Source organism: Spermophilus citellus (genome assembly GCF_964194105.1).
Source record: "Spermophilus citellus genome assembly, chromosome: 2".
NCBI lineage: Eukaryota > Metazoa > Chordata > Mammalia > Rodentia > Sciuridae > Spermophilus > Spermophilus citellus.
In genome coordinates, this window is record NC_138183.1 from 251973098 (window position 1) to 252027591 (window position 54494).

General features: G+C 52.9%; 2 protein-coding genes across 4 annotated transcripts; both read left to right on the forward strand.

Annotated features, from left to right (window-relative positions):
• Positions 1–1407: 1407 nt before the first annotated feature.
• On the forward strand, positions 1408–22499 carry SYT12 (synaptotagmin 12). 2 transcript variants are annotated; one of them, XM_081281438.1, is made up of 8 exons: positions 1408–2063; positions 7775–7839; positions 11859–12052; positions 14759–15151; positions 16985–17200; positions 17885–18005; positions 19205–19338; positions 20706–22499. In XM_081281438.1, the coding sequence occupies exons 2-8, from the start codon at positions 7797–7799 to the stop codon at positions 20877–20879; spliced, it is 1275 nt and encodes a 424-aa protein (XP_081137564.1). In that variant the 5' UTR covers positions 1408–2063; positions 7775–7796; the 3' UTR covers positions 20880–22499. The 2 variants fall into 2 exon arrangements, with proteins under 2 accessions (XP_081137564.1, XP_081137565.1); XM_081281439.1 differs by lacking the exon at positions 11859–12052 and having other exon boundaries at positions 1989–2063.
• Positions 22500–27729: 5230 nt separating this feature from the next.
• RHOD (ras homolog family member D) lies at positions 27730–36844 on the forward strand. Of its 2 annotated transcripts, none has more exons than XM_081281447.1 (6): positions 27730–27827; positions 27858–28014; positions 32128–32215; positions 32955–33064; positions 35675–35809; positions 36286–36844. In XM_081281447.1, exons 2-6 carry the CDS (start codon positions 27883–27885, stop codon positions 36451–36453), a joined length of 633 nt encoding a protein of 210 aa, XP_081137573.1. In that variant the 5' UTR covers positions 27730–27827; positions 27858–27882; the 3' UTR covers positions 36454–36844. The 2 variants fall into 2 exon arrangements, with proteins under 2 accessions (XP_081137573.1, XP_081137572.1); XM_081281446.1 differs by having other exon boundaries at positions 27794–27825; positions 27863–28014.
• Positions 36845–54494: the final 17650 nt, after the last annotated feature.

Genomic DNA, 54494 nt, shown 5'->3' on the forward strand with positions numbered 1-54494 from the left:
GCTTGTTTCTGAATCTCCTAAAAATGGAATTGAGCAACATGTGTCCTTTGGTATCTGGCTTCTCTCACTCAGTGTCATGGTTGTGAGGTTCACCTGCCACTCATCAGCAGCTACGGTTCTGCTTCTCCTCTTTGCTGCATGGTATTCCAGGGTGTGGCTGTAGGTACCAGAGGACATCTGCACTTTCAGCTGTTGGTGGGCATTTGTGGTCTCCAGTTGGAGGCTGCTGTGAACACTCTAGGTCTGTCTTTGGTGCACATACATTTGCTTTTCTGGTCATTGGAGGATTTTAAACATGAAATGGACAAGATTTCATCTCACACTCATTCCAGTTCCCCAGGGGCACATTAGAATTGGACCAGCCTCAACTTTACCACTTTTTGACCCTACAGAAGCCCTTATCAAGTCTGCTCTTTTATGTGTATGGTATGTGTAATACCCCACTCCCTCCCAAAAGAAAACCCAGGCATCCTGCGGGACTCAGGTGTCCTCTGTCCTCTAGAAAATGGGCACAGTCTACCGAAGCTGCTGGTGGATGTGGATATTAAATGGAAATTGTAAAAGCCCTTGGTCTGGCACCCAGCCCCTCCCCAGCTCCAGGACATAACTAAAGCACTCTGTCCATTCTCCTCCAGGTTCAAGAAATGTCATGAAAACCAGGGCGCCCCCTATCGGTGAGGGTGAACCTGCAGTCCTTTCTTTGTCCTAGTCCCCAAGGTCTTGCCTTCCAGACCCAGGATGCTCACTCTCCACAACCAGCACAGGTTCGGCCTCTACTGAGAAGGCTCTGCCCACAGGCTGCTCCCAGATCCAGAGGCCAGAGCTTAGATAGTCCAGGAAGCGCGATCGCCCTCGAACACTGGCTCTGCGTCTGGGATCCTCACCCGCCTTCCCCACCAGACCCCAGATCCTCCCAGAGGCTTCTCCAGGTGCCCACCCAGCTTGCTCTCCTCGTTACTTGGGCTCACAACACGTGGCGCCTTCCCCCGCACACCCAGCCCCTCCTGATGCGTGCCGTGTCTCCTGCCAGACTGCGCGGGCAGAGAGGGACCTGTCCCCCTGTTCCCGGAAGATGGAAGATCGCCCACACCTGGCACAATGCCAAGCGGCCAGCCGGGGCGTCTTAAGTATCTCCTGAATGATTCATTCATTCCTTTGGGAGAGAAAGCACGACCTTTAAGAGTTTAAGAGGGAGGGTATTAAAGTCACACAAACCTGGGTTCATGCTGTGTCCCTGACCTTTGGCACCGTGTGACCTTGATCGCTTGAGTCCTGTTAATGACAATGGCGTGACTAGGATTTGATTATGTCATGATGGGGTTAAGAGATGGTGTTGTGAGCCACCAGCGCTGGATCTGGCCTACGATGATAACAGCTCAATCATGGAGGGGGCGTGGATTATCCATTTATCCATTCAAAGAAGGGGAACCTTCCCGCTGCGCTGCCTGTCGGGCTGTTTCCTTTGGGTTCCGGGAGGTTGGCAACAGCGGGTCCGTTTTACAGATGAAGAAACTGAGGTCTAGAAAGGGAGCAGGATAACCCGGGGCGCGGCAGGCTGGAGCTAGAACGCAGGCCTGCCGCGTCTGCGTCCAGTGCTCTACCACCCTCTCAGAGGCTCTGGTGAGCCTGTGAAGACCCACCCCTCGCCATCCCAGGGTCTGGGAGAGAGGTTGAGCTTGGGCTTGGGCGCTCCTCACCCGGGACCCCCGGCCGCGCTTGGGCATCTCCGGCTCAGACCCCGGCAGCGCCGCTCCCGGGAGTGGAGAGAGCGCTCGGGGTTGTCACTTTAAATTAAAGAGGGAGCTGGCGGGCGGGTGAGCGCGAGGGAGCGCGCGGCGGGCTCCTGGGAGCGTGCCCGGACTGCGGCGTAGCTCCCGTCCGCCGCCCCGGCCCGGCAGAGCCCCCGGCCCGCACCGCGCTGCTCCGAGGCGGGCGCCAGGAGACACTGCAGGGGTGGCATTGCCGCGGGCTGCCGGGCTTGGCGCCGGTGCGTGCGCTGCTGCAGGAGGCCGGCTGGGACCCGGGAGCCGGAGTCAGCCCCAGGCAGAGTGGCGGCCCCTCGGGTGAGTACGCACCGGGCCGACCCCAGCGCGCCACTGGGATCCGCGCCCAGAGCGCGGACGCACGCAGTCCCTCTCCCCGCGCCCGGGACCCGGGGCCCCCAGCACACTCCGCGCGCTTGCACCCCAGCGCTGCGCTTGCACACCAACGCCAGGCACAGAGCACGACGGCGCCCTTACCCGGCCCAGCCACTTCGCGCACTGCGCACCGCCTTGCGCCCGCACGCCCGCACTCGTGTGCACACACGCGGCTCACCCCGCTATTTACACACCTCCCCTGCGCCCGCGCGGCACCACGGCCCTCACTTTCACACTCAGCGCCCTGACTGTACTCCCTGCCCCTGCCCTGGCTGCACAGCCCCTCAGGGCTCCAGGTCAGCCCCCCACAATACTGTCCCTGTTTTCCCTGGGCGATTCCTCAGGCAAGAACGCTAGGTCTGCAGGAACTGTTCCCATTCTGAGGGGCATGTTGCACCCCGTCCCCAAAAGGCCCTAGACTGCGTCAAGAGCCAGAGAGGACCCTTGGCCTGCTCGAGGTTGTAAATTTGGGCCAGGCATGGGGTCGGTGAGCCAGGCCTATGGATGGAAGACCCCTAAGCCCAAGACTGGTGATCCGGTGCTGCAGAGGGACTCTGTGCCCCCACCTCCATCCGGAAGAACATGGGAAACCTGCACACTCAAATTCAGCCCCTCTGTCCACTTTGGCGAGTTGGAGAGTGGTAGAAATAGTACTTCCTATTAGAAATGGGGAAACCGAGGCTCAGAAAAACACAGAAGACACATCCACATTAACGCAGCCAGTCCAAAGAAGGATCAAGAAAGTATCCAAGCCCCAGCCTTCCCACTCTGAATCCTGAAAGCCTTCCCAAGCAGCTTGGAAGAGTGGGGACTCCTAGCCTGGGGTCCAAACCTGGACCTAACAGCCCTGGTGACCATAGGCAAGTCATTTCCTGCACCTTGGTTTTCTTACTCCTCAGAGGGCTCAGGGAGGAACTGCTGAGATAACAGGAGGCAAGTGTTTGGTACTGTGAGCGGCACATAGTAGGTGCCCAATGTCAGCCAGCATCCACCCCCACCCTGCCCCAGCCAATCTGTACTGTGGTTTTTGTGGCCCATTTGAGGGACGGCACCAGGATGTGGTCATCTCAGATAGTGTTGGAAAGCACTTGAGAATGTTTTCAAACCTAAAGATCCTGAAGAAGTTCACAGCCTGGAAGGTTGAGCCCCCCACACCATACCCCTCACCCTCATCCTCCATTTCCTGCGGCTGGGGGAGGGGCACACCTTGCTGACCAGAGAGGTACCTTGAGGTTATTGAGCAAGGAGATGGGTGGAGTGGGGAGCAGGGACACAAGGCTCCCCTCCTCTGCCAAGGCAAAAAATTCCTGGAAAGCCATCTCTCTTAGAAGCCCAGGAGGGGGCCTCCAGTAAGGTCAAACTCCAGCAAAGCCCAGGTGGTCACTTGTCCCACCCACCCCACCCCCAGAAGACCTGGTCAGGAGTCAGTATGGTGACTCAGAGCCCAGGCCCAGATCCATAGCTCCCTGTCCGGGAGCCCAGTGTTGCCATTCAGGCTGAAGGCCCTGGGGCCCCAGCTTCTGCATCTGTCAAATGGGATCCAGAGTCCATTCAATCCCCAGGTCTACAGCAGGAGGTATTGCTGGTAGGTGCCATTGAGCTAGAAATCGAACCTGGAGCTGTTTTCATAGAGCAAACTCCACAGTGTAGATGGTGGGACTGAAGGTCGGTTAGGTGGGGAGAGGTGCTGAAGGAGGCGTGCAGTCTTAGGAGCTCAGGCATGGGTCTGGAGTAGCTCCCTGCTGTGCTCATTGCCTTGTGCCAGACATGGGGGAACCGGGAACTGCTGGTTCCTGGCTGCCTTGGCCTTTGATATGTCTTGTCAGCATCCTAGTCCTAGCCCAAGCTGCACCCCTCTCCCTGGCCGACCTCCAGGCTGCCAGAGAGAGCCTGAGGTGAGATGGACCCAAGGGGTGTCAGGGTAGTGAGTAAAGCCATTAAGAAGGGCACTTGCTGTGGAGGGGGGGTTGGTACTGTATCCCTGTCCAGATACTCAGGATGATAAGACAGGAGGATTGTGAATTCAAAGCCAGCCTGGGCAACCCTGTCTCAGAATAAAAAATAGAGAGGGCTAGCGATGTAGCTCAGTGGTAGAGGGCCTCTGGGTTCCATCCCCAGCACTGCAAAATTACAACTAAGTAAATAAAAAAGAAGGGCCAGACCTGGCCCAGCCTCCTTTTTCCCACTCAATGCTTGGGTGACCTTGGGCCAATTCACTGTCCTTCTCTGAGCCTCCTTTTCCTCCTCTATAAAGTAGGGATGATAATAGGATTTTCTGAAGAGGGGTCGTGGGTGATGGGGAAGATGCACATGAAGTCCTTGGCATGGGTGCTGTCACTGCTAGTGGAACAGGTGCTGGACCAGGCGGCAGGGCCCACCACTGCAGGCTTCACACACGTCACTTGACCTCACTGAACAGAGTCTCCTAGCTCATCTTAAGTCCAGTTTACCAGGCTCAAGAAGAGAGGTGCTTCCAGGGCCCAGCAGGATCTGGAAGTGAATGGGGGGAGGGGCCGAGGAGCCAGGTCTGAGGCCAAGAGCAGATACCAGCTCCATTGTCACTGTTGGAATGCTGCTGTTGTTGGGGGTGGGGGGTGAGGTGCAGACCCATTGCCTGGAAATCCTTGTTCTGTTTTTGTTTTTGTTTGTTTGCAGTGCAGAGGCCTGAGTACAGCCTCCCACATGCTGGGCAGGTGCTCTCCCACTGAGCTGCACCCCCAGGCCACCCCCTTCCCTTTAAATTTATTTTAATTAGAAATTTCCCAATTTAAATACAACTCAGCTGAATTTCAAGAAAGTAACAACAGCCACAGGCTGACAGTGCCACCCATGTGATTCTACTGCTCAGACGTGGGGTTGGGGCCTGTGGCACGGTGGCCAGGCCAGTAACCCCAGCAGCAAATACTTGCTAAGCCTCACCATACTTACCCACCCCCAGTCTCACACACAGGGCAGCCATGAATCCTTTTCACAGATGGGACAACTGAGGCTTAGAGGGAGTCTAAGAAAATTGTCCAAGGCCACTTGAGCCAGCAAGGGGGCAGATCTGGAGTAAGCTGGGAGTAGCTGAGTAGGAGTCCTGGAGCGGGCCAGGCTTCTAACCCTCCACAGCAGACCACAGGAGCTGGGATCTGGGGTGTGCCCAGTGAGCATTCATGCCCTCCCCAAAGTCACAGCTCCCAGGCAAGCTGTTGTGATGAGGGGAGGCGGGAAGGTGGGCCTTCAGGATTCTGGGATCTGGCTGGACAGGGAGCCCCCAACAGCCAGAGGCCAGTTACAGCCTCAGGTTCTGCCTTGTGCCATTCATACTGTGCCGTGGGTGTATCTTTGCCACATGTACCTCACAACTGTGCTGCTGGCGTTGACTGGCACCAGCCTGGCCGCCCTCTTGCCAAGCCAGCTTGTGCCCAGTGAGCAGGAAAGCTTGCTCATGGCATTATTGGATTCCCAGCAAGGCAGCGGCAGGCTGGGATGTGTGTGCTTCCGTTGTATTTCAGTGTGTCTAGACCTCTTTCCACCAGCAGCCGGGCCACCTTGGGCTTGGCTTGTTCACATGGATCCATTTGACCTGCAGGTTTTAGACAACTTTTTTGTAACCATGTGTCCCCCTGTGGAGAGACACAGTGGTTAGGAACTTGGAGCCAGAATGAATTGGCCTGAAGTCCCACTGACAATCTCCTCTACAAACCAGACGTGACAACAGTGCCTACCTCTCGGGGTTGTATTGGGGTTAAGTGAGGTCAGCGTATGCAGAATGCTCAGGACTGTGCTTGTGAGAAGCGCTTATTGAGATCAGCTCTGAGCGGTATCTCAAGCCCAGGACCCAGGGATGCACTGCGTCTCAAGGCAGGGTGGGTGAAGCCTTCCTGGTTAAGCACTGCCTCCCATCACCATGACAACCCTCATCTCACCAGGAGAGGGGGCAGCATCAGGAGAGCAGGAGAGCCAGGAGTCCTTTGTGCGCCCTCATCTGCCCTGCGTGGTGAGGTCCTCTGCTAAGGGCTCGTGGCACCTGCATATGGGCTGGAGAACCCCGATTAGACCAAGGCACCCCAGCTTCTTGGCTCCAAAACCACAGAATGGGGAGGCCCCCAGGATTCCTAAAAATACCCAGTGTCTTGGGCTGTGGCTAGGGCTCAGTGGTAGAGTGCTTACCTAACATGTGTGAGGCACTGGGTTTGAGTCTCAGCACCACATAAAAATAAATGAATAAAATAAAGGCCCATCAACATCTAAATAATAATAATAATAATAATAATAATGATGATGATGATGAAACCCAGTGTCTAAGCTTCACCCTCTGTCTTGACCCTGGTTCCAAATGGAACCTACAAAATGCTTGGCATGGTTGGGAACTGGTGAGCCGTGGTCCGAGAGCCTTTTACACTGCACCTGGATGATTTTTGTGAGAGGGTTGCAACATTTCAAGATAAGGAAGCCAGGTGCGGTGGTGAGCACCCACGGTTACAGCTACTTGAGAGCCTGAGGCAGAAGGATCACTTGAGCCCAGAGGTTCCAGACCAGCCTGGGCAATATAGTGAGACCCTGTCTCAGAAAATCAATAAATAATTTTTAAAAATACATACATAAAATAAAAACCTGGAACTACACACACACACACACACACACACACACACACACACACACTAAAAAAAAAAAATCCAAACATCTGGCTTTTCCTTCAAGAGCCAGGAGACCCAGCCGTGATGGTGAGGCAGTCCCACTGTTTGGGAAGGTTGCTGCCCAGGAGCCAGGCAGGCCCTCTGCAGTTCTCACTCATGCCCCCTTACTTGCCTGAGGCTTCCTGAGGTGTAGACACCTCTGGGCTGCAAGGGAACCCAGAGTTTGGAGGTGGCTTGTTCAGGCCTTCTGTGCCCCTGAGTTGAGATCAGTACAGCCCATCCTAGTGTCCCTTTTCCAGAGCTCTCCCCACCCACCCACCTAGAACGCATCTGGGAGCCAGATGTACTACTTAGCAACCATATTAATAAATGAGTGGGCCGTGGGCCGGGCTCGGGTAATGGCCGGTCTGGCTCTCAGGTCTTTCTAGAATGACTTAGCCCTCAGTGGTAGTTCATGTGACCTGCAGGTAGAGGGTGGGGCGGGAAGAAGCCATCCCATTGCAGGGGAAGGACTGAGAACAGAATATGGAGGAAATGCAGACTTTCTCTTTCCAAATGTGACAGAAGCATCGGAGGTGAGGCTTGTGAACGCTCTGAGGAGCCCCCAAGTGAGCAGCCTGGAGCCTCTGCTCAGCAGCCTGCTGGTGTTAAGATGAAGATGAGGCAGGGCTGCCAGGTTTAGCAAACAGAAATACAGGATGAACAACTGTAATTGTTTAGCATAAGTATGTCCGTGTGATATTTGGGACCTACTTATACCAAAAGTTCATTTGAATTCTAATCTGCTGGCATCCTGTGCTTCATCTGGCAACCCTGAAATGAGGTCTTAGCGCGCTTGCAAAGAGAACTGAACACCTTTTTTTTTTTCAAATATCATTAAAAAACAAAACAAAACAAAACACCTTCAGCCGCCAAGCTCAGCTCTGAGTGGCCGGCACACCGGTGCCACAGAGGCGGGACATAGGGCTGGTGACCTTCTGCAGCCCTCAGCACTGACCCTTTCTTCCCTTCCAGTTCCAGTCACTGCAGGGGCATCATGGCCGTGGATGTGGCCGACGTGGCAGAATACCACCTGAGCGGTGAGTCCCCAGCAAACCCTTGCAGGCCATCCCATGAGACCCTCACAGCAGGCCCAGGGTGGGAGTTGTCAGAGGGACACACTACCAGCCCTGTCTAACTGGTTAGAGCAGTTGGTGACTTGCTCAAGCCAACAGTCTGGGGTCACTGTGCTGGGACCCACCAGAAGGCTCCTCATCTTCCACTCCAGTGGCTCCTTCATGGTAAAGTGACTCCCTCTGACTTGAGGGACCCTGGGCGACCCTTGTCCAGCTGCTCCCTGAGGATGGCCTGTGACAGGGAACCCATTTACCCCATGACCCTTCCTGGAGCCTGTCAAGAAGCCAAGTGAAAGGGGACCCAGGAAGGTCTACGTGAGACTCAGGGAACACGAGGCTCAGATGGCCTGGCCGGGCTGGCCAGGGTGTGGGACTCAGCTTTCCTCTCCCATGCCAATGGTGGATCTGCCATCTTTTCTCCCTCAGCTCCCCTACCAGTGGGAGATGTGAGCCTCAGCGCTTCCATTACCCAGACACCTGCCCTACACAGACCCCCACAAGACCAGGGATGAGCTTCAGGGCATGTCAGGCCCTCCACTCCCACCCTCCAACCAGTGCTGCTCGCTGTTCACCTGCAGGCTCAGAGGCCTTCACCCCTGGGTGGCCTTGAGTGAGTGAGGAAACCTCTCTGAGCCCCCACTTACTTATCCATAAAATGGGTATAATAATAGAACCTGCCTCACAGGACTGTTCTGAGGACTCAATGGGTCAATATAGAGAAGGGCTTTAATGGGCCTGGCAGATAATCAGTAGCAAGAGCTTCATGGGGGGGGGGTATTATTGTGATTCCTCCTCTTCTCCCTCCCTGTTTCCGGTCTTAGCTTAGACCTCCTTTCCTGTGGGAAGTCTTCCCATGTTGCGCTTGAGGCTGGCACTCCATGAAATCAACCAATGAATGAGAATTCATTGTCATTCCATGTCACCTTCCTGGACTTTTTCCTTTCTGCCCCACCCCTGCTCCACTATTCTGCCAACCAGGACTGGGGCTTCAGTCCCTCAGCACCTAGTTCCTCCAATCAGGGAAGCGGACTCTGCTTTGTCCTGGCCCTGCCCACAGCCTGCACGTCCCTGGGCCTCTCTTCTCACCCTGTGCCAGTCCCCTGCTGCTGCCGGCCCTGCTGTGGCCCTGCTGAGACAGGTGCACATCCCTCTCCAGTCCACCAGGCACTTTCTTGCCCTGTCCTCTGTTCACCAGACTCCAAGAACACTCCAGAACCTTGTCACAGCTGGGCCTGGGACCCTCCATAGAGTTCTTGCTTGTGGTTTGATAACCACATTGTATCAACAGCAGTCAGGAGGAAACAGGTCTGCTCCCTGTCCCCTCAACCTCACTACCTGGTCTCTCTGTTCCCCCTGGACTGCACGGCCTTGTGCATTACCAGCTGAGTTTTTACATCAAAATCTCCCATGATTATATCATGCTGGGATTGATTTTCTCTCTCTCTCTCTCTTAACAAGGCTGCCAATGTTTCTCTGCATTGCCACAGGCCATCCTAATGACCTCACTTGTCATTCTCAAAGGCCAGTGACATTACCTCCCGTGACAGTACCACAGCCCCCACCAGCCTCCTTGGTGGGCCCTGTAGGCTCTTTCCAGATCTCTGCTGTTATAAATACAGCCTCATGACTCACACCACACATAAAACTTGTTGGGATTTTTTTTCCCCTTAGAAGTCACACGCCAGGGTGGGACCACTAGATAGGGGGTGTTTTTATCACCATCTCCAGTTTCTGGATGAGGATACTGAAGCCCAGAGAGGCTGGGTGACTGGCCTGGGAGGTCTGTGGCCTTGAGCAGCAGGGTAGACGTGCCGGGGGCGGGGGGGCTCTCTGCCTCAGTTCTCCTCTGCAAGTGGAGGTAAGGACCTGATAGAGTACTCAGTGCTGGTGAATGTGGGGTCTGGCTGGGCCCTGACCCTCTCCAGAGAGGGCGGATTCTGCTAGAAGTGGCCCTGCCTGATTCCCTCTTGTGCAGCTGGCTTTGGGGCAGCAAGGGTAAGGGGCCTCCCCCAGTCCCCAGGGCCCCCCTTCCTCCCACTGGGCCCTCTGCTCACTCTGGGTTCTTCATACCTCCTCCATCTTTCCTGCCCTGACATTTTGACTTGGCCCCTTCTTGCTTCTCCTCCAGGAAAAACCTTCCTGGGCTGCCCTGGGCATGACAGCAGGCACCCCGTTTTGTTTTCTTATTTCCCTGTCCCACCCATGCCCTAACTGTGAGCCACTTAAGTACAGGGATAGGGCCTGGGGTTGATTGGTCAGCCCTGGTTCCCCCCGTCCACAGGGTGCTGGCACCCAGTAGGTGCTCAGTGAGTGTTCAGTCATTCATTTCTGCCTCTGAAATGCCCTGCCCCATCTCTTCAGCTTGCTTCTAGAGAGCTAGGACAGGTGGAGGCTGGGCGGGGCAGTGGTTACCTCGCTTGCCCTGGAATCTGTCTACGAGAGTGGGAGTCCCAGCACCACCCGCTTCCTAGCTCTGTGACCTGGACAGGTTCTTGAGTCTTTCCATGCCTCAGTGTCCCTATTTGAGCTGGGTGCAGAGGCAGAACTGACAACAGTCTAGAGAATTGTGTTTGACAATAGTGTGAGCTCCTGCCCAGTGAATTCCAGTGTCTGGTCTGCTTTCTTTGGAAAGCAAAGCCAGGTCGCCAAGCAAGTGAGGCCTCACCTTTCAGCCTCTGTTTGGGCATCGGAGGCCATGCAGGGCGCTGGGCAGGACCCAGCACACACGGTTGAGGGAGCACTGGAGACAGTGGAGTGCAGACAGGGAAAGTTACGAACTCATCGATGGAGGAGTTTCTGGACACCTGGATTTGTCTCCAAACCCTCCACAGCTCTGGGATCCTTTCACATTGGCTGAGTTGGTTTCTTGATTTGTTGGTTTGGGGCAAGAGATTTATTGAGATAAGATTTACATACAGCCTAATTCACCCATCTTAATGTGTACTGTCAGTGGCTTTTAGTATTTTGTACCACCAGCAGCATGATCAATTTTTAGAATATTTTAACACCTCAAAAAGAAACTCTATTTCCCCCAACTTCCCCTATTTGCCCAACTTCCCCTAGATATTTCCTTATACCCACGTGCCCTGCCATCTCAGGGCATTCCTTCAGGACTCACGTACCAAATCCACGGATGCTGAGTCCCTAATATAGAACCATGTAGAATTTGCACATAACCTGCACACATCCTCCAAATTATCTTGAGATTACAATGTCAATGCTGTGTAAATAGTTGTTATGATGTGTGGTTTAGGGAACAAGAAGAAAAAAAGTCTGTGCCTGTTTGGTACCGTTGAAGGCCTACCACACAGCACACCATCTGGGATCGGTTGAGTCCACAGATGTGGAACCCACAGACCAGAAGGCTGGCGGTGAACGGAATCACACCCCACGTGGTCTTTGCAACTGGCTGCTTTTGCTCCGCATGATGTTTTCAAGGTTCCTTCGCGTTAGGATGTTTTGGTATCCACGCTTCTTCCTTTCATATTGCCAAAGAGCATCCTGGTGGTCGGGATGCACTAGACTTTGTTTTTCCATCATCAGTTGATGGGTTGTTCTGGCTGAGGCTTCAGGCAAAAACAGGATCATCTTTTACTCCCCCAAATCTCCTTCCTCTTCCCTCAGACCCCTAAATGCTGCTTTGACTCTGGAAGCAAGAGGTCATATGAAGGCCGTGAGGTCCGAGAACGGTTGTTAGAGCCTAAGGAGTATGTGACCGTCGTTCATAGTTCTTCATCTGCTCTGACCAAGTGTCTCCGCAGTAGAAACACATGTTTTTGTGTCCAAAGGAGGTAGAAACAGATACCTCCAGAAAGTGTGTGTCCTGTTCAGCACTGTATCCTAGCACCGAGTACTGAGCCTTGCACACAGTAGGCCCTCAATAACAATTCACTCAATGAATAAATCAATACTGAGAACCTGCTTCCTGGGTGGGGGTCCGGACCACTGAACCCCACTAATGAGAGGCTGCCCTTGCCTTACAGTCATCAAGAGCCCCCCTGGCTGGGAGGTGGGAGTCTACGCTGCAGGGGCCCTGGCCCTGCTGGGAATCGCAGCTGTGAGCCTGTGGAAGCTCTGGACATCGGGCAGCTTCCCCAGCCCCTCCCCATTCCCAAATTATGACTACAGGTACCTTCAGCAGAAGTATGGCGAGACCTCCGCGGAGGCCAGGCCAAAGGTGAGGTTTCTGCTCCTGCAGGTACATTCCCCCAAGGTCCACCCTCAGGACCGGCCTCCAGTGACTCCCCTCTCTTGCCCCCTCTTGGTCCACTCTTCTCCTGGATGGAGAAGCTCTTCAACTCCCTGCCCAGTGCCAGGGAGTCAACAAATGCTTGAATGAATGAATGCTTTCGATTTTAAAAACTATGCTGAGAAAAATACATAAATAAAATAAGAAGGAAAACATCTCTTCAAATGACACACCCTACTGTTAACTATTTTAAACGAACATTTTGATGTATTTTTTCAATGTTTTTAATCTATCCCCCTTAGTTCTTTCCTTCTCTTCTTTCCTTCTCCCTCTCCTCTTCCTTCTTCTTCTTCTCCTTTTTTTAAATTATACTATTATTTTGAACCCAGGGATGCTCCAACCCTTTTCATTTTTCGAGACAGGGTCTTACTAAGGTGCTGAGGCTGGTCTCCAACTTGCAATCCTCCTGCCTCAGCCTCCTGAGTTTCTGGGATTACAGGTATGCAGCACTGGGTTTGACTCCCTTAGTCATTTGCCATATAAGCTTTCTATACAAAGTGCATCATATCTCCCTGGGTTTTTACGCCCTGTTCTTTCCACCTCACTTGCAGCTGCAGTGTTTTCCCCCTGGTTGAACAGTCATTGTAAGCATCATTTTAATGGCTGCATATGATTCCTCTTTTTGTGCTTGTGCCATGGTTTACTAAATGCCTTCATAAATAATGCAGTGGATGTTTTGTATGTAAAACTTTATCTTCATTTGGGATAATGGACTTTGGATAGATGCCCAGATGTGAAATTACTTTATCGAGAGGTACAACATTTTTAAGGCTATCAGTACATATTGCTGAATGTTTCGTCACTTAACATTTGGCAGACAATTATTCAAATGTCGTGTAGAGTTCCAGACAACATATCATGAATCTATTACCAGATTGGAGTTTCTCATTGGAGGGGCCGAGGAGGACCATCTCATTTTCTGTTGGGAGGACTATAAATTGGGACAACTTTTCCAAAGAGCATTTTGAAACATGTCAAAAGCCTTCAGCCAGGCCCATACCTGTAATCCTAGTGACTCAGGAGGTCAAAAGTCCCAGGCCAGGAGCTGGGGTTGTAGCTCAGAGGAAGAGCGCTCACCTGGCACGTACAAGGCAAAAAGTCCCAGGCCAGCCTTAGCAACTTGGAAAGGCCCTAAGCAACTCAGGTGGACCCTGTCTCAAAATATAAAATAAAAAGGGCTGGGGATGTGGCTCAGTGGTAGGATGCTTTTGGGTTTAATCCCCAGCATATACACATGTGCACGCATGCGCGCGCACGCGCACAGACACACACACACACACACACACACAAAAAAAAAAAAAAACTTCAAAAAGGACTGTCCTCTGGGCCAGGATTTTAAGACAGCTGTTTGATAATATGTTATTTGCATTTGTGAAAATTAGAAACAACAAAACTTTCTAACAATAGGGGGTTAGTGAAATAAATTATGCCTATCTGCTCAATGAAAAATTTGGGAGCCACAAAAAATTATGTTAACAAAGACATGATATACAGGATTTTGCTTCCTCAAATCCTGAGGTTAATTTAGAGAAAAGAAAATTTCAAATGTTTGGGTGTCACCCAGCATGAAATCTCCCTGGTGCTGTGAACTTTTTGTAACCTTTTGAGGCTATCCAATCATCTGTTAAGTGGCTACACCCTACTGTCCCTACCCATTCTCCTCTGCTGGACAGTTAGATTACTGACTGCTCTTCTCTTTTATAAATACCATGGTAAGCCAGGCATGGCATGCAAGCCTGTAATCCCAGCAGCTCGGGAGGCTGAGGCAGGAGGATCACAAGTTCAAAGCCAACCTCAGCAAAACCAAGGCACTAAGCAACTCAGTGAGAACCTGTCTCAAAATAAAACACAAAATAGAGCTGGGGATGTGGCTCAGTGGTTGAGTGCCCTTGAGTTCAAACCCCAGTGCTCCAAACAAACAAAATCATTGTAGTTGACATCTTGAACACAGTTAGGGGATACCAGGGATTGAACCCAGCGGTACTCAACCACCGAGCTGCATCCTCAGTCCTTTTTTTTTTTTTTTTTTTTTAAAGAGAGAGGGGGAGAGAGAGAGAGAGAATTTTTTTTTTTTTTTAAAGAGAGAGTGAGAGAGGAGAGAGAGAGAGAAGAGAATTTCTAATATTTATTTTTAGTTCTCGGCGGACACAACATCTTTGTTTGTATGTGGTGCTGAGGATCGAACCCGGGCCGCACGCATGCCAGGCGAGCGCACTACCGCTTGAGCCACACCCCCAGCCCCCCCTTTTTTTTTTTTTTTTTTTTCTTTTTGAGACAGGGTCTCACTAAGTTGCCCAGGCCAGAACTTGTGATCCTCCTGCTTCAGCCTCCTGAGTCGCTGGGATTACAGGCGTGCGCTACTGCTCCCAGTTTTAACATCTTTATATATGGAATTCCATCCCTATAATAAGCATACTAAGGAAAAGCTCCTGATATTATGGTAAAAGAAAAAAATTCTAAGTGACATAAAATAGCACTAAACAAGGACCTTGCTGGCTGGGGATGCACTGGTTTTGTGAAAGGGAACAAGAAAGTACCCTGAACGGTGCTCACCCACCACGTCTCTTTGCTGCCTCCTAGAGACCAGGCCTGTGGCCCTTGTGAAGTTCCTATGTCCCTTTTTCTCACCTCCAGACAATGCCTGCCTGGAACACCCAGCGGGCCAGGACTCGGGGACCACCCAGTCGCAAGGGCAGCCTCAGCATCGAGGACAACTTTGAGGCCATCAGTGAGCTGGGGCCGCTGGAGCTGATGGGCCGCGAGCTGGACCTGGCCCCCTATGGGACCCTCCGGAAATCCCAGTCGGCCGACTCCCTGAACTCCATCTCCTCCGTGAGCAACACCTTTGGGCAGGACTTCACGCTGGGCCAGGTGGAGGTGAGCATGGACTACGACCCAGCCTCCCACACCCTCCACGTGGCGGTGCTGCAGGGCAAGGACCTCTTGGAGCGTGAGGAAGCCAGCTTCGAGTCCTGCTTCATGCGCGTGAGCCTGCTGCCCGACGAGCAGATCGTGGGCATTTCCAGGGTAAGTGGGGCTGGGGAGGGCGGAGGCCACACTGCAGGGTCAGGCAGGGTCCCTGGAGGGTGCTAGAGAGTGGGTCTGGTGCTGATCCAGGGCCAAAGATGCAGGGGGTCCTGCAGGCAGAAGGGGAGTATGTGAGGCCCACACAGTGTGCAGGCCCTGTGCACCTCCAAGTCTGTCTGTCAACACGGGCCTGGCAGCAGAGGAGTGACATGCTCACTTGGCTAATTGGGGGAAGGCTTAGTGACAAGACTATTTGCAGTGGTGTGGGTAGGGAGGGGGCAGCCTTGGGCCAGAAGGGAAGAGGGGGGACCAGTGGAGAGGGCCAACATGGTCAGCCCAGGGATACTACAGAGAAGGACTTCAGGGAACAAGCACTCTGACCTTCCTCTGACCTCCAGTCTTCCTCTGTTGACCCCAGGCACTGACCTGACAGGAAGCCAAAGGCCAAGGGAATCCATGGAGATCAGCTCCTGGGCTGAGAGTAGATTAAAGTAGCAGAAAGAGTCAACAGGGAGTGGCCAGGGGAGGCCTCAGCCTGCCCTCCAAGAGTACCTTGGAGGACATCCATTTAGACACCCATGCCAAGAGATGGATGAGGGCCACACACAGTGGCCTCTCAGAGTGAGAGGAGCCTGAGGACTTTCAGGACCAAGTACCTTCTGACCCACCTGTGCCTGGTCTCCAAGGCAGGCTGTTGGTGAACAGCAGCTGCTGCGGCCTGGTGGGTGCTGAGAACCTGCTTCCAGAGCCCAGCTCCTCCCTGGTCCTCTCGTGAGCCCTCGGGGCCAACGGGGCCAACTATCAGGGCATCATACAGAGGAGGAGCCCAGGCTTGGAAAGTGTTTGCCCAGGACAACCAACCCCAGCAACTAAGCTGGTGACTGGGGTCTAGAACCCAGGGTTCTCTGCCTCTACCATGGGGCCCTCCACACACTGCTCTGGGAGTGAATAGTTGGGAACCCAAATCCCTACGGGCAGGGGTCAGCTAAGAGGCTGACTGAATGCTTAGAGGCTTGAGTAGGGGATTGTGTGGGCAACGGGGCTCCCGGGGAGCACCCGGCAGCGGCAGGGGAGTGTGGTCACAGTGCTGGAGGCGGTGGAGGATTTGTTCCTAGGAAGGCGGGAGGCAGAGCCTCGCAGCCCAGCCAATCCCGTGAGGTTGCTGCCTCCAGGCTGGGCAGCCCCCAGCTGCCAAGAGGATGCCAGGAATAAGAATTCTTCTTTTAAATATTGCCAGGCAGTGACTAAGGCAGCCCCCACAGAAGGGAGAGCACCTTCCCAGGGGGCCTGCCCGCGGCTTCCTGGGAGAAGGCCAACGGCACCCACTAGACAGGACTGAGCTAGGAGGCTGCCTAGCCTTGCTTAGTCACTCCACCCATCTGCCCGTCCGTCATCCACATCCATCCTCCATCCGTCCTGCAGGGCTCGGGCAGCAGGGCCAGTCTCTGCAGGGGGCTGGAGTCTGTGGCTCCACAGACATCCCCACCACCCTGCCATTGCACACCCGGCCCAGGGCTGGGCCCAAGCATATGCAAGAAAGATGGCAACCAGTTCAGTCAGAGGGGCTCTGTGGGGCTACACACACTGAGAACGGGGATGGTTTGGGATCAGACTGTGGAGGCTACAGATGCCAGGGCAGGCCACACCACTGAGGAAGGATGGGTGGCTCATAAACCTCCAGGGCCGAGCCGCCAAAGGAACGGTGATGTTGAGATTGTGGGGACAAGAGAGCCCCAGGTCTCTGGACTCCCTGTCCATTGCTCTCTCGCTACTATGGCCCCTCAGGCCCCTGGCTGCCACTCTCTTCCTCAGCCAAGGCCTCCCTCTCTGCAGATCCAGAGGAATGCCTACTCCATCTTCTTCGATGAGAAGTTCTCCATCCCGCTGGATCCCACGGCCCTGGAGGAGAAGAGCCTGCGGTTTTCCGTGTTTGGCATTGACGAGGATGAGAGGAACGTCAGCACCGGGGTGGTAGAGCTGAAGCTCTCGGTCCTGGACCTGCCCCTGCAGCCCTTCAGCGGCTGGCTCTACTTACAGGACCAGAACAAGGTAATTCTCACCTGCCTCGTCCTGCCTGTTCCCTCCTGACGACAGCACACACACATACACTTCCAATGAAGGATTCTACTGTCTTTTCTTCACACCCGAACCCCAACATCATTAGGAGAGCAGAGGAAGAGACCTGAGTTACATTTGGGGAAACTCTGCTTCCTGCATCCTGTTTACACTCTCACCACTGTTTACAGCCTTTCTGCTCTTACCATCAAGCCTTCAGAGGCTCTCCTCCTGCAAGCCTTCGTTAGGGATGCACACCTCTGGCCCTAAAGTGGATTATTTTGGACAGAGGCCAAGCTGAATCTTACTTTTATAAATGTAAGACTACCAGTGGAACATTATTGTTGTAAAGCAAATGATTTACTCCCTTTCTACTAGGATCCCTATGCACTACTGTCACAGAATCCTTTCCTTGGCCTGGAATGAAGGAACAAAACTGCATTTGATAGATATGTTTGATAGGCAACTTCTGAACCTCCTTCCACAGGAGGAGGAGTGGGGCATGCTCCATGGTGTTGCTGGGGGGGACTATCCCATAGTTGACCCTGCCAACCTGAGGCCTAGCCGTAAAGGGCCCCCAAAAGCAACAAGTTTTCAATGGAGAAGGAAGCTTCTGTCTTTCCCTGGGCCCCTCAGGTCCTAGGGTCAGAAGCCTTCTGAGCCACCCCTGTCCCCCAGGCTGCTGACGCAGTGGGAGAGATCCTGCTGTCCCTCAGCTACCTGCCCACAGCTGAGCGCCTCACCGTGGTGGTGGTAAAGGCCAAGAATCTTATCTGGACCAACGACAAGACCACAGCAGGTAAGTCCCTGCTGGCTTCCTGGGGACTCAGGGGAAGCCGTGGCCCAGCCCCTGTGCTGTGGGCACCTGGCAGCATCAGCAGGGGTGGGGACAGGGCCAAAGCACCCTGGATTCTGCTGAGCCCAGGATCTGGGCACAGTGGGAAGATGAATCCGGCTAGGGGCCAGCACTTGGGACCAAGGTCTGCTCCTGCTCTCGGAACCAGAGTTCATGAGGGAAGCTCCAGGTGATTGCCAGGCAGGACCCAATGTCCCAGCTCTACAGAAGCTTCGAGCCCCTCTCAACTCAGGAACCTGTGGAGGCAGCTACGATGAATAGCCAAAGAACAGAAGGCTGGGGGCTCCTGGCTATTGGGAGTTGCAAGCCTGGGGGTGCCCAGGTCCAGGCAGGTGCAGCAAGACTGCCTGGTGGGCGAGGTTTATGGCAGTCAGTGACTTGGTATTTCAGAGCAGCACACTGTTAGGCTCTGCTGCGCTGGCACCCGGTGACTCAGGGCTGACGTCTGCTCTCAGGCCATTTATAGAATGGAAAGTGGTGAGTCTGCCAGGCTCCTATATGAATATGTGGGCTGCGAGGCCAGCCACCAGAGTCCAGGGCCCAGCCCTCTCCTGACCTGCCACGTGAGCCTCAATGATGTCACCTGGAAGATGAGATTCAAAATAATAGAGCCAGCCGGGCATGGTGGTGCACACTGTAATCCCAGCAGCTTGAGGCAGAGGCAGGAGGATCACAAGTTCAAAGCCAGCATCAGCAAAAGCAAAGTAATAAGCAACTCAGTGAGACCCTGTCTCTAAATAAAAAATAAAAAATAGGGCTGGGGATGTGGCTCAGTGGCCAAGTGCCCTGAGTTCAATCCCCAGCATCTGCCCCACAAAACAAACAAACAAACAAAAAAAAAGATCAGTGCTTCAAAATAATAGAGCCAGATGCCATGGTGCACATCTGTAGTCCCAGCTGCTTGGGGTAGGGGCTGAGGCAGGAGCTCCCTTGAGCCCAGGAGCTGGAGACCAACCTGGGCAACACAAGGAGACCCCATCTCTTATAAATGAATGAACAAGTGAACCCCAGTGGCAGGGCTGGTGGAGACAACTTTGACAGCAGAGGGTTGGGTGTTGGGGTCAGTGGGCCGAGCCAGAGTGGGCAGGGCTGTGCCAGCAAGTGTGGCACCAGCACTCACCCTCCACCCAACCTGCCTGCAGACCCCTTTGTGAAGGTGTACCTGCTGCAGGATGGGAGGAAGATGAGCAAGAAGAAGACAGCCGTGAAGAGGGATGACCCCAACCCAGTGTTCAATGAAGCCATGATCTTCTCGGTGCCAGCCATTGTGCTCCAGGTGAGGGTGTGGGGCCACGGTGGCCCACGGGGTCAGCTTCTCAGGGATCCTGGAGGTAGAAATGATTTGCCTCAAGTCATCATCTTTCTAGTTGAGAAGCTCACGTTGAGCTCCCACTGGGGGCCAGCCCTGCAGGGGATGTTTGGGGACATGGGCCTGCTTTCTGGGGACAGGGGCACTGTTTTCTTGGTGCTCACAAAAGAGGAAAGTCCGCAGACAACGTTAATCATTAAATGCATCCTGGACTTTAGCACCGCTCAGCCAGGCCTGGGGGAAGACAGATCCCAGTGCAGGCAGTTTTGGAGGCCCGGAGACAGGTAGGGGTCCCCCAGGGCCCAGAGTTCTAGCCCTAGCTCCCTTGGAATTCTACAGCAGAGGCCCTGCTATGCACCCCACACCCCCATAGCTTCCAGAGAATGACATGCTGTAGGGAGACCTCTCCCAGTAGGGCCATCACAGACCACAGTTGGGGAGGCTGCGCCCATGGGTGGCTCTGCTTACAAGCCTCAGAGGATGGGGGCTCCACCCTCTCCCCTCACTTTCTCCTTCCATCCTTAGGAACTTGTGATAGTGAAAAGGTCCTCTGTGCCTTGGGTCAAAGCCTGTCCCCATAGCTCTGGGGCTGTGCAGAGGCTACCTCATCTCCCCCACCCAGGGTGCCCCATCTGAATTTGAAAACTCAGAACTCTGCCCCACTGTGGGTGTTTCCAGTGGCATCTCCAGCCGGTCCTGGCCATCACAGCCCTGCTACCCTCCTGGGACAGATTGCCCTTGCTATCCCCTGGCTATCACAGAGCCACTACTCATAGCCTCCAAGGGCAAGAGACTTTTGTAGGGCCCCTGGGGGAGGAGGGCCAGGCAGCTGGGTTCCAGGTTCGGCTTCCTGCCTTCACCTGGAGCATCTGGCCCTTCCCCCGTGGCCAGACCAAGGGGATGATTACACTCCTGAAGACAAGAGACCCCTGCAAGTTCTGGCCACAGCCCCTTTCCAGGCATTGTAACTCATTTCATCCCTGGAACATCTCTGGGGGTTAGGGACGGCTGTCACATTGTATGGATGGAGGAACAGGTAGAAGAGCTCAAGTCACTGCCCAAGCTCACCCAGCAGAGAAGTCAGGGGCCACCTTCGAACCCCCTGGTCTGGTTCTGCCATTGTGTGGAAATTAGGTAGATCTAGGTCAAATCCTTGCCTCTCATGTATTTGCCAGGCGACCTGGGACACGTCCCCTCGCCCCCCAGATCAGAGGTGAGTACTGGGGGGCTGCACTGGCACCTCATGGGGTCTGGCATTCTTTGGCTGGACCCAAGAGCCAAGGAGGAACTTTGGTTGCTCCTGGTCCCCAGCACCCATGTCATCTCCTCCCCAGGACCTATCTCTCCGTGTGACGGTGGCTGAGAGCAGCAGTGACGGCCGTGGGGACAACGTGGGCCACGTTATCATCGGGCCATCAGCCAGTGGCATGGGCACCACACACTGGAACCAGATGCTGGCCACACTGCGCAGGCCTGTGTCCATGTGGCACCCTGTCCGGCGAAACTAGCAGCCAGGGCAGGCCAGGCAGACGGCGGAGCCTCTAGAGCCTGGTGCCCACTCGCTCTATCCAATGCCCTCTCCATTGACCAGCTGGAGCTGCGGACACTGGGGTACCCCGGGGGAGTCCCCATCAGCCAACTTGGACCCTCTGTCTGGGAACCCAGGTTCTTCTGCTGCGGACCAGCTATGGCTGGGCCGGGTCCCAGAGGGGGCAGCTGACACTGGCCAATTGTGCACCACCTCCAGATCCTCATGAGGCCTGTCCTTGGTGTGCAGGGACTTGGCCTCTCAGAGCCGGCAAGCCCCACCCCCACCTCCTGGGAGGCCAGTGACAAGCCGTGCACTGGGGCCCCCCACGAGTCTTGGGGGCCAGACACTGTGCTAGGAACTGGCAGGGGAAACACGAACAAGACACAGGTCCCTGGGCCGTCAGGAAGTCAAAATCCCCCTGCCCCAGGTAATCTGCCCAGTGCCAAATGACAGCAGACTCTTGGGGAGAGGCTCCTGGAGCTGGGGGAACTTGGAAGGCCCCTTAGACAAGGAAGGAGCTGCACTTAGGGGTAGGAGCGGCCTGAGTGTCTCAGGCAGGGGGCACAGCAAGGCACTGGCAAGGACAGGAACTTCCCATCACAAACTTGGTTCTCAGCCCCCTGCTGGGCAACAGGGGCCTCTCTGGGGACTGTAGAAGAGACCTAGAGACCAGGTCCAAACCGAAGTCTATGGGCCAAATGGAGGCTCCAGGATTATTCTCTGTGAAATCTCCTTCCCTTTATCCTCATCCATTGCAGGAGCCAGAGGTCCACAGAGACCCAGACCCAGGTCCTCGGGCTGCTCCCATGCAAATCAGCCATTGGATCCAGATGTTTGCTGGCGTCCCTCAGCGTGGGCCCTGTGGGGAAGAGAGATGCTTTAGGTAGCCTGGTTCCCACGCCCAGACCACTGGGCATCCCGGCTCAAGCTCCCCAACACTGTGGCTTCAGGAATCATCCAGTCGCAGCCTGTTGGCTGGGGAAGCTCTGGAGGGAGGAGTGGCACCCCCAACCTGGGGTCCTGTCCAGAAGCAAAGGGACTGGGCTGCTATATCCCCAGGTGCAGTGAGGGTGTCCTGCCCCTCCAGGTGTCACAGGATGAGGAGGCAGCTCTGCAGCTTTAAAGGGATGACTGGGGGCAGGGTGGTCAGGGTACAGAGCTGCAGTGCCATCTCTGAAGCCACCCACAGATGACAGGGGCACTGCCTCTTCCTCAGCTCTGGTGAGCTGTGTAGACCCAGGTCCAACCAGCTACTGCTGATGACATGGTGGTAGGAGTGGCTAGAACAGTGCCCAGAGGGGTCATGGGCTGGAGGCAGGACCCACTTAACACAACCAGGACCCAGCCTGAGGCCAGGCTGTCCACCCTTGGCAAGCACCACAGGGCCAGGGGACACACCCCCTGGCTTTGCAGTGCAGGCCATGTCTTCCCACCTGCTCCTTCCCCCTCTCCCTCCCTCTAACTGCATGACATGTGGACTGTGTACCCAGGTGGCCATGGTGGCGATGGAGAATGCTGACTGGAATGATTCTAGAACCAAAATAAAGCTGGGGCAGGAAGCAGGGCATCCAGGGAGCCCTGCCTGGCCCCAAATCACCTTCGTCTCTTCTGCAGGAACCAGGCTCTCAGGCTTCGTGGGGTCACAGCAAGCCCTGCTTCCCCTGCTGCTGGGTACGCGGGGCAGGAGGCCTCTGACTGGCTGAGGGGTCATCGATAGGTCCAATGCCATCAAGCTGCTTGGGAAGCTCTGAAGAGGAGCCCCCGAGCCTACCCTCGCAAGGGAGGGTGGTGATGGGAAATCTAAGAAGATTCCTTGGTGGTGGCACTCAGCTGAGCCCTCAGGGCAAAAGCATGTCAGGTGGATGAGGCAGGAGCATTCCCAGCAGAGAGAATAGCAGATGCCAAGGGCAGGAGTGGGCCAACCTGGGCCAACTTCCCCACCTTTGTAGAGCAGAGCCGGAGATGGGGAGAGGCCCAGAGAAGGGGAGGGCCTTGCGCTTCAGTGAGGGCTGGTGCCTGGCCTGCAGCCCACAGCGCTTAGCAGGAGGTGCTGTTGGCATCCCCTTTCCATAGATGAGAACTCAGAAAAGCTAGGTAGCCAGCCTAAGATGGCACAGTCAGAAAGTCCCAGAGCCAGGATTCCAGTTCAGGCTCTCTGGCCCAGGACCCATGCCCTTGACCACTAGGCTGCACTGCCCCGTTCTCTCATCTCCCAGAGATGGGACTGAGAGGCAGCAGATATGTTCCTCTGGATTCCAAGATGCTCTCTCTGGCTTCCCCCTTCCCTCCCTCCCCGGGAGACCACAAGCATGGGAAAGGATGAGCTGGGTAAGGATCCCCAGAACCCCCCAGAAGGCCTTTCCCACCAGGAGGCTCTGTGGAAGCCCCATGTCAACTGGGCAGACAGAAGTGACTGAAGACAGGCTATTCCAGGGACACGAAAGGGCCGAGAGCAGGGAGGGCTTCCTGGAGCAGGTGGGGGCAGCAGCCCTGGCCTTACAGGGCGGCGTTGTACATGGAGGAGGGAGGGGCCCCAAACTGCCTGAACAAAGGTGTCGCACGCATCTAGGGACAGGCCTGAACCGAGGCCCGAGAACCCCTGGGGATGGACTCTGGGGACTTAGGCTTCCTGGGCAGGCAGAAGATCCTTGTCGTACTGGCAGCGCGGAGCCAGGGAGGCATCCTCATTGGAATCAGCTCTGAGGGAGGGTGGGGGCTTTAATGGTGACAATGCTCCTGATCAGTGAGGGGCAGGCAGGAGGCTTTGGGGCTTCCTTTAGGTTTGGGGTTCATTTAGCAGGACACAAACTGAGGCTTCCCCCCAGGTTGGGAAAAGCTGCTTCTCCCCATCTTGTCTCATGATCTTCTCGACTGGTTTCCAGCTCTTCTCTGACCCCCTCCCCAGGCTCCCCTCTCCTCCTGTCCCTTCCTCTACCCTAATCCTCCAGCCCCCCGCCACGGGCCTGCAGGGTCCCAGGCCCCTTTTGTCTGGGACAAAAGGAGACAGGTGTGGGGGTCACTGACCTGACCAGCAGCGTGGCCTGGGCCAGGCCTGCGTAGGCTGAGCCACTGTCACAGCCATGGTTGACCTTGGCTCCCACTTCTCTTCTACCCCCTTGTTATATGCGTCCACAGGGACAACCAGCTAAAAGGCTAAGTGGCACTGAGCTGGATCACAGGACTCCCCGCCTCTCCACCCCATTACTGACCCACTATCCCCCAGAAAGTCCAACACCAATAAGGCAGGGAGAGGAGGCAGGGACGGCTGTTGGGGCTGGCCTGGAGGAGGCCAGACGAAGGGGGCTTGGAAGAAGAGGCCCTCCAGGTTCTGTCTGCCATCAGCCTGGGTCTGGTCCGCTGCTTACTTTCTGTGTGACAAGTTTCTTCCCCTCTTGGGGCCTCAGTCTCTCCACTTGAAGAATGAGAATATGGAACAAGGGCTCAAGCAGTAGCGGGCTCGCCTGACACGCGCGAGGCGCTGGGTTCGATCCTCAGCACCACATACAAATAAAATAAAGATGTTGTGTCCACCGAAAACTAAAAAATAAATAAATATTTTTAAAAAAAAGAGAATATGGAACAAGACAGCTCATCAAGGGATGGAGTTGTGGCTAAGCGATAGAGCACTCACCTGGCATATGCAAGGCACTGGGTTCGATCCTCACCACCACGTAAAAATAAATAAATAAAATAAAGGTATCGTGTCCAACTACAACTAAAAATCAAAACATATATTTAAAAAAATCAGGCCCCCACACCTCTGATTTTGGGGGGTTCTATGTGGATGGGCTCTGGAACCCAGCTGCCTGGATTCAAGGCCCAGCACTTCCATGTACCAACCATGGGACTCTGAGCAAATAATCTGCCCTCTTTGGGTCTCAGTTTCCTCACTTGTCAAAGTGTAGGAATTGTACATGCTTCATCAGGTGGAATAGGATGACACAGGCCAAGTGCCTGGCACGCAGTAGGTATGTGGCAAATGTGAGGTCAAGGATTGGGGTGAAGAAATTCAGGCTGAGCACCAAGATCTGAAGTTTGGGATGAGAGGGGAGGGTCCAGAGGAGGTGTATAGAGCCAGTGCTTTGTAAACTACACTCCAGGTAACCCAGGGGCAGGACCCAGGCATCTCTGAGGCTCTGCTCCCCTGGCCTGCACTTCCTTCCTCATTCAGGCACCTAGGAACACCCTATACCCCAAGAGGGAAACCCCAGGCCCAGCAGGCAACTGCAGTGATGGCAGCGCAGAGACCACATGGGGGCAGCAGAGAATCTACCGGGACAGGCAGAGACTCCTGGGAATCAGACTCAGGAAGGTGGGGACAGGGTGTCGGGAATGGGGCAGAAGCTGGGGAGCAGGAAGGGGCTGAGGAGCGGTCTATAAACAGTGCCCTGGCCAGGCCCCCTCTGGTATGTCACACACTCATCCCAGCAAGCTTTGGTTCCTTTCCGCCAGCACACCTGCCTGCCGCCTTCTTCCTCTTCACTCCATCCTTTTCCTCCCCACCCCTTGCTCAGCCAGCCAGGCCTTCCCTTGGACACAACATCCTGAGCCACAGCTCGTGCCCACCTGACACACACTGGAGCACAGCAGTGAGTCTACCATGGTCCCCGCTCTTGAAGTGGCCATGCCCTGGCTGGGGCTAAACCATACTATCTGGTCCCTTGCATTGCAAGACTGAGGGCTGGTCCAGCCTCTCTGCTCCTCCTGTTTTCTTTGGGGCAGTCATTCACTCTGCAGGATTCAGAAAGGACTCCCAGCTCAGGATTGGGCCTGGAGGGGCTGAGTCATCCACAGGCTGAAAATCAACAGTGGCCACAGTAAACAGCAAAACAGTAAACAGTGCCCTGGCCAGGCCGACTGTGTGACCTGGGCACCACCCCATCCAAAAGTAAACTCCAGGAAAACAATGTGGTCCAGAAGATTGGGGGAAAATTCACCAACTGGGCAGATGGCCATGGCCCAGTGATTAATCTGCCTCTTGCAGGAGCACAAGCATAAGGTGGGGTGAGGCTGGGTTGGACATCAGGAGATCAAATCTTGCCTCTGGTCCTGCTGGCCTAAGACAATCTGTGGCCACTCTCTAAGACTCAGTTCCCAAATCCATAAAATGGGGAAGGCAGCTCCCTGGCCCTGCCCACCTTGCAGTTTGAGAGCTGAATGCAGTAACACACGAGAGGGGTGATGTTAGGGGTCTGATTTTGAGGTCACACCTGGGTCCAAATTCTAGTTTGGCCTCTTACTAGCTGCGGAGCTCAGACGAGGACTACCCTCTCTGAGCCTCGGGTTCCTCATCTACAAAATGGGACTAAAAACTCCCACCTCCTGCACGTGGTTTGCATTCCATTAATGGGCACTGTGACTATTAGGCAAAGTTCAGAGAAACTGTAAAGCATGACAGCCATCAAGCATGTCATTAGGATGATTATTCCTATAGCAACAGAGGCCTGACTCTCAGCTCCCTCCACCCTCAGTCTGGCCCCACCTGCCTTCCAGCTTGCCTGATGACGAGGCTGACAGCTGATCGTGGGGGACTGGGCCCCTCCTCACCACTCCTTGGGCGGGGAGCCCTGCTGAGTAGCTACACGCCCAGCCAGTCACCGCCCAGCCCTGTGGTAGTTTCGGGGAGGTAGGGACACCTGAAAGGTGGAGCCGTCCTAGGGAGGCTCCCTCCAGGTGAAGCTCCATTCAGCCTGCTGAGCCAGCCTTGAGGGTGAGCTGGGACAGGAATGAGGGGCGTGGGGCTCTGCCTCCTCACCCATAGGCCTCTGCCCTGTTCCCTTAAGCTTCACTTTAACATCCAGTCCAAGATCTGAGGAGACAGCTTGGGTTCATTTTTTAAAGGTTTAAACTCTGGTCACTAACAGGAGTGGGGAGGTCGGGTGACAGTAAGTTTCCAGTTTGATATTGGATTTATTCCTGGCATCCAAAGTGTTCCAAGCATCAGCTCCCAACCAAAGGGTGCCCACCGCCCTCCCTGGGAAGGATGGGGGCGCGGCTCCCCTCACTCTGCCTCCATACCAGGGCACAGGCCGGCCTCCTCATTTGGAACACCCTTGTTTCTCTCTCATTCCACCGTGTTTTACTCATTCCTTAAGACTCTGGCCTCTCCTGTCAGAAGGGTTTTCTGACTCCCCCATCCTGGGTGAGGAGCCCCTTTCCCCTACTCCTGTCCCACTGCCTGTCCCTCCCTGGTGTGGGTCTTATCACACTAAGGTCCTCCCTCTCTCCTATTCTAGGCTGAGGGCGTCTCAAAGCAGGGACCTTGTCCTGAACAGTTCCCAAGCCCCAGGCCCTTGGAAACTGGGACCATTTTTGCTGGTTAAACCCAAAGAACCCCTCACGTCAGACCAAGCTTTAAGCACCTTATGAATGGAAGGTTCCATGGCTTTCCCTAGATCACGTGCCAGCCAAGGTGAAACAAGTGGTCAGCCACCTGCAGCAGGCTTCCGGGTGCTGAACGAGGGGGCAGGGTAGGCCACCCCCTTCCCACCCGGCCTGAAACACCTGGAGGGAGGACCGTGCTGTGCTCGGTGTCATTCATTCGTTCATGCGGCAAAGGTCACCGCTCGCTCCCAGCCACTTCCCTCCCAGGTGAAGCCGGACTCGTTCCCTGTCCGCACCCCAGCCCCTCTAGGGGGCCCAGCTACTCGTCTCCTCCCCTTCAAGACCAGGGTGCCCTCCCGAGGACCCAGGGCTCCTGTGGCCCCAGAGCCCGCACACAGCAGATGCTCAATCGGTGCTTCCCGGGCGGTTAAAAGAGACACCGCCCGAGCGCCCGGGCCCGGCGGGGGCGTCTCACCTGGGCCTGGCCGCCCGCTCGGGCCGCCGCCCCCGGGCCGCCCGGCTCGCACTTCCTCCCGCCGCCCCGCCCCTTCCACATTCCTGCCCCGCCGGGCCTGCCCCGCGCCCGCCGCCGCAGCCCGCGCCCGCCGCCCGCCGCCCGCCGCAGCCCGCACCCGCCGCCCGCCGCCCGCCCGGGGATGAGGGCGGCCCAGGCCGAGGGCGAGGACCCGCCGCCCGGCGCGCGTTCGGTCAAGGTGGTCCTGGTGGGCGACGGCGGCTGCGGGAAGACGTCGCTGCTGATGGTCTTCGCCGCTGGGGCCTTCCCGGAGGTGAGTGCCCGCGCTCCGCGACCCAGGGCGCCCTGTCTGTGCAGCGGTGCACGCGGCCCGGACAGGGTGTGGGGTCAAGGGCAGAGTTCTTCTCAATGTGCCCTGGGGAGTGTGGAGTTCCCAGAGATGTCATATATAACGTCGGGCAAATGGCACCTACCCGGGAGGCGTGACCCAGAGACTGAGTTGGACCCCCTGAGTACACGGCAGGTCCCAAGGCAGCCCTTTGGCACATCTAGGCTGAGAGACTGAGGTCTTTGGCAGGATTCAAATCATGTCTTCGCCACTTACAGCTGTGTGCCCTTCCCCTTCTCTGTGCCTGATTCCTTAACTGCATAATAGGAATAATGAAAGTGACCACCTGAGTTAATAGAGGAGCCTGCTACCAGAGGTCAAGTGCTTTGCTCTGAGCCTGCGCACAAGAAGGACTCTCTGAAAACTGGCAAATGTCCTTCTTGGGAAACATCATCTCTTCTCTGGCCCTTGTCCATGCAGTGCTCATCCCCTGGCTACACCTCAGAGGAGAAGAGCAGGCCAACTCTGGAGTCAGACAGATGGGTTGGCACCTGGGCTCTCCTCTAAGGAGCCCCAGTGCCCCTGAGTAACTTGTTTAGCCTTTCTGAGCCTCAGTTTTGCCCCATGGGCCACAGCGACCTGGTAGGTCATGAGGTAGAGGAAGGTAAGGCCACTGGACATCTCAACGTGACACCTGGTGCATCCTGGCTGCCCTGGGCCTGTTAACTGTTAGTCCTTCTCTGACTTTCTTATTGACTGGCTGTCCAGATGGACTCCCCAGGCACCAAGGGCCAGGCCAGGGGCAGGGGTTGGGCCCAGGAAGGAGTGAGAGCCCAAGGAGCCCATGGGTGGTGTCCAGCCTCCCCACTTTCTCTTCCAGTGAGCCTCCTCCTGGGTTGTACAGGCCTCTGATGGTGGAAGCAGGAGAGGCCAGGCCGGCAAAGAGCACCGGGCCTTTCTTTCCACTGTGGTAACATCCAGCCATTCATTTTGTGGTTTGCGGAGCTGAATGACATCACTTTCTTTGGCTAGTTGCAGATTTTTTAGGTTGGGGGTGGGTTTCTAGGCCCCCAGATAATGCCCATGGGAACCCAACCATTATGATGGCACGCTGGAGAGATGCCACAGGGGGCCCAGGGGAGGGCCTCTACAAGACTGGGGTGTGGAAGGGCGGCCCCTCTCCACTGATGTCCTGGATCGGTCATCCTAGATGGTGAAATCATGACAATTTCTGAGCTTTACAACATGGAAATGCACACTTTACATTCCATGGACCATTTTGGAGGACATGCTGGGGCAGCCAGGGGAGAGGTGGGCATGCTCATCACCAAGGGATGGACTCTCTTTGTCTGGTTTCCCTGGCACTTTAAAAGCACCTTCTTTTAAAGAACCACAAGATTCAAGTCTTTTACAGATGGGAAAATAGGCCAGAGAGGCAGCCTTGCCTAGAGGCCACAGCCCTGCTGTGGTGGTGCTGGTCCAGCCCAGGCCACCCAGCCCCAATGCCCTGCCCACTGGACTCGGCCTCCTCTTTCAGGCAATCCTGGAAGCCTAGGGAGCCAGCAGCTAGGAAGGATGGGGTCCCATCTCCCAGGCTTCATGCCCTAAACAAAGGCTGGAGAGCAGGCTGGGGGTTTGAAGACTCCACAATGACTCATCAGCTGGGGCCCAACCTCAGGTACAGGGCAGAAGAAAGCAAGGTGGACAGAGCTCCTGGGGCAGGGAGGGATCCAGGGCTGGGTGACAGCCCCTGCCCAGTTCTGGCTGGAATTTGGGAACACAACCATTTCCACAGGGCCAATGCCCAAAGGCCCCAAAATGTCAACAAGAGGCAGCAGGACCCAGTTCTGCTTGCTCAGTTCACTGAGGCCTTCTGGTCTAGCCCCCATAGGCATCCTTCCTGTAGAGACTCTGACACCCTCTCTTGAGCTGTGTCCCCGATTCTGTAATGATCCACTGTTGGTGTGTGAGCCCCATGAGGGCAGGCCCCGGGCTGAGTCATCTCTGTCCTGGCTCAATACAGGCCTAGCCCTGCCTTCCTGACCAAGTATAGCTCAGCAGATAAGATTAGGTACTTATTTGTCCCATGGACAGAGGGTGACCCTCCCTGGGGGTCAAAGAACACAATAAAAAGTATAGAGTGTCTCCGGAGCCAGAGTAAGGGGAAGGGCAGTGACAATTCAAGTCACAGGGGCGGCTGGATCACTTTCCTGCACACTCTGGGCATCAGGAGTTGGAGTTAGTGTCAGGAGAGGCAGGTACTAGGGACAGAATCTGGCTTCTAGAGCCAGGGGGACTTGGCTCTGTAACTGCCCAGCTGTCTAGCATATCACCTGGGCCAAATCACTACCCTCCTGGGGCCTCTCTGGAGAATGGGAGAGCAAAGATTGTACTGCTCTCCAAGGTCACAAGGATCAAGGATGGTGCCAGGAAAGGCCGCGAGTGTTCAAGGGCCTCAGTGAAAGGTGAGCTTCCAGATCTTCACCACTCACATCTCTGCAAGACACCGAGTGTCTCCCAGGAGCTCTGTGTCACCCAGTCTGCATTTTGGGTCAGAAGACACCTCAATATAGAGGCTGAGGAGGGATGAGAGAGGTGGTGTCACCTAGAGGGATGGACCAGGGGATAGGGTAGCGATCAGCTAAGTAGTAAGCTTTTGTGCTGGGGCTTTTCCTGCCAGTCCATCCCCCTACCACATCGTAAGGTGACACTCTTCCCCTTTAATCCCTGACAGAGCTGGCCTAAGGCCACAAATGGTAGGTGCCAGAGCTAGACCCTAAGCCAAGCCTAGCTGATCCCAGCACCAATGATCCTACCTACATTACCAGGTCACACTGTCTCCCAACAGGCAAAGGACCTGAGGCAGGTGGGGAGTGGGCAGCTGGCTGGGCCCCTATTACTCTCAGTTGGTAGAGAGAATGACAAGAGTGGCAGATCCAAGGCCTTCTTCCCCAGCTGCCCACTCTTGAGTGACCCCCGCCATCCTCTGTGGCCTCCCAGGTGTCCTGGAGTCAGTACTGTCCTGCCGCTATGGTGCTGCTCCTCCCAACCGGCCAAGGCCTGTCTGTCTCAGATGGCCAGCAAGTGGGCTAGCCAGTAAATAGGCCACAAAAGTCCTCCTGAGTCACAGGCAGGTGGGGGGCCCCACCTGGCATGGGATGGGAAGAGAACAGAGAACACACACTGTGGCCCTGCCAACCAACCTGAGCAAGCCATCGAGGCCCAAGATGCAGACAGTGTAGAATGCCCCCAGGGCAGGAGGGCCTAATAGTGACACAGTGGAGTCCCCAGCCCCCCCCTGCCCCGTTGCCCAGACCCCCCACCCAACCCCAAGGCCCATCTAGCAAGACCTCCCTCTTCACTCCTGCATTTTCATCTGTGGACAGAACCTGTCCTCTTTCACGTGTGTGTGACCTCTGTGGAGAAGCAGCGAGCTCACGCAGGGCAGGGCATGGAGGGGCCTCTGTCCTGGATGACAGGCTCTAGAGATGCCCCAGGGAGGGGATCAGGAAAGGCAACCCCGGGAAGGGGCATTTGACATGGGTCTTGTTTGAATTTCAAGAGCTTGAGAGGCAAAGGAGGGACCCCTGGGCAGACTGAGTCTTGTTTGTGGCATGCTCCTTTGTGTCTATAACTGGGCCTTGAGAAGGTCCTTGTGTTTGCTGAACGAATCCATGAAGGAACAAGGAACAGATGTAGATGTCATTCCAGGAGGAGGGGACAGCATGAATGAAGGCTCAGAAATGGGAGGACCCTGTCCAGGAGGACAAAGAAAATGCCAGTAACTGGCATGTACAGGGTGCCAATTCTGTGCAAGGGGCTGCAAGGGGCTGTACCCCCAGTATCTTGTTGACTCCTGAGAGCAATGCTCCTTGGCAGGGATTTGAATCTTTTATAAAGGAGGTAAATAGGGCCAGGGACGGAGGAGGTCTTACCCACACGGCTCTAGGCCTCCCCTCCAGGCAGGCCACCTGGGAGCCTTCCCAGAAACAAGGACACTGTCTGGGGAGGGGACAGTGCTGCATTCCTGGGTGCTGGCTGGCCCCCACCCCTCCTAGAAGATTCCTCACCTCCCCTTCCCCCTTCCTCCTTCCTTAGAGCTACACCCCCACAGTGTTTGAGCGGCACGCCATCAGTCTGCAAGTGAAGGGCAAACCTGTTCGCCTCCAAATCTGGGATACAGCAGGTGGGTGTTTGGGGCTTGGTGGGGGCAGGGTGCAAGAGGGACTTCTGTGGGCCCAGATGCCTGGGACAAAGCCCTGTCCCTTTCTTCTAATCCTGGGAAGCCAGCCAGCCTCCAAGGAACAGGTGTTGGCTAGGATTGGGGGCCCCCAGGAACTTGATCCCTCCTGGCTTCTGCACCTGTCTGCGGCCTCCATCCCAGGGAAGCCCCTGAGTCCTGGAGACAAACAGGAGTCCAGAGCTCTGGGCTCTCAAGGCGTGGACTGGTCCTGGCCTCCCTGGCTTTAGCTTCCCTGAGACCCACCTGATCCTGATCTTGGCCTCTGGCCTCACCCATACAGGGGTGAACTCAAAGCTAAACTGAAGGCATCTGAGTTTTCCTCTTGCCTTGGATGAGCTAAGGTGTCTTTGTGGGGTCCCACCTGTCCCTTCCTCCTCAGCCTCCAAGCCCAGGGTAAAGCAGGCTCCCGAATGGTAGTGGGCCTCAGCTGCTCAGGCTCCCACAGGTTGGCTCTACCTAACCTCTGCCCCTGCTGCAGAGCCACCTGGCAAATGCTCTTCTCAGGCCAGGGCTGGCACATCCTTAAGGCAGGCCAGGTAAGCACCACCCCAGGGGGATACTCACATAAGGCACAAAACTAGGCCCTCCAGAGCCCCTACCTGCTGGGATGGCCTCCCTATCCAGGAGGTGCCAACAGCAGGCAAGAGACCTGGAAGGAGTGACCTTCCCCAATTCTGCCCAGGACAAGATGACTATGACCGCCTACGGCCCCTCTTCTACCCTGATGCCAGTGTCCTGCTGCTCTGCTTTGATGTCACCAGCCCAAACAGCTTCGACAACGTCTTTAACCGGGTAGGTACTGGGTAGTGGGGAGGCTCCATAATAACCATAGCCCAGGCCACTGCGTCCCCACCCTTGACCCAGCTGACCAGCAGAGATTGGCAGACCCTAGTTGATACTGAGTCTGGTGCCCTGGGTATGTATGTGGGGACACTGAGGCCCAGAAGTGGGCAGGGACTCGCCCAGTATCTTCCAGGGATGTAGAGGCAGAATCTGCTCTGACTCCCAGCCCAGCACTTGTTGCCTGTCCCCACTGAAGACTCAGAAGCTGGCTCTTTCCACTGTGACTGTACGTGAGAATGCTGGGGGACACAGAGGAACTATCTCCCCAGCTGTGCCTGCCCAAGGTGGCATGAACCGTGAAGTCAGATTCCAGCCACTCTCAGCAGCTCCTCCCCAATGTCTCGACCGATGGCTGCCAGGCCTCCCAGGATGCCCCAACTCATGTAACATTCCCGAGGCTGCCCTTAGATGTCTGGGATGCAGTCCCTTGAGATCCTCTACCCCAGCCTGGCACAGTCCCTCATCCACCACTGCCAGGGCCTCTGTGCAGTGGCCTATTCCAAGATTCCTCGGGGCACAGCCAGTGACAGCATGAGTGATAACAAGGATGGGGACAGCAACATTTACTAGAACTTACTATATACCAGGCACTGTCCTGGGTGCTCATATGTGTCTATTTGCTCATCTAATCCCCCTAACAATATTTCAGAGTAGCTACTATTATTGTTCCCAGGCAAATCACTTATCCAAAGATACCCATCTATTAAAGTGTCACCTCTAGGATTGGAACCCAGGCAGCCCTTCACCTGCATTCATTGAGAGCCATTTATTGTGCTAGGTGCCATTCTGGGCTCTGGTGGCGGGGGTACAGGGGTGTCTGGGAAAGGGAGGAGAGAGGAGGGTGGACTGAAGCTGCTGGAGGCAGACCATGGAATCGGCTGATGAACTGGTGGTCATGTGTGTGAGGGGGGGAGTTAGGACCAGAGCAACGGGAAAGTGGCAACTGCCGTTTCCCAGCAGGAGAAAGAGCAGGCTGGGGTGGCAGGGGTGCCCAGAGTCCTGCACCCCCACTGCAGGTGTCAGCGTAGGTCTGCAGAGGTGGGAGTCTGCAGTTCCTCTGGAGGGCAGGCTGGGCACTTGGGAGCTGCCAGGGACTGGTGAGGACCTGGGAGCCAGAGAAGCTCCGAGGAGGAGGAGAGCCCCTGGGAACCAGGAGACAGGACCTGGGCACAGACCTGGGAGAATTCCCTGTTGGATTTAGAGGTGTCGCATTGTGCAGCATCTATCTAGGACCCTACTGAGGCCCATTCGACCCCAGGAGCGGAACAGTTTGTTCAGGACCAGGCTGATCTAAGAACTTATATGTGTGAATGCATTAACCCCAGGGCCCTAGCAGCATAAAAGTGTGCCACTTTTTCCTGAAGAGGCACACTCAGCTGCTGGGCACTCATGGAGATGGAAGGCCCCTCCCCCGACACCGGTGCCCCAGCTGCAGCCCAGGCTAAAATAACTCAGCCCTCATGGTCTCCCATTCCACAGAGCAGTGACAGAGGTAGGAGCTGTCTCTCCGAGGGGTGACAGTTGAGACAGACAGGTGCTGTAACCATTTTGTAAGCTGATTTATCTTATTTAATTTTGTACATTGTTTTTGGGTTTTGGTGCTGGGGATTGAACCCAGGGACACCTTACCACTGAGCCACATCCCCAGCTCTTTTTTGTGGGGTGAGGTACTAGGGATTGAACTCAGGGGCACTCAACCACTGAGCCACATCCTCAGCCCTATTTTGTATTTTTTTTTAATATTTATTTTTTAGTTGTAGTTGGACACAATGCCTTTACTTTATCTTTATGTGGTGCTGAGGATCGAACCGCATGTGCTAGGCGAGCACTCAACCGCTGAGCCACATCCCCAGCCCCCCTATTTTGTATTTTATTTAGAGACAGGGTCTCACTGAGTTGCTTAGCACCTCACTTTTGCTGAGGCTGGCTTTGAACTCCCGATCCTCCTGCTTCAGCCTCTAGAGCCTCTGGGATTGCAGGTGTGTGCCACCACACCTGGCACCCAGCCCTTTTTATTTGAGACATGGTCTCACCAAGTTGCTGAGGGTCTTGCTAAATTGCCCAGGCTGGCTTCAAATTTGCAATTCTCCTGCCTCAGCCTCAGGAGGCACTGGTGTTACAGGCATGCACCACCATACCCAGCTGAAATGATTTATTTTTAAGCAAATACATACTTGGCCCAGTTTGGGAGGTGGTCATGAGCTCCCTTATCTTTCAGAGAGACAGGATGGGGGAGGGGAGAACAGGGCTGTGGGCCCCACCCCCTGAGGCTCAAATCCTACCATTTACAGTTGTATGACCTAGGCCAAGTTACATAGCCCCTCCCTGCCTCCATGACCACATCTGTGCAATGGGCTTATTACAGAATATGCTGCTAGGGCCCTGGGGTTAATGCATTCACACATATAAGTTCTTAGATCAGCCTGGTCCTGAGAGTTTGCTCCCTGCATACTGACCATTCTGCTCGTGGTTGTTGGAGTCCAGCCAGGGCAGCAAGAGCATGGCCCACTGGGAGGGCAGAACTCCTGTTGACTCAAACTCCCCCCTACCCTGCTGCAGTGGTACCCAGAGGTGACGCACTTCTGCAAAGGAGTACCTATCATCGTTGTGGGCTGCAAGACTGACCTGCGCAAGGACAAGGCTCTGGTGAATAAGCTGCGGAAAACGGGGTCAGAGCCTGTGACCTACCACAGGGTAGGAAGCCCAGCCTGGGTCTAAGGGGACTGGGACAGGACACCTCTGGGCACCTCTCCCCAATGCCTGGTGTGGAGCACACTTAGGGGTCTTGCAGGCTGTCAGGAGTCAGGAACTGCTTGTACTTGGAAATGCTACCTAGACAGCTTCCAAGAGGCTCCTGGAGAAGGAAGAAGGTGGGAAAGAGCAAACCAGAGTTACCCCTCCCGCCCACTGCACAGAGGCCCACAGAGGAAGTCCGCTCTCTGCTGCATGCCTGGCTGAGCCAGAAGTTAATTGGTTGCCGTCTTGAGAGGCAGAGACCCAGATAGGGGTACAATGAAGTGCAGAACAGCGCTTGGCCAAGCCAGGGTGCGGGAGCCAAGGGAGCCCTAGAAAACCCCACCAGGATAGCTGGGAGGGCTGCAGGGAGGCAGGAGGCGAGGCCCAACCAGCGCCCCCAGCTTACGGCAGCCCCGCCCATCTCTCCCTGTTAGGGCCTGGAGATGGCGAGGTCTGTGGGTGCAGTGGTGTACCTTGAGTGCTCTGCTCGGCTGGATGAGAACGTCCACGCGGTCTTCCAGGAGGCAGCTGAGGTGGCTCTCAGCAGCCCAAGTCGCAACTTCTGGCGGAGGATTACCCAGAGTTTTTGCGTGGTGATCTGACCAGCATGGGGCTCTCACTGCCCCCTGACTGTCACACCAGCTTGGGAAGGAATTGCATGCTAACCTGCAGAATTGGTTAGTCTGGACCCAGTCCCCAGGCTGGGCCTACTGAACTGTACCTCCACGGATGGACACCACCCCAGAGCCTGGGGACACTGAACTGAGGAAGCGGCGTTCCCAGGGAGGGCCCAATCCTAGCCTGACATCTGGAGTGGCCTCTGCAGCCTGGCCTGGTGCCACCTCTTGTGGCTGCTCCTGAGGCTGTTCCTGCAGGACCTGGCATTCTTAGGCCCATGAAACCAGAACCCACACTCTGCCCCTGCCCCTACCTCCTCCCCTTCCCCCTATTAGTTCCAGTGGTAAGTGTAACAATTAAAAAGACATCACTTGTCATTTGTGTCCTGCCTCTTCTTGCAAAGCACCTTTACACGTGGACCAAGGTGGGTAAGAGTTCACCCCATGTAGACACCATGATTAGACCTCTTGGATTCAAACCTGGCTTTATCACGATTCAAACCTGGCTTTATCACTTTCAGGACCTTGGGGAAAGTTCTTCTGGGTCTCAGTCTCCCCATCTTTAAAGTGGGACCAATCAGAGACCAACATATATAAAAAGCAGGAAACTGGGCGCAATAGTGCCCACCTGTAATCCCAGCAACTCGAGAGACTAAGGCAGGAGGATCGCAAGTTCGAGACCAACAGGGACAAAAAAGACCCTGTTTAAAAATAAAAACTAAAAAGGGCTGAGAATGTAGTTCAGTGGTAGAACATTCCTGGGTTCGATCCCCAATACCATCAAAAAAAAAAAAAAAAAAGCATACACATTCTTACTTTCTTTATCTAGTGTCTCAGACTCCTCCAGAGAGAACCAATAGGACACACACACAAAGGGATCTACTTTAAAGAATTGGCTAATGCTGATGTGATTGTGGGGACTGGCAAGTCTGATAACTTTAGGGCAGGCTGGAAATTCAGGTGAGTCAATGTTGCAGTCTTTCTTTTTTTTTCCCCTCAATACTGGGGATTGGATGCTCTAACTCTGAGCTACATCACCAAATCTTATTTTGAGACAGCATCTCACTAAATTGCTGAGGCTGGCCTAGAACTTGCAACCCTGCTGCTGCAGCCTTCCAAGTTGCTGATTCCAGGTGAGTGCCACTGTGCCCACTGGGGCTACAGTCTTGATTGTGAATTCTGTAGAGCAGCAGGCTGGACACTTAGGCAGGGTTTCTGAGTTGCTGACTTGTGGCAGAATTCTTTCCAGGAAACCTTTTATCTAAAGGTCTTCAAATGACCGGACAAGACCCACTCACACTGTGGAGGGTCATCTGATTTAGTTAAAGTCTTTGATTTAAATGTAAATCACATCTAAAAAATATTGCCATGTATGGTGGTATATGTCCATAGTCCAAGCTATACAGGAGGTTGAGGCAGGAAGATTGCAAGTTCAAGGCCAGCCTCAGCAACTTAGTGAGGCCCTAAGCAACTTTATGAGACCCTGTCTCAAAAATATAAAAAAAGGTCTAGGGATGTAGTTTATCATCCCTGAGTTCAATCCCCAGTACCCAAAAAAAGCCCATCATAGACAGAGCTGTAGGCACACTGGAAGAGAGCTTGCCTTGTTTACATGAGACCTTGAGCTCCATCCTTAGCACCACAAAAGTAAAAAATAATAATAGGAAAATATCGATCAAGGGCTCCAGGAACCCACATTTTAGGAAATTAAAGAATCTCCTGAGCTAGGCTGAGCTCCCTAGGTTGATAGAGAACACAGAACAACATTCTGGTGTAGTCATACATGGGAGAGAGCATGAAGTTGAAAATAGAGGCCAGAAATAATTGCTTTCTATTCCTGAATGGCCTAGACTAAAAAAAAAGTGAACTATGTCATTCAGGAGGGGTTTCCATGTAGACCCCAACACCATTCACTTGCTGCAAGCCTGCCCAGTAACCTGAGCTGTGGTACAAGTGGTTCTTCATCTGAAGCGGGATGTTAGTGGCTTCCTGTCATTAAGTAACCTGTGTATTGTCTCAAACAAAATGGTCTAGTTTAGCCAGACATGGTGGTGCATGCCTGTAATACCAACCACTGGGAAGGCCAAGGCAGGAGGATTGCAAGTTCAAGACCAGTCTCAGCAATTTAGTAAGACCCTATCTCAAAAAAATAAAAAGGGCTAGGGATGTAGCTCAGTAGTAGAACACTAAACATGCATGAGACCTTGGGTTTGATTTCTAGTACTGGGGCAGGGGATGGGAATAAAATGGTCCAGTTCAAGTTCAGGGAATAATTTGATGTTCCAGGTTTACCCCAGCTTAGGGCTCAGTAATGTTAGAGAATTCACATTTGGTTTTGGTCAGATAGGGTTTTACCAAGAGCTCTGATTAGCCAGGCATGTGACTCACACCTGTAATCCCAGCAACTTTGGAAACTAAAGCAGGAGGATCACAAGTTCAAAGCCAGCCTCAGCAACTTAGCAAGGCCCTGTCTCAAAATAAAAAGGGCTGGGGATGTGACTCAGTGGTTAAGCACCCCTGTGTTCAATCCCTAGTTCAAAAAAATCAGATTAGGTTCACATTACAGTTTTAAAAAATTCATATTTCCATCCAGAGCACCTGGGGATAGAATGGATTCATGTAACCCTGGCTTATTTCCTGGTGTGGTTGGGATGAATCCCTCAAGCATGAGACTCATTCATTCAGGCCAGAAATGAAGCTGTGCCACTCACCTTGAGGCTCAGGCAAATGAATGGACATTATGGGGATAGCTCAGACCACATTCCAGTCGGAGCACACCTAGGTCTCTCTTCAACTATGACTCCCCCCACAAGCCTCTATGGATTCTAAGTATTATACAGGAGAGCAGTTCATGGGCTGGACCTTCTTACAGAATTAGTTTTGTGTGTGTGTGTGTGTGTGTGTGTGTGTGTGTGTGTGTGATTTTAGGAATTGAACCCTGGAGCACTCTACCACCAAGCTACCGCCCCAGCCCTTTTTATGTTTTATTTAGAGACAAGTCCTCACCAAACTGCTGAGGCTGTCTTCAAATTTGCAGTCCTCCTGCCTCAATCCCAAATTGCTGGGATTACAGGCATGCGCTCAGCTCAGAATCAGTTTTATGAGTTCACATTTACTTAATACCTAACCAAGTGCCAGGTGCTGTGCTTGGACACTGTCCATGGAGGATCTCATTTAATGCACATGGGCCCAGTGGGCTAGATCATATATAACACCAAGGGCAAAGCAGCTCAGAGAACATGATAACCTGCCCCTGACTTCAGCCCTGGGATTTAAGCCAAGGACTGTCCAACACAGAATCCAAGCTGTGTACTCCTACCCTGGACCCCCCCAGCCCTAGATCCCACCATGTACAGATGCTTCCTGATGCCAAGGAGCTCACAGTTTGGGAAGACAAGAAAGCCCAGGACTGTCCTCCAGGGGTGGGAGAGCCCAGCCTGGCTCACCCCCCATCCCCGAACTCTGTCACCACCACAGCCACTCTGGACACTGTGGTCACCAGCTACGAAGACCGGGTTGTCTGACCCAGATACCAACCAGTTTGCAAAGTCAGCTAGCCGGGTCACAGGAGCCCAGAAGAAGGGACAGGGACTGGAATTTATTGGGTCCCCACCAAATGCCAGGCCTGTGACTGATGAAGTGCCTTGTTTAGCCCAGTTCAGAGCAGAAGACCACAAGGACAAGGGAGAGTGACCCATGAAGGGTCTTGTGGGTAGAGAGAAGGCTGTGCGCCACTGAGGCTCTGCGGCACCTCACTGAGGACACATGCCAAGAGGTCAAGGTCAGGGTGGGATGGCTCTCTAGTTCTCCATGGACAAAGGGGAAGCAGGCAGGCCTCAGAGAGCCAGAGGATCCAAAGGCATGCAGAGGCAGGGCCACTTCACAGGCTGGGAGGGAAGTGAGCTGCCTTTCACTTGAAATGGTTCTGTCTCCCAACAGAAGATAAAGATATTGTGCCTGAGAAACTGCTGTGACTCCATTTTTGAGAAACCAGCCTCTACCTCAGAGCAAAGCCTGTCCAAGGAAGGGGGAGTGACCCTTGTCCTTGGCAAAACCCACAGAGCACTCCTAAGCATATACCCACTCTGCTGAGTTGTTTGTCTGCAAATAACAGGAGAGATCTGCTGTGCCAGGTGTCCCTGACTCAGTTAGGCTAGATGAGGACCCATGGCAACCCCCAATCAGCATGAGACGGAAAATACCTGGGATGCCAGATGACCCCCCAGTTGTTTATGGTAGTTGATAACATGTTGGGAAACCATTTAGTTCAGCACGTACTCCCCTTGTGGCCTAAACCAATCAGATCAAAGGAATCCCCTCTTGTACTAACCAATCACCCCTACCCAACTTGTTCCCACCAGTGAATGTGCTAATCAATGTTAAGAGTTGTTCATTGGGCTGGGGATGTGGCTCAAGCGGTAGCGCGCTCGCCTGGCATGCGCGTGGCCCTGGGTTCAATCCTCAGCACCACGTACAAATAAAGATGTTGTGTCTGCCGAAAACTAAGAAATAAATATTAAAAAATTCTCTCTCTCTCTTAAAAAAAAAAAAGAGTTGTTCATTGATTTTCCCGCGGTATGTATTGATTTGCTGTGTGATGTGACGCACAGAGTACCCCCCCAAAACCTATAAAATCTCACTGGAGAAAGGACTAGGACTTACTTCCTGGGACCATTGCGTTGGGAACGGTTGTGAGTCCAGGCTCGAGTTTGCTATAAAGACTCTTGTGTGATTGCATGGGATTCGGCTCCTGGAGGTCTATTGGGATCCCACAAATCTGGCATTACAGTGCCCAACTACAACTAAAAAATAAATAATTAAAAAAAATACATGTGATCTGCCGGGCTCCAGGCTCTTGGCCTCCTCCACCCTCCTCACTACCCACAAAGCCATCTGCCAAAGCACAAATCCAATCACAAGGCTGTCCTGCATAAAAGCTGTACCTGAGAAAGAGTCCAAAGTCTCCAGCTGCGGACTTGGGCTCTCCTGTGCCTGACTCCAACCCACTTCCCTCTGGGTCTTTTCTGCAGGCCACCTCAACATAGCCTGTCCCCATCCCGTCCAGCGGGCACTGACTTCCAAGGCTTTGTCTAGGCCACCTCAGTGAGCCCTTCCTCCCAGTCCCAGCCTGTGCAAACTTCCCTCCTTTGTGGAGCCTTTAGGGTCCAGCTCAGGCACCATCTTCCCCAAGAAGCCAGGGGACCTGCCGCTTCCTTGTCACTGAGCCCAGAGGCACTTGTTCACACACCAAAGCAGGCATCCTCTACCAGGCTGGGCTTTGCCACCCATGCCGCCAGGGGAAAGGGCCTGGGCCTGGCTAGACTCCCTGAGATGCAGGGTATCCCGGGGTATGGAGGCAGGAGCCAGGAGCCAGCTGCAGATGTCCAGACCCAAAGAACAAGACACCACAAGTCAAGACCTGGTGGCTTCTGGGCTGGGAAGCCTTGAACAAATAGGGGGACTGCAGGAAAGATGGGGACACCCCAAGTGAGGGAAGAACTTAGAGTTGGCACAGTGTCACACATCTGTGATCCCAACGAACGGAAGGCTGAGGCAGGAGGATTGCAATTTCTAGGCCAGCCTCATTAACTTAGTGAGGCCCTAAACAACTTAGTGAGACCCTGTCTCAAAAATAAAAATAAAAAGGACTGGGAATATGAGTCAGTGATAAAGCACCCCTGAGTTAAATCCCCAGCACCAATTTTAAAAAATACATAAGAACTTGGCCTGTCCCCAGGGGGTGAGAAATGTGGAAGAGGATCCAGTCAGGTGGCTGTTTCCCATTCCCTGGCCATCCCCTATCCTGTGCAGCCTGCCCACACAGCCATCCTTGGTGTCAGAGGAGGGCAGGGGTGGGGGCAGTGGAAGCACCTCTTCCCACCCAACAATCCCCCCTTTTCAGTTCCACCCACTGGGTGGGCGGGGCCAGACAAGCGGGAGCCAAGAAGGTACAGCCCAGAGGCCAGCTGGGGCCAAAAGCCACAAACCACAGTTCCTCCACCCAGCCTTGGGTTTGTCTATTGGGAAGTCAGGGGGCAGGGGTGGGGACTCCGAGCCATCTCCTCCAGGACAGGCCACTCCCTGGCATCCTCAGGGCAGAGAGGGTGGAGCCCACACCGTGAGTCATGAAGCTTCCCTCTCCCCTCTGTCCAGGAAGCACCCTGCCTAGGCCGCGCCTGGATGCTGGGAGAAGGTGGGCCACCCTCTTTGCTCTCTCCAGCCTCCTTGCTAGGGAACAAGCTGGGGAGCAGTGAGATCCAGGACAGAGAAATAGCCACCATCCCAGCCCTACATTGAGGACTTGATCTCCAAACTAAATACATCAAATTATGGGAAGAAGAGTATTTTCTTGGGTTCAGATCCTGGCTCTGCAAATTACCAGCTGAGCAATCTTATGAGTCACTAGTACTCTCTTATCTGTCAGTTTCCTTATCTATAAAATGAGATTGTGAGAGTAGGACAGCCCTCCTGGACTGGCTGGGGAAATTAAATGAATAAATGTGAACTGTGCTTATGCAGTCCATGCTCACCTATGCCATGAGGATAAATGACCTACATGGCAGGGATGTTGCAGGGTCTGCAAACCAGGAGCACGCATGTAAGAGAGGTCCTCTCTTCCAGATCAGGGTGGAGCCTGTGAGATCTACAAAGAGGGGTTGGGGGCAGTTGTCATTGAATGAAAGACACTAAGGCCATCCACTCCCACCCTACATCTGAAACACTGTTGCTCCAGAACCCTTTGTGCCTGTTTGCCCCAGGAGCATCACAGTTGAGTCGAGCCAGGCAATGAAGGTGCTGTCTTGCCTTCCTGCCTAATTTGATACCCACTATCCCCTCACTTTACAGATGAGGAGACTCAGGTTCAGAGAGACCAAGAAAGGGACCAAAAGCAGTGAGTGGCAGAGCAGGCACTTGGACATGGAGAGGGAGTCCCAGCCCAGGCCCTGGCCTCAACCAGCAGAGGGCAGCAGGACCCAGGAAGAGGGGCCTTTCCCAGTTCCTGCCTAGGGCTGTTCAACCTCACACCACTCCCATGCCTCCACCCTCCAAGTGTCTACCCCACCATTTACTGAACAAAACCTGAGGCCCAGAGTGGAGGAGTGACTTGACCTGCAAAATCAGAATAAGAACCATGCTGTTCTGAATCTACAGTGGTTCTAAAAGCAGAGATCTGGGTTTGAATCCAGACCCTAGAGTGAGATCAAAGAACACACTGTGTGGAAGCAATTCCCACAGGCCAAGAGGCCCCCAGCCCAAGTAACCACACTGCTGTGATTTATTGTCTGTGACACTAGGGGAGGCAGGTTGTGACTGAGGGATGCCAACCCAGCTATCTCCTGACCTTTTCCAGAATTTACAACACAGTGGGGCACACCTGTCATCCCAGGGGTTTGGGAGGCTGAGGCAGGAGGATCACGAGTTCAAAGCCAGACTCAGCAAAATTGAGGCACTAAGCAACTCAGTGAGACCCTGCCTCTAAATAAAATACAAAATAGGGCTGGGGATGTGACTCAGTGGCTAAGTGCCCCTGAGTTAAATCTCCGGTACAAAAAAAAAAAAAAAAGAAAAAGAAAAGAATTTATAACACAGTTTGGGGGAGATGATCAAGGGAACCCCAAGGGCAGTTCTAAGAAAGCAAGGTATCTGGGGGCACTGTGGGCAGGCACCCCAGGGACCATCCCCATGTGGCCAGAACAATCCTGGGGGCTAGCAGGAGGAGGGAGGAGAAGCTGGAGGTGAGGACAGGCTGGATGGCCTGAGGAGCTTCCTGGAGAACAAACCCAGGCAGAGTGCAGGGCGCAGGGCAAAAAGCTCCTTGGAACGCTCTTCTCCTACCAGAGGTGGCAAAGACTACCTGCACCCTGCCAAGAAGTGGTACCTCTCAGGGGCCTCCATGTGCCTCAGCCCAGACAGGCCCCACAGCCCTGGCCTCTCACTCTCTCTTCACTTCCCCACCCCACCTCCTCCCCTGAGTCCTGCAGGTCCTGGAGGCCACTCCTGTAATCCTAGCCACGCAGGACACTGAGGAGGGAGGATCACAAAGTCAAGGCCAGTTGGACAACTTAGCGAGACCCTGACTCAAATGAAAAGGGCCAGGAATGTAGCTCCGGGGTACAGTACTTGCCTTGCCTTGTATGCTTCAGGCCCCGAGTTTAATCCACAGCACCAAAAAAAAAAAAAAAAAAAAAAAAAAATTAAATAAGAATTGCAAAATCCTCACTCAACAGTTTCCGCTTACTTTCACCAGACTTCCCCTAATGTTAACATCTACTTATCAAAACTAAGAAATTAATACTATTAAACTCCAGACTTTATTTGGCTTTCACTGTTTTTTTTTAATAATGTCTGATTTCTGTCCCAAGATCCAATCCAGAATGCTATGTCGCATTTATATGAATATCGTCTTTAGTGGATGCATAGTATTTTATCTCATGACTAATGCTTTTTTAATCTGTTGGCTATTATACATTGATTTGCATTATGTCTAGTTTTTCTACTATTAAAGTTATCCAAAAACAATAAATGTTTTTTAATCAGCAGTATAATATTTACCATTTATCCCTACTATGTACATCCTCTCTCTCTCTCTCTTTCTCTCTCTCTCTCTCTTTCTCTCTCTCTCTCTCTCTCTCACACACACACACACACACTCACACACACACACACACACACACACACACACAATTTACAGATAAGAAAGCAGAGGTTAAGAAAACTGGCTTGAGCGGGAATAGTGGCGCATGTCTGTAATCCAATGGCTCCCGAGGCTGAGACAGGAGGATCACAAGTTCAAAGCCAGACTCAGCAACAGTGAAATGTTAGGCAACTCAGTGAGACTCTGTCTCTAAATAAAATACAAAATAGGCTGGGGATGTGGCTCAGTGGCCTAGTGCCCCTGAGTTCAATCCTCAATAGGTATCAAAAAAAAAAAAAAAAGAAAGAAAGAAAACTGGCTTGAGGTCATGTAATCGGCAGGAACAGAGCAGCGACATGGACTCAGAGCTTCCTGCTCCAGAGGTCTTACTGAAGTGATAGTCTTTTAACTGAAACCCTGTTCAGGGTTTACTTAGAATTGTTAAAGGGAAACAAAGTACTGTGGTACACACCTATAATCCCTGTGACTTGGGAGGTGGAGGCAGATGGATCGCAAGTACAAGGCCAGCCTCATCAATTTAGTGAGGCCCTAAGCACTTAGGAGACCCTCAAAATAAAAAGTAAAAATAATTGGGGATGTAGCTCTGTGGTAAAATGCCCTTGGTTCAATTCCCGGTACCAAAAAAAGAAAGAAAGAAAGAAAGAAAGAAAGAAAGAAAGAAAGAAAGAAAAAACAAGTTAAAGGAAGTTCAGGAATCAGTAAAGTAGGAGAAAGTTTTTCTTTGTAGTTTTATTTGGGATTTTTGTGTTGCTTTTGTTTTCTGGTACTGGGAATTGAAGTTAAGGGTGCTTTACCACTGAGCTATATCCCAGCCCTTTCTATTTTACTGTAATTTTTTTGGTACTGGTGATGGAACCCAGGGACACTTTACCTCTGAGCTACATCCCCAGCCCTTTTTGTTTCAAAACAGGGTCTTGCTAAATTGCTTAAATGTTCACTAACTGGCTGAGGCTGGCCTTGAACTTGTGATCCTCCTGCCTCAGCCTCCTGAATCCCTGGGATTACAGGTATGCGCCTCTTGTTTGACTTTAAAGGAAAAAGATTTTAAGAGAGGGGGAAAAAAACTTTTCCAATTTTTTCCATGACACTTTTGGTTTTAGGTACTTCCACTTATTGTCACACGGAGATCAATAAATACGGCTAACCAAGGGTGCTGGGACTGGGTTTCCTCTTTGTAGAGAGGAGAGCACTGAAACAGGTGGAATGTGGGGATAACATATCTCCCACCCCCAGGTCAAGCTCACAGGGAATGGCTCCTGGGAATTCTGGGGCAGACCCTTCCCTTCAGTAATCTGGCTGTGAACACAAAGGCAGCCAAGATGCACAGCCTCCAGTGTCTTTTTTGTAGATCTTTTGGGCTGTGGCTTTTTGTCCCCAGACACTCCAGTTTAGTCTTTATCTCAAGTACCCCTTTTGGAGGGGACCTTTCTCTATCAGCTCATATGATGCTCCCAACAACTTATCAAGGTGGGTAGTGTGTGTGTGTGTGTGTGTGTGTGTGTGTGTGTGTGTGTGAGAGAGAGAGAGAGAGAGAGAGAGAGAGAGAGAGAGAGAGAGAGAATAAACATAGGACCCATACATGCCAAGCACATGTCCCACTACTGAGCTGGCCCCTAACCTCCAAGACAGGTTCTTAACATAGATGTAGGATTTGAACCCAAGCAGTCTGTTCTTCCATACCCTAACCACTACACCTGCTGTTCCCTCTTCTGATCCCCCACCAGCCTTCCTTTTGTCTCCAGTCATGCTGAGTTCCCTGCAACTCTATTTCTCTGATAGCTTTAGCCCAGTGCTCCACCACCCAACAGGCTGATGAGGGTGGGCTAGGCCAGGCACAGTGGCACACACCTGTCATTCCAGCTACCCAGGAGGCTGAAGCAGGAGGATCCTAAATTTAAGGCCAGCCCTGGCAACTTATCAAGACCCTGTCTCAAAATAAAAGATAAAAATAGAACTGGAGATGTGGCTCAGGGGTAAAGTATATCATAAAATAAAATAAATGAATGAATTAAATAAATTAAAAAGGGCTGGTGGTGTAGGCTCAGTGGTAGAATACTAGCATGTGCAAGGCCCTGGATTCAATCCCCAATATAAATGAGATAGTAATAATAGGGGAAACTTGGGTGGCAGGGTTATATAAAGATTTTTCTGTAAATCTAAACCTATACTAAAACAATAAAAAAGTTATTTTATTTATTTTTGTATTTTTATTTTTATTTATTTATTTCTTAATTTTTTGTAGTAAACAAAATTTACTAACTGGCTGAGGAACCTAGGGCCTTGCACATACTAGGCAAGCCCTCTACTACTGAGCTTCACCCCCAGCTTTAAAAAGTTATTATTATTTTTAAAATTTTTGTTTGTTTGTTTGTTTGTTTGTTTTGGTGCTGGAGATCAAACCCAGGGACACTCAACCACTGAGCCACATCCCCATCCCCAGTTGCTTAGGGCCTTGCTAAATTGTTGAGGCTGGCTTTGAACTTTCGATCCACCTGCCTCAGTCTCCCAAACCATAATCTAGCGCCACTGCACCCAGCCAAAAAGGTTATTTTTAAACCTTTGCCAGCAGGGCTGGGAGTATGGTAGAGTGATAGAATGCTTGCCTAGCATGCATGAGGCCCAGGGTTCAATTCCCAGCTGGAAGTCTGAGGAAGGGAAGATTAGATTTTAACTCAAGTAGTCACCAGATATCAGATATTCTTGTAGCAATCAGGTGAAATTTTTGCAATTGGCCGGGCGGGGGCGAGGGGGGGGTATAGCCTTCCATTGGTCTGTTTTCATATTAATGTTCCTATGCTGGGGCAGGACCCCTGGGCTTCTACAGGCCCTAATAGCCCAAAGGCTCTAGCCGCCTGCCTCCTGAGACTTATTCCCACCTCCACAAGCCCTGGCTGTGTGGGTCACTGGAGGGGCTTCTGCACTGGTACCCAGGTGGCCCAGCAGCTGAGAGCAGGTCCACAGAACCACAGCAAACAACTGTCTCTGCCTCCCTTGTGCAGAGAGGCGGTCTACAAGTGCCTATGCGCTCCAGCAAGTCAGGTCTGTGGGCCCAGATCCATCTCCCAGGAACCAGGGAAGACCCCCTGAGGTTTAAACAAACACCACCACTGGCAGCTGACAATAGAAATGTAAACAGCCCCTGACGTTTGCCTTTCCCTCTTGGTTCCTTTCACAGGGATTTCAGGGAAACAGAATAATTATCCCTAGTTTCAAAATAGATTTGGGCAATATTTTGTCCCAGTGAGCTCAATCTGAAGCCCCAAGGAACCTACCCCTTGGGATATGGGCTCTGGGCAGAGCAGCAAGCAGAGTCTGTCGGAGCTCACTGGCTCCTCTACCCACCTCCGAATCCACTATGTCAGCAGAAGAGATTACCACAGGTATTAAAAGCTTGTTAGAGCAGAGGCAGAGATTGCAGGGCTCATGTGGAGGAGGCCTGGCACCTGCAGGGCACCAGCCGTGTCTGCCCCGCAGAAGGAGCCACGATCCCCTCCACAAACCTGGGACTGACCCTCCCCCTTTGCCTCTGGCTGATGTTTCGGTCTAGTCTCACAGGGCAATGGTCTGTGGTCACCTGTGCAGGGTTGGAAACGTGGGGTGGGGGTGGAGGCAAGGGAATAATTACAAGCTGATGTAGGAGGGAAGATACTGGAGAATTTTTACAACTGGGCTGAGGGTGGAGCAGGGTAAGAACCAGAGTGGGATGAGTAGGAGGTTGGACAGGCTTACAGACCCATCCAGATGGGGGGGGGGGGGGCAGCAGATGCTCAGCCTGAAGACTGGTCAGGATCCAGGACCCAGAGAAGCAAAGGTCAAGTATCCCTCCTCCTTCCTCTGCCCCCAAAGCTGCTCCAAAATTGCTCTCTCCAGAGAGAGCCAGGTGCCCACACTGCAGAGGAGGCTGCTGGGATCAAAAGGAGAATGAAGCTGTCCACTCTCTTATGAAAAACTGGGGGATCAGTGTGGTTGGGGTCTGGGAGGAGCAGTCTTGCTGAGTCCTGCTGCCCTCTGACACCTACCCCTGGGTGAAAAGCCCTGGGTGTATCCAAATGTCATCTCTGAGGGGGCTAAAGAAAAGGTACCTTAGCCCCTGGTGGGAGATCCTTTTCTAAAAGCAATTAAGAACTTCAGTTGAATAAATTTGTGACCACTGCGGAGAACCTCAAGACAAAACAAAAACTTGGGATGTTAGGTGCATTGTTTTGTCTAGAACAGCTCTTTTCCTCGGCATCACCTGAGTCCCCAAAGAGCTGGAGGTGCCCTGGACCCAGCCAGAGCTGGGAAGGCTTGGGACTTCAGGCTGGTTTGGAGAACAGTTCCTGTTTTCCTGCTCTTTGCAATCCCAGTGCTGGCTGTGCACCATACACTTGAAGTCCTCAGTCATTTCATGTGATCCTGTCTACTCCCTCAGCCACCTTTAGTACCTGTCCCCTTACACCGTGCTGTGCCCCCTTCTGGAGCCTAAGTAAATTTCTTCCTCACTGGAGCCTCTGAAAATTATCCTTGCCTGGCCCATCTTTCAAGTTCACCTTCCTGTGGGAGGTCCTGGGCTGTCTGCAGCACTCCCAATGCCCCTCCCACAACTCCTTTAGCTTTTTTACTTTTTTCTTTTTCTTACAGGAAATTGAATCCAGGGCCTAGTGTATGCAAGGGGGAACACTTTACCACTGAGCTACATCCTCAGCCCTTTTTATTTTTGAAACAGGGTCTGGCTCAATTGCCCAGACTGGCCTGTGATCCTCCTGCCTCAGTCTCCCAAGTCTTTGCGATTACAGGCACCCGGCAGCATTTGTTTTATGTCACTTGTCATTCAACATACACAGCCAGAACAAAACAGGAACACAGTCTCCACCTGTTGTTAGGATTGAATCCAAGGCACTCAACCACTGAACCACATCTCCAGGCCTTTTTATTTTGAGACAGGGTCTCACTAAGTTGCTGAGGCTGTTTTTGAACTTGTGATCCTCCTGTCTTCACCTCCTAGCCCCTGGGATTACATGTTTGCACCACCTCAATGTATTTTTGACTTATGATATTTTCAACTTGCAATGAATTAATCAGATGCTATGCCATCATAAATTGAGGAGTATCTGTACTTGCATTTGAATACTTCTTTCAGGCTTGCTTCTGGGAAAATTCAAAAGTACACTCACTTGCCTACATTAAGACCAGGATCAGCTGGGCATGGCAGCAACCGTCGTAAACCTAGCAACTCAGGAGGCTGAAACAGGAGGTAATGCATATCCAAGGCCAGCCTGGGCAATTTAGTGAGATTGTGTCTCAAAATTTAAAGAAAGAAAGAAAGAAAGAAAAAAGAAAGGAAGGAAGGAAGGAAGGAAGAGGAAAGGAAAGGAAAGGAAAGGAAAGGAAAGGAAAGGAAAGGAAAGGAAAGGAAAGGAAAGAAAAGGCAGGGGTGGGGGTTTGAGCAAATGATGTCCTTTCTAGAGCCTTCATGGTGGTCAATGACCAACATATTTCCATCCTGGCTCCAAACTCACCACCAGCTCCTTATCCCCAGGATCGATCTCCTTTTGCTTCCTCTTCCTCCTCCAACTCTACCTCTACTGGCTGGGCCTTCCTGGCAGTGACTCAATGTCCCCAAACTCATTTCACTTCCATGTGAGTCTGCCTAAACACAAATACTTAATGTGCCACCAATGTCCTCCTCCAACAGCTGCTTTCACAAATCCACCTCTTTCCTGGCAAACCCTCTAATCTGTCCCTGCACCCTCAGGCCACTACATGGTGACCTATTCTCATGTTACCCTTTGCAAGCATTTTTGTGCTGGACTGTGTTCAAGACCTAACTAAAGACATGGAGGAGGAAGCAAAGAGATGGCAAACCTCAGGCACCAGGAAGCTTACTCCACTGGAGGGAAACAAGATGTACTCACCAGAGATTTTAAAACACTACCCCTGAGCCACATCCCTAGCCCTTTTAGTTTTTGAGACAGGGTTTTGCTAAATTGTTGAGGCTGACCTCAAACTTGTGATCTTCCTGCCTCAGCCTCCAGAATCCCTGGGCTTACAGGCCTGGGTCACCTCAGGCTGGGCTTCCCATTCATTCTTGCCTGACTGCGTTCCAACTGCCCCACCCGCAACTTTGCAAGGAAGATCATCAGTGATGTCATAGTGGTTCCACTGGGGTTATAGTGGTTCCATCTAGGGTGGCCTTCCAGCTGCTGGGTGCCCCTCAGCCCCTCCCTCATCACACTCTCCTCCATGCACCTTTCCTTCCCTCTCTCCTCTGGTCTTTCCTTCCCAGTTCTCTTTCACAGGCATCTCTCCTCTGTGGCCCTTTGCACACCTCTTCCTTCCTCAAGCGGTTCCTGGGCATCTGTGATGGGCTAGGCACAGTTGCCCTCTACAGCCCCATCCATTGCATTCCTCCCGTGGTCTTTATCTGCCGCTGTTGATTCTCCATTCCAATCTTATAAAGCTGGCGGGTGTCTGAGTCCCTCAGCCTCAGTGTGTGCCGGTGTGAACTTATCCTCTTAGACCAAGGCAGCAGTCACTGGTTACCCCTCCCTCTTCCTCATGCCCCCCCCCAACATCTAATGCTAACCAAATCCTGTGTCCTTGTCCTTCACCTCTCCTCTCTCTCATTTCCGCTAGAAGGGGGTCTTACTATGTGACCCAAGCTGACCCTGAACTCCTGGGCAACCTCCCTGATAGCTAGGGCTACATGCCCAGCTCTCTTCTTTGATCTCCATACCCTTTCTCAGCTTCCTGAGGCCGCGTCCTTAACCTCTCTCCCCATAGCAGAAGACCTAACTTTCTTGCCAGCTTTCTGCTTTTGTATCAGAGTTTTTTTTTTTTTTTTTTAATAGGGTCTCACTAAATTCCTTAAGGGCCTTGCTAAAGCCTTGAACTTGGGATCCTTCTGTCTCAGTTTCCAGAGCTGCTGGGAATACAGGCGAGCACCACCATGCCTTCTTGTTATCACAGCTCTTTCTGAAATGTAAATCTGACCTTCTGTTTGCAGGTGTCTGGGATCACCAGGGTGTCCTGCCTTGAGGGTACGTTCTTAGCTCACTGATAGCCTCATGCGACTTGGTTAGGTTACCCTGTGGATGCTGCTCTCTACCTCTGCCATTGGTGCCCACCGCGCTGGCCTGCAGTCTTTGGAGTACGCCAATGCCCCTTCCCACAAAGGGTCTTTACTTAAGCTCTTCCCGCTACCTGAAACGTCCCTTTTGTCACGTGGTCTCAAGTCCATTGTCATCTCAAATAAGCGGTCTCTATTTTCCTCACAGAGATTCATCCACTAAATCATTGGTTGGCTGGGTCCCCAGTAAACTAAACCAGCTCAGTGTCACCAGTCTGCTTGTCTCTGGCACTTACTATGCTCCATGAGCTTCTCTAGTTCCCCGACCTTTAGCTCATTTTACACCCAAAACTGCCTGAGAAGAGGGATCCTCATCCCCATTCTAGGAGGAAAACGGACGATTGCAAATATTATGATTTGTGAAAGGTCATATGTTCACTGCCTGGTGGTCTCTGGGGTCCCCACTAGACATGACACGATGCTGTCTGTCAGCAGCGATCCTTGGTGTTCCCAGCACCCCTGGCAGTACCAGCAACACAGACTCTCCAGAAACACGTGGGGCCTGGTAACTCAATGCCTAGCCCCTACAAAAGCCCCTCACCCTCTTGCTGAATGTAGTAGGAGTGGTCCTTCAGCTAGGAAGCCCCCTTCCTCACTACAACCTCAGCTCTACTGCCTCCTGCTGCATCCAGAGCACACCAGGGACAGGAAGTGCCCTTCCCCTGTATCTTCCTGGTAACCAGTAATTTCTAAGTCAGTTTAGGCATTCCTCCTCCAGGAAGCCTTCCCTGCTGTCCCCCACAGCAGACCTGGCCCCTGCCACCATTGTGCCCTCACAGTCTCCACACACCCCTTTATCATTAGACTCATTCCCTTTAGACTCATTTCAATTGGGAGACTAATTTCTTTGGTTATCTGACTTGCCCCCTAACAATGTGGCCTCATGGTGCAAACCCAGTGTCAAAACTCAGTGCCCCATACAGGCTGGTCCACTTTCTGGGGAATGAATGAATGAACAAACATTTGATTTGATTGTGAGGAAAATGCCATCAATTTGAAGAGCAGAAGAAAGCCCACAGGATTAGCTATTAGAAGACATGGCTTATGCCAGGTGGGGTGGCACATACCTCCCACTCACAGGTGGGAGGCTGAGGCCGGAGGATACCAAGTTTGAGGCCAGCCTGGACAACTTAGTGAGATCCTGTCTCAAAATAAAATTTTGAAAAGGGCTGGGGATGTAGCTCAGAGGAAGAACATGAGTCCCTGGGTTTAACCCCTAGTACCACAAAATAAATAAAAACAAAAACACAAAACTGACATGGTTTATGGTTCTGGTTTCATTATTAAGCTAACTGCATCACCTTGTCTAAGATGCTTAACATCTCTGGGCCCAGATTGCTGGTTTTTTTTTTTTTTTGGTGGTAATGCTGAGGATTGAACCCTGTGCATGCAATGCAAGCACTCTACCAACTAAGCTATATCCCCAGCCCCCAGATTGCTGGTTTTTAAAATGAGCAGGGTGGTTTAAATAACCACTGATCTTCAAGTTGGCTCCAAGATTCTGTGAATCAGAGCTATATCCCTTTAATAGATGAGGACCCAGAAGATACTCTTTCAGGACTGGGGATATAGTTTAGTTGGTAGAGGGCTTGCTCTGCATGCACAAGGCCCTGGGTTCAATACCCAGCACGCGCGCGCACACACACACACACACACACACACACACACAAAAAAAAAAAAACAAAAACCCAGCAACAACAACAACAAAAAAAAAACCCTTTGGAAGAAGTTAATGTAGCAGCAAGTATTCAATACTTCCACCAGGAAATCCTGGGGATCAAGAACATTGCTCCAGGTCCTTCTGAAGCTGGGCAAGAACTGTCTTTATTTTTTCCTTCTCCAACTTTGTCCTGCCATCATTGGCCTCCTTGGTTAATGTGAAGGTGGCATTTTCAAAGTGGTTAGTCTTTGGGGCTGGGATTGTGGCTCAGCGGTAGAGTGCTTGCCTAGCACGGGTGGGACCCAGGTTTGATCCTCAGCACCATATAAAAATAAAGGCATTGTGTTGTATCCATCTACACCTAAAAAAATAAATATTAAAAAAAGTGGTTAGTCTTTATTTTAGCTTCTCTGTCTAAACAAACCATACTCGCTTTGAGGGCTAGATCCACATCTTATATTTTAAATCTTGAGGAGTATCCAAAATAAGCAGTATCGAAACTAAGATGCCTGTGTATTAAGGGGCAACCTAAATGCATATTAGAAAGAAATATGGTCCCTCCAAGAGAAATGACACAGATTCAGATAAGGGAAGAAACTCAG

Bases quoted from the DNA above. Each gene is read 5' to 3' on its own strand.
- SYT12 (XM_081281438.1), top strand. From the start codon at position 7,797: ATGGCCGTGGATGTGGCCGACGTGGCAGAATACCACCTGAGCG. The intron at 15,152-16,984 runs GTAAGTGGGGCT...CCCTCTCTGCAG, and splicing joins AGATCGTGGGCATTTCCAGG to ATCCAGAGGAATGCCTACTC. The intron at 17,201-17,884 runs GTAATTCTCACC...CCTGTCCCCCAG, and splicing joins ACTTACAGGACCAGAACAAG to GCTGCTGACGCAGTGGGAGA.
- RHOD (XM_081281447.1), top strand. From the start codon at position 27,883: ATGAGGGCGGCCCAGGCCGAGGGCGAGGACCCGCCGCCCGGCGCGCGT. The intron at 28,015-32,127 runs GTGAGTGCCCGC...CTCCTTCCTTAG, and splicing joins CCGCTGGGGCCTTCCCGGAG to AGCTACACCCCCACAGTGTT. The intron at 35,810-36,285 runs GTAGGAAGCCCA...TCTCCCTGTTAG, and splicing joins AGCCTGTGACCTACCACAGG to GGCCTGGAGATGGCGAGGTC.